This window comes from Natator depressus, chromosome 24 (genome assembly GCF_965152275.1).
Source record: "Natator depressus isolate rNatDep1 chromosome 24, rNatDep2.hap1, whole genome shotgun sequence".
Classification (NCBI taxonomy): domain Eukaryota; kingdom Metazoa; phylum Chordata; order Testudines; family Cheloniidae; genus Natator; species Natator depressus.
This window is the reverse complement of record NC_134257.1, coordinates 17,610,481-17,680,317: the sequence shown is the minus strand read 5'-3', so window position 1 is coordinate 17,680,317 and position 69,837 is coordinate 17,610,481. Positions and strand designations below refer to the sequence as shown.

Genomic DNA, 69,837 nt, shown 5'->3' with positions numbered 1-69,837 from the left:
GCCAGCCTGTGAAACGTACCACAGCTTCGGGTGCGACAAATTGGTCGCTTTGCTGTTGATTTAGCCGGTGACCTTAGCTGTGAGTTTGCCCAGTTGGCCTTTTGATTTCCTCTGTACACAGCGCTGACTTTCAGGCCTCGTCACTGAGCCGCTGCCGTGCCGGAGTGAATCCGGTCGTGTTCGCGTTCCCTCGACGCCGGCGTGTGTGGGAACCGTGGCTGGGGACTACGGCGCTGGCGCAGGACACTGGCCTTTGCTGAGCTGACGGACCCGTACAGCACCGGGCGCGGACTGGGCCGTGCATGGACTGGGCCGTGTACGCCGCAGATCTCCAGCAGGGAGCGGGGTGGGGTCGAGCACTTGCTGGGGTTGCTCTGCAGTTTAATTCGGGAGTAGCCGGGTAGTGAAGCCAGCCACAGGCTGGAGGCCAGGTGTGGGCGGGGAAGGGGGCCGGGGGCAGTTTGCCAGCAACGCAGCCTCTTGGGCTGGAAGGTGGAGGGGACACGGCCTCTCACCAGCCAAGCTCGCACCCCAGAAAACCTCACCCCAGTCAGCCGGGCACATTTCCAGCAGCGGGTGTGAAAACCAGGGCCGGGGTGTGGGAGAGGCCCAGGGGCTGAGCACACAGGCGGTGGGGGAGGGACGCAGGGAGAGGGCACTGCCCCCAGCTCTGTGCGCACATGGATGGGGGCAGGCGGGACGCTGGGCTACAGGGGCCCGTGGGTCAGTGCTGTGTGGGGCTGGGCGGTTTTGGCAGGAAGTGGTTTCCCTCTGGGAGGTGGGAGTTGCAGTGTCTGCGGTTCGGCACCCGCTGATTCTGGGCTGGGCGCAGAATCACCCGGGCCCTGGGTAAGTACAGACAGACCCTGTGTGTGAGTCCCAGCCCCGGTCCACTCTAACCACTCATCCCCAGTCCGCTCCCCGAGCCAGGGCTAGAACCCAGGAGTCCTGGCTCCCAGCCCCTTCAGCGCTAACCGCTAGACCCCACTCCCCTGCTCTGCAAAGTCATTTCCCCTCCCTCTTTCCCACCATGCAGCGATCTGGGACCCGCTGAGAGGAGCAAATCGCGGAGCCCATGAGTCCAGGCGCTGGCAGCCCCCCGGAGCTGCTGAGCGGGAGGGTGTGGGTGCAAGGAGCCAGCCAGATGCCCCCTTCCACCAAGCTCTGCATTGAAATCATCCTTGCACCGCTCTGCCAGGGGAAGAGAACAATAGCAGAGACAGCTGGGCTGGCAGGAATCCCCCAGAGCTGGGGATGGAACCCAGGAGTCCTGGCTCCCAGTCTCCCCCTCCCTACTAGACTCCAATCCCCTTCCATTCCCTCCCATAGCCAGGGATAGAACCCAGGAGTCCTGGTCCCAGCCCCCCCGCCCTCCCAGCCCACCGGACCCCACTCCGCTCTCCGCTTTTCCCCACTCTGTTAGTGAGACGCTTTCCTTCCGCGTAAGCTTTGCGGCAAGAGGTGTGCCAGGGGCTTCTTGTGTAAGGTCACTAAATGGGAAACGTTTGAGCCGCAAACATGGAGAACTGCCCTTAGGTTGCGGTTTCTTCAGTCGGTGGCTTGGTTTGTGCTTTGGGCCGTTCGGACGTCGCTGCCCCATTTGAACCTGCAGCTGGCGGGTTGGTGCCATCTTGGGTTCCTGGGATGTTCCTCCCCTTGTTTGGCTTCAACACTGTGGGGTGATGGGGGATTTCAGGGGGGGTGGCAGGGAAATCCCTGATACTGGACAAATAAATTATGGTTTGGGGAATTACAGGGGCTCTGGCAGTGCTGTGGGGTGGGGGGAACCCAGGGCTGGGCTAGCAGGGGGCTGCGGTTTGGGACTGAGGGGCACCAGCAGAGCTCTGTGTGGGGCAGGGGTGGATCGGGGGGCGCGGGTGGGGCCTGAGGGGCACCGGCAGAGCTCTGTGTGGGGCGGGGGTGGATCGGGGGGCGCGGGTGGGGCCTGAGGGGCACCGGCAGAGCTCTGTGTGGGGCGGGGGTGGATCGGGGGGCGCGGGTCGGGCCTGAGGGGCACTGGCTGAGCTCTGTGTGGGGCTGGGGTGGATCAGGGGGGTGCGGGTGGGGCCTGAGGGTCACCGGCAGAGCTCTGTGCGGGGCGGGGGTGGATCGGGGGGCGCGGGTGGGGCCTGAGGGGCACTGGCTGAGCTCTGTGTGGGGCGGGGTTGGATCGGGGGGCGCGGGTTGGGCCTGAGGGGCACTGGCTGAGCTCTGTGTGGGGCGGGGGTGGATCAGGGGGGCGCGGGTGGGGCCTGAGGGGCACCGGCAGAGCTCTGTGTCGGGCTGGGGTGGATCGGGGGGCGCGGGTTGGGCCTGAGGGGCACTGGCTGAGCTCTGTGTGGGGCGGGGGTGGATCGGGGGGCGCGGGTCGGGCCTGAGGGGCACTGGCAGAGCTCTGTGTCGGGCTGGGGTGGATCGGGGGGCGCGGGTTGGGCCTGAGGGGCACTGGCTGAGCTCTGTGTGGGGCGGGGGTGGATCAGGGGGGCGCGGGTGGGGCCTGAGGGTCACCGGCAGAGCTCTGTGTGGGGCGGGGGTGGATCGGGGGGCGCGGGTTGGGCCTGAGGGGCACTGGCTGAGCTCTGTGTGGGGCGGGGGTGGATCGGGGGGCGCGGGTCGGGCCAGAGGGGCACTGGCTGAGCTCTGTGTGGGGCGGGAGTGGATCGGGGGGCGCGGGTGGGGCCTGAGGGGCACCGGCAGAGCTCTGTGTCGGGCTGGGGTGGATCGGGGGGCGCGGGTCGGGCCTGAGGGGCACCGGCAGAGCTCTGTGTCGGGCTGGGGTGGATCGGGGGGCGCGGGTCGGGCCTGAGGGGCACCGGCAAAGCTGGTCTGTTTCCCCGGCAAGTCGGCTCTGCCAGGAGCCCGTCTATCGGATCCACGTCCCGTCCCGTGTCACGGCCCAGCAGGGTCTCTGCGTCCTGCTCCCCTGTAATTTCACAGCCAAGTTCGAATCCTCCGGGGTCGCCAACAAATACTGGTTCCTCAAGGACGACAACAGGGGCACCGGGCCGGCCGTGGCCACCACAGATCCTGGCAGGGCCCTTTGGGAGCCTGGGGGCCGGATCCACATGGTGGGGGCCACCCCGGACAACTGCTCCCTGAGCATCAGCAACATGAGGGCCCGAGACAGGGCCCACTACCACTTCCGCTTCATGAAGGGAGACTTTCAGTACAGCTACATGGAGGCCCAACCGCCGGTGGACGTGACAGGTGAGGCCGGCGGGTCCTGGAGAGCTCAGCAGTATTAACTCTTCTATAGGAGGGCAGTGGGGTTCCAGGAGACACGGCCCCCCACCCATCCCGTGTCCCGTTGCAGACCCGCCGAAGCTGCTGCCGTGGGGGAACTGCACGGTGCGGGGCAGCGGGCCCGGGGGGGCGGCCGGCCGGCCCGGGGGGGCGGCCACGTGTCACTGCGCAGCCGAGGGGAACCCCCCACCCCACCTCGAGTCCAACCGCACCCTCCCCGGGGACTTCGAGGGCCCAGAGCTGCAGGCGACTTCGTGGCTGCGGGGCCACGTCGTGAGCGGGGAGCTGTGGGGCCCGGCCGGGGGGCTGGGCATGGGATCCAGTTTTGCCATTAGCAGAAAGCAGTGGCCTGTTCGTCTTCAGCCAGAGATGTATATGTGAGGAAATACGGTGCTATGTGCCAGCCACTTAGACAGATGGCAGCCCAGATATAAGTCACACAGTTCCCACCTGCCCCCTTTCCCCCCATGCCTCCCTGGAGAGGTGGGCAAGGGGGCTCGGTCCCCATGGCTAGGCCAGCCCTCGGCGGCTCTCCCCGTCAGGGGACCCTGCCCTACGCCGTACCCACAAGTTCATTACAAGCCCTGAAGGGCCCATTGCTGCCCAGCCGATCCCACCGCTCACACCAGATGTTGGTTTGCAGCGGGCTTCTCCCTGACACACATGGTGGCCTTGACGGCTTGTGGAAGCCTTCTGCTGGTTGGTGCTGGGGCTGCAGTGGCCTGGAAAGTCGTGAAGAGAAGGTAAAACTCAGGCGGGACGGGAGAAGGATCTGGTGGGAACCGTAGCCTGGAATAGGGGAATAAATAGATCCCCCAAGATCAACTATCATTTCTTGGAAGTGTGAAATTCCACCTGCTGCCCTAAATCCCAACCCACAGCCCCCTGCTATGCCAGCCCTGAGCTTGCCCCCCCAGCTCTGCCAGGGGCCCTCACTCCTGACCCACATCCCCCTGCTAGCCCAGCCCTGGCCTCCCCCCAGCACTGCCAGTGCCCCTCACTCCTGACCCGCAGCTCCCTGCTGTCCCTGCCCTGGGCTCCCCCTATCTCTCCTTGTGCCCCTCGCTCCTGACCCGCACCCCCTGCTAGCCCAGGCCTGGGCGTCCCCTGACATGCAGCTCTGCTGCTCTGGGATGGCGGTGGGGGCAGGGAAGAGATATTGGGATAGATGGACCATGGGTCCCATTGGGGTAGGAGGGAGGAGGCGGGACACCAGGCTGGATGGGCCTAGAGGCGGGATATTGATGATGGTTTCACCCCAGGCAGCGGGGCAGGGGCCCCGCCATGGCCGGACGGTGCCAAGGGACCGGAGATGGGCAGGTCTGTCACTCCTGTGAGCATCCAGCTTCCACGGTGCCCTCCAGTGGGTTATCCCAGACCCTGTCCCCATCCCTGCCCCATCCCCCACCCTGCTGGGAGTCCTCCCCCCGCTCCACATGGGCTCTGGGACCCCCTCCCCCGCTCCCAGAATCCCCCTCTGCTGGGATTTCCCCACTCCAGCGCTCCCCACCGGCGTCCCCACCCATCCTTTCCCCTGGGCATGGCGCCCACTCTTCCCAGCTAACCCGGTCTCTCCCCGCACAGGACTTCACTGGGGAAAGGGGAGCCCCTGAGAAGAAAGGGAGGGGAGGAGGAGGAGCAGGAAGAGGCTACAGGGAGAAAGGCGACAGGGAACGATTCACACAGGAAACCACCTACGCCAACGTCTAAGCCCAGACGAGGGGACCGGGTCATTGCAGGCAGTGAGCTAAAGAGAGACTGGGGTCAGCGGTGGGATAGCCGGCCTGCCTTGTGGCTAGCCTGGGACGCCGGACACCTGGGACCTACTCCCAGCTCTGCTCCAGAATGCCTCTGTGACCCTGGGCAAGTCCGCACCCCCCTCTGTGCCTCAGTTTCCCAGCTGTAACATGAGGAGTATAACATTCCACTTGCCTACTTGCGCTGTGAGCTTGTTGGAGATGGTCTCTCGCTGTCTGTGGGCAGAACCGGGCCCTGATCTCAGCTGGGGCAGGGCCTGTCTCTGGCTGTGTCTGGGCTGTGGCCCCCCCCCGCCCCTCAGGTGGGGGCCACTCTGGGCTCTGCTAATACACCTGGGAGGCAGCTACTGCTCCAGACAGAGTTATGCCGACCCGGTCGGTCTGTGTTAACCCTTTCGCTGCTGCAGCTAAATAAAAGCCATTTCCAGCTTCTCCCCGGGCTGAAGAGTTTGAGGTTGCCTCGGTTTCCCTCAGGGGTTCCCCTCGCTCTTCGAGCCGCTCGGCTGTGGCTGGACACTCACCGCCCAGGCCCGAGGGGAACCAAAGCACTGGGAAGAGGGTGATGAGAGAGAACGGCCGGTGCCGCGATGCAGCCACCTCTGGGGTGGGACAGCTGGGGACCAGCCGCCCAGCCCTGGCACACGGCTCGCCCGGCTCTGAGCTGCGGCCACCTCTGTAGAGTCCTGGTTAGAATGAGGGGGGAAGGGAGGGAGCCAGGACTCCTGGGTCCAATTCAGCACCGAGGACGACACGCTCCCGACTTGAAAACCCACGTTTAATGGCCAATAACAAACAGAGACTGAAGCAAAGGAAGCAATAAATAAGGCGGGTCCGGGGCGGGGGGTCCGGGCGGAGACGCGGCGCGGCCGGGAGCCGGGGCCGGGAGCCGGACCGGGGGCGAGGGCGCCCCCTAGCGCTGCGCGGCGGGCTCAGGTGCGACAGCAGGGGCCGCAGCCCGGGTTCCCGCAGCAGTTGCAGCAGTAGGTGCAGATCGGGAAGTGGCTGTTGAAGCGCTTGGCGCGGCGGAGCGGGGCCTGCGGGGGAGAAGAAGGTCAGGACTCCTGGGTTCAATCTCCAGCGAGGGCGGGGGGAGTGAGGTCTAGTGGTTGGGGGGCTGGGAGCCAGGACTCCTGGGTTCTCTCTGCGGCTCTGGGAGGGGAGTGGGGTCTAGTGGTTGGGGGGCTGGGAGCCAGGACTCCTGGGTTCTCTCTGCGGATCTGGGCGGGGAGTGGGGTCTAGTGGTTGGGGGGCTGGGAGCCAGGACTCCTGGGTTCTCTCTGCGGCTCTGGGAGGGGAGTGGGGTCTAGTGGTTGGGGGGCTGGGAGCCAGGACTCCTGGGTTCTCTCTGCGGCTCTGGGCGGGGAGTGGGGTCTAGTGGTTGGGGAGTGGGGGGATGGGAGACAGGACTCCTGGGTTTCTAGCCCCAGGCCTGCCACAAGGGAAGTGCGATGGCTCGTTAATAGGCCTAGTGTCTGGCATTGAGTTAGCCCAGAACCGTCCCGGGGGGCTGTGGGCTCGGGGGCTGGGCTCCTGGTCGTGCAGCCTTCGGGGCCAGCCCTGCCTGCCAGGGGAGAGCCCCCGCCCCGCTCCCTGCAGCACAGCGCCCCCTAGCGCCGCGCTGGGACATGAGGGCCAGTCCTGCCTGCCAAGGGGGGGCCCCGAGTTCAGTTCTTACCTGCGGACCCTGAGTTTCTTGTATGGGCTCCATTTGTTGCCTTAACAAGCCAGCAGGATTTGCTGTCTGCAGAGACAGGGAGAAAACAGACCTGAGCATTATGTTGGGTGCAGTGGGTTAGAGCGGCGGGGCTGGGAGCCGGGACAGCTGGTTTTATCCCTGGCTCTAGGAGGGGAGTGGGGTCTAGTGGGTGAGAGGGCTGGGAATCAGGACTCCTGGGTTCTATCCCCAGTTCTTCCTCGAATTTGCCACACACATTTCTTCAACTCAGGACATTTACGTTGCATTTTGGTAGACACAATGTAATGCCACAGATTCAGAACATAAACCTATGGGAAAGGCTGGTGAAAAAGGAGCAAATAAGTTTTAGAAAAGAGTTTTCCTTCAAAAGGCAGTGGGAGAAATATTCCTCGTCACATTTCGTGCCCCTTGTGTAGCCCACCAGTCTTTGCCCCAATAGGAACATAGAGTTTGTTCCAGAATAAACTCATTCATATTGTGAAGACAGGAGATACTGGTTAAAAACCAATCTGGACAATTTGTGATGCAAGAGAAATAGCCGTTTCCCCCTTCTACAAATCTGTCTGAGATTCCAGACAGACCCTGCAGCTTTCCCAGAGCTTTTCATGGGCGCAGGTCCAGGGACTGGTATAAAGTTCAGGGGGTGGAGGGGATGTGTGTGCAAAGACGATATGTCATGTCAGATGAATCCTAAAGAAATCCAGTGCTGGGCAAGTTCACGAGCTCAGAGTCAAGACACCTGGGTTCCGTTCCCGGCTCTGTAGCAGCGAGCCTATGTGATCTTGAGCCAGTTACTTGGTGGCTCTGTGCCTCAGTTTCCCCATGCCTGGAAAAAGGGGCTGATAATCCTGCCTGCAACTAGGGGGCACTGATCTCAGCTGGGAGAGGGATGGTCTCTCACTGTGTCTGGGCAACAGCTGGCACAACAGGGCCCTGATCCCAGCTGGGGCAGGGACGGTCTCTCTCTGTGTATCCGGGCAGCGCCCGGCACAAAGGGTCCCTGATCTCAGCTGGGGCGTCTTGGTACAACCATCGTACAAAGGAAAGAAAGAGCCTGGGAAGCGTTTACCTGGCCTGGGAAGCAGCAGGAGTTTTTGGCGGAGGTGATGACGAGGATGAGAATCACGCAGGTGACTTGAAGCTTCATCGTGATGTTTTTCTGCCTTGTATTTTTCTGTCTCCTCTTCCCCGCTCCTCTGTCGTGTCTCCAAAGGGCAGAGCTGGTGGCTGCATTGGGTCCCCGACCCAGGGCTGCGTTTATAGCCCAGCCATCCCCACCCCGGTCCCGGAGCAGCCAATCCCCCGCGTGCCAAGAAAGGACAGGTGAGGAGAGGGAAACCGTAAACAGCCCGTCAATACGGTTATCGCAGCTGGGCTCAAAGTTCCAGCATACCATTGGCCGGCTCCCCAGCCGGTGTCAATGGGGCCAGATCCCAGCAGGTGTCAGTCAGCACTGCTCTTTCAAAGTGGAGCGACATTAATTGTCCCAGGCCTTTGACTTTAATCCCTCCTGGCGTTTGTCCCAATGAGATTTCAAAACACTTACAGTAAGTTTCACGGTCAGGGTGTCTGTCCCCGCAACACCGCAGCTGAGATCGGAGAGGGGCTGGGATGGGAATGACCTCAGGTTTTCTTGTAAATCTCCCAAGTTTTGCAACTTTTCTCCCAGCCCAGGATGATCCTGGCATCAAATGGGGGATTGATCCGGCCAGCTAATTAGGCCGCAGCATTTTGAAGGGGAAAAATTAACTCTTTATTCTGTTTTCCATCACAGCACTTGTTACGAATGAGCCCTAAATGGGCAATGATCGATTGATCCTAATCACCCATCATCCCAGAATTTGAACATAATCGTGATGAGCTAGGCACAGCCACCCAGGGCCCATCTAACCTAGTTTATCTCAATTCCCAAACTCACCTTGATCGAGTTCACCCTGGTAATTCTAAATGGGGATTCATATTATCTAGGTAAGGAGCCAAGCCTTATGGTTTTCAGTGCTGCTAAGACGTGGGCCTAAGTGGCTATCATGTGGCAAGGAGTTCCGCAGGTTAATGGCACGTTGGATGGAAAAAGCATTGGGTTAGATCTCTTTTAAACAGGCAAGTCTGGGGCTACATTTCTTCAAGGTGGGTATTTTGATTCTGGTCAAGCACTAAATGGGGAATCTTCACTCAGTCTCAATTATCAAGCTAGTGATTTCCACAGGAGAGTTTCTCTGACATGCTGCCACTTCCCACTGACATTCAGAGCACCCCACCCCCCGCACAAAACCTGCCCTAAAAAAGGATCAGACTGTTTATAGCAGGGCTAAAGGATTTCATTGTTGGGGGGGGGGGGGTCATGCTGTACGTAACCTGAGTCACTCTGCTGTGTCTTACATTCCAACTTTGGAAACACTTATGGGTTACTAGATCCACTGGGCCAGATCCCAGCTGGTGTCAATCGTCCGTAGCCCGACTGGAATTAACGGGGCCCGGCCCAATTCCCAGCTGGTGTGAATCAGCCATAGCTCTGCGGAGCTGCACAGAATCGCTCAGCCTTTCCAGACGACCGATTCCCTTTCAGGAGTCGGCTTTGTCTTGTGCACCCCCAAGCTTCCCCTCATTTAAAAACAACCTGCTTACAAAATCAGATATCAGAACACAAAAGTGTCACAGCACATTCCTACTGAGAAGTTGCTGCCTTTCTCATTTTTACCATAGACTTTATCAAATAAATCGTTTGAAATATAAAAATTGTACTTGCATTTCAGAGGACAGTATATAGAGCAGTTTAAACAAGGCAGTGTCTGTATGAAATTGTAGTTTGTACTGACTTCACGAGTGCTTTTATGAAGCCTGGTGTGAAACCAGGCAAATACCTGGAAGAGCTGATGTACCCCCTGGAAGATCTCTGCGTACCCGCAGGGGTACACGTACCTCAGGTTCAGATGATTGTTGTGGACATGTTTGCAGGATCGGGGCCGAAGTGCAAAGCAAGTGTGTTGCTTGTTCTTTGGTAAACGCGTGTGTCACCCCGCGACTGCTAAGAGCAACTCTTGCCTTTCTCTCCGGTTACTGTCAACAAACAATTTCCAGCGAGGGAAATTTCCTTTCGATGGCCTCAGTTCCGCAAAGCCTGAAGATTTATTGATTAAACAAGACATTTCTGCAAACGCCCAATATAAAGAAAGGGAGAAAGGAAGAAAGGAAGAAAAAGAGAAAGAAAGGAAGAAAAAGAGAGAAAGAAAGAAATGCTGTCCTCTAAACTCGGAGGATTTGAATGGTATTTTTAATAATCATGTTTAAAAAGAAAATTCACTGACTTCACAAAGTTACAGCGACAGCTTCGTTAAACAAAAGGCAGAGAGGACATTAGCAATATCCGACACAACAGCCAAACGTCGATTTATTCCCTTATTTCAATCATTCGCTTCTAGTAATCTCCAAAACTATGAATGGATCAATCAAATGAGAGAGAAATTTTGCTACCTGTATAAAATGACTTCTTGTTTCAAAAAATAATAAAATTTAGTTTATTTAAATTTCAATGGGTTAAATTAGTTTGTTTGTTTCTTGTATTTGCCAAAAGCAAATGAACTAATTCAGTTAATAGGCACGCTGTACCTTTTGCCTGTGACTTTTTAAAAGGCAAATGTAGCAAAGGGTTTTCAGTTATTTGATTCTAGGCTTCTTATGCCTAAAGTATTCACATTCGATGAAGAGGTTTATTAATTTTTTTGTCTTTTAAGAAATTAAATAAAAACTTCCATTCCCAAAGTCTTTCAGTTGTTTGTTTCATTAATTAATTAAACATGATTATTTTTATTGGCCTGAGAAAAGGAAAAGCTTTAAATATTTTGGAAAAAAATGATGGGAAATGGAATGTATTCCACGATTCCCATAGTTTAATCGCTAACTAATTAGCGCACGTACATTGATTATACCCAGGGGATCATTTGAATCAATAGGCAGTGGAAATTGACATGATTTCAATTGCATTTTTCTAGTATTTTCAAAAATAATCAGTGTTACATAATAGAAACAATAAATACAAATTTCTAGAATGTTCAATATTAATTATTAAAGTAGTTAATGAACAGAACTGACAAGCATTTGAATTTTCTTTAGGAAGCAGTTTCATTTTGCAACTTTTATGGCTAAGTTGGGATTTTTCAAATTGAATTAATTAAAATACTTACATAGATTTTTTTCTACATAAGAACAGGAGGACTTGTGGGACCTTAGAGACTAACAAATTTATGTGAGCATAAACGTTTGTGAGCTACAGCTCACTTCAGCTCACGAAAGCTTCTGCTCAAATAAATGTGTTAGTCTCTACGGTCCCACAAGTCCTGCTGTTCTTTTGCGGATCCAGACTAACACGGCTGCTACTCTGAGGTCAGATTTTTTCTAGTGAGTTTCATAACAAATAAACATTCGTTTTTAAAAAGTGAGAATTTTTACTGAGCCAGAAAGTGTCTTTTTAAATTTCAATGGTTTTTAAATTTCAGTGATTTCAAGAATTTGTTTCTAGTACTCTCAAAAGAAATCATTCAACTAACAAAGAAATAATAATTGGTGAATATGGTAATCAGTTGCCTAGTGTATTAATTAACTTATGCTAATTAACTTGCTACTATAGTAACTTCCATTCTAATAAACTCACAAGTGTATTCTATATTATATGAATTAATCACATACTATTTTGATTAAGTTAATCGATTGATTGATAATACATATAGGCTAGTGCATTAACTAGCTAACATATTAAACAAGACTGGCTAACTTCTGCCATTAATTGGCTAGTGTATTTATTAAACTAAACACTATATTAAGTAATCTATTAATCACCTACTGGACTATTTAATTTTATTTTAAAATTATTTTATTTAATTAAATTATTTGGCACATTAAATACAATACATAATAAAATAAACATATTAAAATATAACTACTCTATTAATTGCTGATATGTTGATCACCTCGATAGCAGGGAAACAAATACAGTCACTAGGTTAGCTAATAAATCGATTGCTAACATATCGATTAAGATAGTAATACATTATTAACCTCTCCACTAATTGACTAGTATATAACACAGTTAACGTTAATTCAAAGAGTAATTACTAACTGATCTATTCATTAACTAGACTAGTAATTAACCTGCAGCTGAGTTAACATATTCATAGAACTAAATGCCAGTTTTTCTGGCTTTCAGTAGCGATGGTTCCCCTGGGATTGCTTAGCTCAGTTCACCAGAGGTTTGCTGGGGCTCTCCCAGGGAATCAGGCTGTGACATGGGTAGAAAAACCCCAATGCGGCTTTACAGCGGTGCCAGTGAGGTGGGACAGTCCCGTGGGCTGTTTGCCGTTGCATTGCTTCGGATTTATTGCCACCAGGGGCACTTTTTGGTGGGATTTCAGCGGTGCCCTCGCTGGGCGGGAGAGACGGAGTAACTTGTACTCTAGCCTTCGCCTCGTGCCGCTTTTCCATAACTGCGACCACCCACAACAGACAAACAGTTTGGAGGGTCCCAGGCCTGCCCCCCCCCACACCCCATAGCATCTGGGCACCTCCCAATATTTAATCTCCCAATACCCCAGGAGGGGCTTTTAGCACCTAACTCCCACTGAGTTCGATCTACACAGCATGGAGGAGCCAGGCCGGAGGGACCTGAACTGGGGTGTTTCAGACACTAGATTACCCCTGAGCCTCTGTGCCACCCTCTAGGTGCCACCATAAAATCAGAGGATCATGGCCCAATTGTGCCGGGCGCTGCCCAGACGCAGCCAGAGACAGACCCTGCCCTGGCTGAGATCAGGGTCCCGGCGTGCCAGGTGCTGCCCAGACACATAGCAAGAGACAGGCCCACCCCGGCTGAGATCAGGGCCCCATTGTGCCAGGTGCTGCCCGGACCCAGTGAGAGACAGACCCTGCCCTGGCTGAGATCAGGGCCCCGTTGTGCCAGGCGCTGCCCAGACCCAGCGAGAGACAGGCCCTACCCCGGCTGAGATCAGGGCCCTGATGTGCCAGGTGCTGCCCAGACCCAGCGAGAGACAGGCCCTACCCCGGCTGAGATCAGGGCCCCATTGTGCCAGGTGCTGCCCAGACCCTGCCCCAGCTGTGATCAGGGCCCTGATGTGCCAGGTGCTGCCCAGACCCAGCGAGAGACAGGCCCTGCCCCGGCTCAGATCAGGGCCCCGTGGTGCCAGGTGCTGCCCAGACCCGGCGAAGGCACCATTACGATGCTCTGGCATCACGGGGCAGTGCCTGGCTCCAGGGGGCTGTTTGCTCAGAGCCCTATCGCACACTTTGTTTGCTGTCCCTCCACGAGGTCAGCTCATCGCCTGCTGGCTGCCCGGACACGGCCGAGCCCTCGCCAAGCCCGGCTCCGCTCCGGCGCCCCACGGCAGACCCGAAGGCGCCAGCCGACACATCTTCCCGTCTACGCGCCCCGCCCAGGGCCAGCGGCCTTGGCAGCCCCACTGCATGAGGAAGGGGGGAGAGACAACAGCACAATGCACAACAGACGGGTGCAGGAAATGGGACATGGGGCCTGTCCCCTTTGGGAGGCCTCAGATCCAGCCCCAGGGCAGGGGACAGGCTGGATCAGGGGGGCGGGAGAGGGACACGGGGCCTCTCCCCTCTGGTGGCCGGGGGGGGGGGGGCTCAGATCCGGCCCCAGGGCAGGGGATGGGCTGGCTCAGGGGGGCAGAGGGGACATGGGGCCTGTCCTCTCTGGGGGGGCTCAGATCCGGCCTCAGGGCAGGGCACAGCCCGGCTCAGGGGGTCAGAGGGGACATGGGGCCTGGCCTCTCTGGGGGGCTCAGATCTGGCCCCATGGCAGGGGACAGGCTGGATCAGGGGGGGCAGAGGGGACACGGGGCCTGTCCCCTTTGGGGGGCCTCAGATCCGGCCCCAGGGCAGGGGACAGACCGGCTCGGGGGGGACATGGGGCCTGTCCTCTCTGGGAGGGCTCTGATCCGGGGGGACAGGCCGGCTCAGGGGGGCTCTGATCTGGCCCCAGGGCAGGGGACAGGCCCGCTGCCCCTCTGCACCCGTGAGCCGGCCTGTCCCCTCTGGGGGGCTCTGATCCGGCCCCAGGGCAGGGGACAGGCCGGCTCAGGGGGGTGGGAGAGGGACACGGGGCCTCTCCCATCTGGTGGCCAGGGAGGGGCTCAGATCCGGCCCCAGGGCAGGGGATGGGCTGGCTCAGGGGGGCAGGATACGGGGCCTGTCCCCTTTGGGGGGGCTCAGATCCGGCCCCAGGGCAGGGGACAGGCCGGCTCACGGGGGCAGAGGGGACATGGGGCGTGTCCTCTCTTGGGGGGCTCAGATCTGGCCCTAGGGCAGGGCACAGGCTGGATTGGGGGGGGAGAGGGGACACGGGGCCTGTCCCCTTTGGGGGACTCTGATTCGGACCCAGGGCAGGGGATGGGCTGGCTCAGGGGGGACAGGATAAGGGGCCTGTCCCCTCTGGGGGGGCTCAGATCCAGACCCAGAGCAGGGGACAGGCTGGATCAGGGGGGCTCTGATCTGGCCCCTGGGCAAGGGACAGGCTGAATCACGGGGGGACACGGGGCCTGTCCTCTCTGGGGGGGCTCTGATCCGGCCGAGGGCAAGGGACAGGCCAGCTCAGGGGGGCGGGAGAGGGACATGGGGCCTCGCCCCTCTGGAGTGGGGGAGGTGCTCAGATCTGCCACCAGGGCAGGGGACGGGCTGGCTCAGGGGGGCAGAGGGGACATGGGGCCTGTCTTCTCTGGGGGGCTCTGATCCAGCCCCAGGGCAGGGGATGGGCTGGTTCAGGGGGGCGGATGGGGACATAGGGCCTGTCCTCTCTGGGGGGCTCAGATCCAGGGCCAGGTTGGCTCAGGGGGGCAGACGGGGACATGGGGCCTGTCCTCTCTGGGGGGCTCAGATCCAGGGCCAGGTTGGCTCAGGGGGGCAGACGGGGACATGGGGCCTGTCCCCTCTGGGGGCTCTGATCTGGCCCCAGGGCAGGGGACAGGCTGGCTCAGGGGGGGTCATGGGGCCTGTCCCCTCTGGGGGGCTCTGATCCAGCCTCAGGGCAGGGGACAGGCTGGCTCAGGGGGCACATGGGGCCTGTCCTCTCTGGGGGGCTCTGATCCGGCCCCAGGGCAGGGGCCGGGCTGGCTCAGGGGGGTGGGTGGACTCAGGTCGTGCGGGGTTTTGCTGTCTCCGAAGGCCAGGCGCAAACTCCGCAAACAGCGGTTGGGGCTTGCAACACCAGCTCCGGGGACAGACAGCGCCGGGGCCAGTCATGAGTGGCGCCGGCTCCGGGCGACAGCCAGGCTGGCCAAGCCGCCTGCCAGAGCTGCTGCCCTGCCCCGCTTCCCTCCCCCAGGGGGTCTGTGCTCCAGTGCTGTCAAAACACCTCAAGGACACTTCACTACCCACTATGGGGGGGAGCTTGTGTGTCCAAGTGGAGATGGGGGGGGAAATGGAGCCATGATGCACCCAAATCCAGCTGGGACTCCTGGGTTCTCTCCCCGGCTCTGGGAGGGAGTGGGGTCTAGTGGTTAGAGCGGGGGGGGGGCAGTGGGAGCCAGGACTCCTGAGCGCTCTCCCTGGCTCTGGGAGGGGAGTGGGGTCCAGTGGTTAGAGCAGCGCATGGGGCTTCCTGGGTGATGGGTGTGGCTCTGTCCCTAACTCTACGGCTGGCTCTTTACCTCTGGGCCGTTATTGACAGAATCTGTGACCATACCGCTCACTAGTGTATTTGAGGGGCGATGGGAAGGTTAGGGTTTGCTGGTTAGGATGGTGCTACCTGGAAGTGTGAACCATTTTTGTAGTTGAAGTTACGAATATGGGCTCTATACTGTCTGTATTTCAAATGTGTGCTCTGCTTCTGGGGGACAGCCCAGCCCACTTGGTGTCAGCTCTGCCGTGCCTGCTTGGCGGCCCCTTAAGGACCATCAGCTACACAACTGTCCCCTTGAGAGATGGCAGACACGCCTTGGGACTCAGCAAGGCATGCGGGGACCGGCCTATGGCCTGAACTCCGAGGGGTTTCCAGGCCGTGTGATGGGCAGCTTGTCCTTGGGACAAAGAAAGAAAGACCACATGGCAAGAGATTGTAAAACACGGCTGCAGCTCCTCCAGCTGGTCTTCAATCCTGCTTCTTGCCTCTGGAGGGACCTTGCTACAAACTGAAGCTTTGAACCAAGGACTGAACGGCCCATCCCAGCTGGGGATGTTCTCCAGAGACTTGATTTGAACCTGCAGGTTATTCCATCACGGCTACAAGCCTGAACCACGAACGTTGCCATGACTGTGTGCATTTGATTCCGTTGAACCAATTCTACCTCTCACCTGTATCTTTTTCCTTTTATGAATAAACCTTTCGATTCTAAAGGATTGGCACGAGTGTGATTTGTGGTTAAGATCTAATCTGTATATTGACCTGGGACTGTTGGGAGAGGTAGGGGAACAATTTGGCTTAGACTCAATTGAGCCTAGAAATGAGACCGGAGGCAGTTTGTGGACTAATCTGCCCTGACCAGGCGTGGGGCAAACAACCTGACTAGCTTGCAGAGGGAGCTTGGAATAGGCAACAGGGATGGATCACTTGATGATTACCTATTCGGTTCATTCCCTCAGGGATCCGGAACCAGCATGGCAGCGGTGACTCTTGAGGAGATATTCCAGAGAATCGCATTGCACCACCTCCGCTTCCAGTGGGAAAAAAAATAATCAAGATGCTTGGCCGCGTGGTGGGAAAGACAACTTCAGAGAGTGTCAGGGGGTAGCCCTGTTAGTCTGTATCCACAAAAACAACGAGGAGTCCGGCGGCACCTTAAAGACCAACAGATTTATTTGAGCATAAGCTTTCTTTGAGTAAAAACCCCACTTCTTCAGCTGCAACTTCATAAAAGGTGAGCCAAGAGTAACTGATACCATGACTGAGTTTGCAGAGAGCCTGAAACAGCACCTCGGAGAGGTGTGAACTAGGAGTCCCAAGGGGGCGTGTATTTGGAAGCGTGAGGGAGGGAAACAAAGGCTACTTCCTGGAGATGCAGCACCTTAGCACGGGTGCAGGATTTGGTGCCATGTTGCTGCAGAATACGGGGGCTCTGCCGATAAAGGAGGAGCTGTTGGATGGATGGAGGAGCATGAATCTGGAGAGCTGGATGAGTGACGACTGACTGCTTGGGACAGACAGACAGCGACTGGATAGATACAAAGGAAGAATCTTTCAGACGTTTCCATTTTTGTTTTATTGCCATTTTAAATGCTCCCCACTCTGCCCTCGCCTATTAGAAAAAAGGCAAACAAACAAAAACATTAAATAAATAACCCCATTGACAGAAATCACCAAAAGTGGGAAAAACAAAAATGTTTTTAAAACCAAAAAAAGTCATTTTTAAAACCCAAAGGCATCATTATCAAGAGAAATCAGCTTCATTTCCTCTCCCTTGTCAAAACCGATGCGAAGTGCATTATTTCAGTGAACGACTCCTGATTTACACCCGGGTTAGCAAAAGGGGACTCGGTCCCATCGGCTCCCCCGCATTACTCCTGATCACCCCGATCAGCAACAATGGGTGCACCCACCTAACTCGGGGGAGTTGCCACACGCTGGATTTTATTTACTTCTTTACATTGTACACACAAAACGTGTTTCCAAACCATTCTTCACCTTCTAGTCATTCTCTTAAGAGAAAGAAATTCACTCCAGTGGAGCTATGGCCACTTGACAGCAGCCGGGGACTGGGCCCTTCAATGCCGACTCGTCGGAACGGAAAAGGGCCGCGGGACTGTGTCGATTTTGCTGAAATTTCATTTGGGGGGAAAAAAGATAGAAAGCAACCAGCCCTCGTGCAAGAGGAACACTTTGCCTCCTCGTTAGTTTCTAACAGTCATTTCATTTTATGCTGCATTGTAAGATTTAGAAAGTCAGTGAGTCAATTTCAGGGGAAATTGTGAAATCCGACGTGTCGTTCCTACTTGGGATACAAACAAATGTACAAGTCAGGGAATTCCCAGGGAAACAGAACTCCGGCCCCGGCCCAGCTCCAGGCTCTGTAGTGGGACGTTGGAAGCAAAGCAAAGTTGATCGGCTGCTGGCCTAGCTCTGCTGATTGAGTTAATGCAGCGGCTAATCCACGGAGGCACACATTACTAGACGCCTGGAGGGGCTGCCACACTGTGAAACCAGAGTAACTGCCCCACCGCAATCAAGGGAGTCACTCAGGTCAGTTTAAACCTAGACCGACTGCTCATGTTAGTGGGCTATCATCTGGATTTACACAGCAGTTAGCCCTTAGACCCCAATGTAAACTCAGGAATTCCCTCTGCACACCCACCGTAATGCCAGCTGAGTTCCACCCTTGAGTAAATCCAGAGTCACCCTCCTTCTAGGTCAACAGTGTTACTCCAGTCACCCTGCTGTAAATCCAGAGTAACCCCCACCTCAGTCGCCCCGGGCGGAAAGGCGGAGTAACCCCACCAACGCCACTGAGTTACTCTGCAGTCACCCCCACGGCATAAATCCAAAGTTGTCTCCCCACCCCTCACCTACGCCGCTGTGTAAATCCAGAGTAACTGCACTGAGCTTACTCTGACTTCACAGCCAACCAGCGGGATCCGGGGCTCGTTCCCAGGCCTCCGAGCCAAGAGGGCAGCCCAGCTTGCGTTGTGGAACAGAGGCAGCCTTGAAATCGCTCCCAGTTCCGCAAACAACCCCATCGCCTTAGAGACCCCACATGCCCCCCAATGCAAACCAACACCCCAGGCAGGACACCCCCTCCAGGATTCCTGGGGCAAGCCGGGGGGAGAGAGATCCCTGAACGGGATGGAGGAGGCAGGAGTGGAAGGGGCAGCTAAGTGACTTAATGGCCCCTCCAATCTTTGGCATTCCACCTTCTGGATCAGGTGTAGTCAATTGTTGTGTGTCAAGGCCCAGACTCCAGAAAAAAATAAATAAAAAATTCACCACAATAAGTAAATAAAAAGATTTCCAGGTCTGTTCAAAAGCACCTGGCAGTCCAGGTTTGGCCCGCAATCTGCCGATTGACTCCCCTGACACTAGGTGGATGTAACCCGCAGTAGATCCGGGGATTTTTTATTTAATGAAATGGTTTCTTGGATCAGAAAATGCAAGTTAGTTGAAACCAAGAGTGTTTGCAGGAAAGAATCTGTTTCGATCAATTTCTTGGTTAAAAAAAGAGAAGTTGCAGAGTTGTCCACGTTTTCTAAAACCAAAGAAGTTCCTTTTCTCGGGTCAAAATGACCCTTGGTTTCACAATTTTGAGGTAACAGACAGTAAAAATTATGTTTAGGTCCAACTAGAAACAAAATGCGTCCAAACAGCCGAAGCGAGACGTCCCCATTGACCCGCTCGGAAGCATCTTTCCATTTCCGCTTGGTGAAAATTTCAGATTTTGACTTTTTTGGTCCCAATTCCAGATGGGAAATAAATGTTCAAAATCTAAACCCTGGTCTTGGGATGGAAAGCGCATTTCCAGGTGGGCTCGCGGAGCTCTCTCTGCCTCACCCTTGTGACGGGACCTGGTGCCCTGCTCCGAGCGAAGGGAGCCGGGCCCAGAAGCTGCAGCTCTGAAAGGGAACCCGTGAATCCTGCCATCTCTGCCGACAGCTGGTCAGCCCCCTTGCAAACAGTCCTGAGCAAGCTCACTGGGGAGGGAGAAAAATCTTAGCAAGGGAGAAGTGGGTGATGATCAGGCGCCTCCCAGTGTGTGTTGGGCGAATTCTCCACAGCTCCAGATCAGAAGGGGACGGGGTTGAGATCTGGGGGACCCCCCCTTGCTCAGGCAGCACAGAGGGGGGGGGATGCACCAGGGAGTTCCTAGAGGTTGTCTCTGCTCCTCTACTCTTCCCAGCATGTCTCCTAGGGAGAACTAGACAAGGCAGGGGAGGCGGGGGCCGCGCAGCAGGGCAGGGACAATCCAGCAGGGGTCCCGCATGCACCCAAGACACCACATCCGGCGCGGGGGGCGGTGGCAGTGGGACAGACCCAGTGCAAGTCTCACACCCACCAGCAGGGGGCGGCAGTCTGTCCCCCTACACACACCCCCCACATTCACGTCCTGAGCCTTTCCATGCCTCATAGCCAGCGGCAACACACAAACCCCGACAACCCTCAACAGAGACAGGTCCGAGTCCTCCCAGGAGGGGACACTGGTGCGCACCCAGATCCGAGAGCCATTTTCTCCAGCCGGGGGCACGCACCCCAACCCCTCCATCCTTCCGCCTGCCCGTGCACTGTCCCCCCTCCATACAACTCCACCCCTCCAGCGATACCCCATCGCTTTGCAGACCCGCCCCCCTCCCCCCCAGCCAGACACCGCCATCCTTCTGCGCATCTGCCCCCCACCCCGCTCAGATCTGGGGTCACCCCACTCAACCCCCATCCCTTCCCCTCCCCACACCGTAAAACCACAAGGAAATGACCTGATACAATATTATGTCTGTGCAGTTTTTTCCTCTTTTATATATAAACAGAATTAATTTCCTACTTTCCAACATTCAAACGCTGCAATTCAACTCAATCCACTTTTTTTTCCCCTTCCTTTTCTTTTCCTTAAATCTGATTTGCCTTTTTTTCTTTCCTTGATTCATTCATTCTTACGTTCCGCGGGGACCAGGACAAAAAGGATACACAATATTTCCAACTCCATCAGAAAGCCTTGCTTCTCTCTCTTTTTTTTTTTTTGTTTTTTTTTGTTTTGCCGGTATATAAAAAAAACCCCAAAGCTAAAAGCTCGCTATTATAAATTTTTTTTTGGTTGGGTTTTGCGAGTTTTCGGATTTTTTAGAGCCATGCTTATTTAAAAACAATCAACCAACCCAAAAAGCCAAAAAAAAAAAAAAAATAAAAAAAAAAAATAAATAAAAAAAAATCTCGTGCTTCGAGAAGAGAAATAAAGCCAAATTGAAGATCGCGAGAAAAGGGGATTGAAGAGATCTCCTGATTCCGAGCCAAAGGTTGTACGATCGACCGCTGAATTTATAATTTTTTTTTAAAAAATTATGTATCGGTATATATCTGCCAAAACCCCTCCACAGAAAACAAGCATTTAGTCGACCGTGGTAAATATTAAACTTTCTGGGTTCAAGTTATGATACAGGCGACGTACCTCTATACAAACGCATTTGGAACTAAAAAATAAAATACAGATTAATTACAAAAAAAAAAAAAATAAAAGAGGGACGCTGTTAGCGTTTTCACTCCGACTTCCCTCTGTTCAAAACATAATTACAAGAGAAAGAGGGATGAGGAACAGATCAGACGAGTGGACACACGGGACAGCCACAGGTTTAGGAAGAGAACGGGCTAGCAATGCTGCGTGGTCTCTACTTTTTCCCGGCTGCCCGACATGAGATGCCGTGAGGGGGTTTTCGGAAAGCCCCCCCGCCCCCGCGGAAGTCAGACCTCTTAGAAACGGTAGCTGCGATTTGACAGGCAGGGGGAAAAATAAAATAAAATAAGAGCTACAAACTCGCTAGCCACCTTTGGAAGGTCTGGTGGCCGCAAGGGTTTTAACTGAATTGCTCAGCTGGAGAGACACGAGTGGATTCGAGCCAACCGGAGCCATGCCAGCTGGCTAGAACTCGCTGAACTGGGCTAGTGATTTGGGATGGCCCCATTCCTGCCCCCCTGAGTTGCTACATTTTCAAAGGGGTGTGATTTTTCAGAGGTTCGCTGCCTGCAGAAGAAAAATAACCCCCCCGGGTGTCCAAAACGGGAGGCGGAAGGGGGGGGGGGGGAGGCAGCCACAGAACCCCACCCCCAGTGCTGACTTTGGCCATGTAGCTACCTGCCTCGAGAGAGACACGGGCAGCTGGAGCCACATGGCGGCAGCCTCCTCGCCGAGTGAGACACACCGCGGCTTGAACGGAAAGATCAGATGGGGAAGGGCCACTGTGATGGGACAACTTTAAGCCGGAGGGGGGAGGATTTGAACCCATGGCTGGGCTGGGGGAGGGAAATGGACGTCCCAGGGCTGCTATCCTGTGTTAAAAACCTACTATAAAAAACGCAGTTTGTTTGCTTTAATCTTAATATTTCCTACGTGGGGGAGAGGGGGCCGGTGGGGCTCAGAAGAGGGGGGCACGGCAAAGCGGGGGCCGGCCGTGCGTCTGCCACCTCAGCGCCCCCCCCCCCCCAAGCTCGAGTTTGGCCGCGCGAGTGAACACGGGGAGCTCTCTTTGCACCAGACAGAGGGCAGAAGGGAGGGAAGGAGGCGGGGGAAGGGGGCAGATCCGGTGCCAAGGAGGAGGAGGGCGACGTGGTGGTGGGGAAGAAGCGGTTACTGCCCCGGGGTGTCGCCCACGGTTTCGATGCCGTGCTGCTGAAGCTGCGCTCGGAGGAGGGCGTTCTCGTTCTTCAGCTCCTCGATCTGGGCAGGAGAGAGAGAGGGAAACTGTGACGAAGCGGGACTGTTCTTAATGTTTCCTCTGAATATTGTGGGGGTGCCTCAGTTTTCCCTAGGCAGTTCTTAACTATCTAGGGGGTGGGATAAGGGTGTATGATCATTGCAGAGCCCTAGAGGGCAGGTGTGTGCAGGGGTCTGGACACAGAGAATGGCTGACACCCTGTTTCCTGGCAACTGATGGCCTGGGCCCTTCCCCCCTGCAAGGTGAGAGCTAAAGGGCTGGAGAACAAAGGAATCAGGTGACCTCCTGGCCTGGGAAAGGGACAAAGCCCAGAGGAGGAGGGGCTGGAGGGAGTTTCAGTTTGAGGCTGGCTAGGACATGGAGTGAAGGGCAGATGTGGTTGTCTGTCTCCCTGCCCCCCAAAATGGACTCAGCTGAGGGGTCCTGTTCTCTGTACCTACAAGCTCTGTGTTAGACCATGTCCCTGTCGTTTAATAAACCTCTGTTTTACTGGCTGGCTGAGAGTCACGTCTGACTGCGGAGTTGGGGGCAGGACCCTCTGGCTTCCCCAGGACCCCGCCTGAGCGGACTCGCTGTGGGAAGTGCACAGAGGGGCAGAGGATGCTGAATGCTCCGAGGTCAGACCCAGGAAGGTGGAGCCGGGGGAGCTGTGTGTCCTGCAGACAGGCTGCTCCCAGAGAGGAGACTTCCCCAGAGTCCTGCCTGGCTTCGTATGGAGCAGTTCCAAAGCATCGCCCAGGGATGCCGTGACAGAAATGAACGAGTGAGACCTTGGAGCTGGGCAGGGCTCAGCAGGGGGCGCTCTTCCCTGGCAGGCCAGGCTGCCCCAATGCGGTGCTAGGGGGCGCTGTGCTGCAGGACGCTCTCCCCTGGCGGTCAGGGCCGGCCTCAATGCATTAAACATCCTGGGACTTCTCCTCGGCATCAGAGATGTGAATACTGGTTTCCTGGTCAAACTCCCATCACGCCGACTCGAAAACTTTCTGCTCCAGCTTCAACTGGGTTCGACATTCTCCCTGACCGTGGCCCAAACTGCTGCGTGGCACGATGTGCGGCTGTTCCCCAGCTGCCTCGCCCCAGAGGTGGCTGCATCTCGGCGCCAGGTGATCCAGCCTGTGCGGTGTTACGTGCGGCTGTTCCCCACTCCAGAAGCAGCCGCACAATCGCTGTGTTAACAGCACGTCGGGATGCTTTGGCATGGAAAGGTACATGGGGGGGGGGAATATAAGGGGATGGACAGACAGACGGGGGAGGGAGGGAGGGGGCATCGCCCCGGCTACCTGTTGCCGTAGCAGCTCGTTGTCCATCTGCAGCCGCTCGGCCTCCTTGAAGGTCTCCTGCATGCGCTGATTGGTCTGGCGCAGCTCCCGGATGTAGTCGCAGGCCTTGGACAGGATGCCCCCTTTGCTCTGCACGGACGGACAGGGGAAGCCTTCAGCACAAAATGCACTGGAACCCCCCGCCCCGGTCAACGAACCCCCAACCCACCACCCCAGTTGGGCCCCCCGCCCAATCCCTCAGCTCACCCCCAAAACTCACCCCCTGCCCCAGGGCCCCTGGAAATCCCACCAGGACCCCGGAGCACCCTCCAACAACACCCCCCCATACACGCCCAATCGCCCCCATAATCCCCCCAGTCCTGGCCCCCGAATTCCCCCCCACAACCTCAGAACACTTCCCCACTGAATTCCCCCCTCCCACTCGCCCCCCAGGACCCCTTCCACCAAATCCCCCTCCACCAAACCCACCTCCCTGGAACCCCCCCAGTTGTGCCCCCCCTGGAACTTCCCCCTCACCTTCAAATCTTTGGAACACCTCCCCACTGCGCCCCCTGCCCCCCTCCCCCCACGCAAGATCCCCAGGACCTCACCACCACCATGAACTCCCTCCCACCAAATGTCCCTCCCCACTCAACAGCCTCCTCACTGATCTCCCCCCAATACACATCAGCCTCCCTGCCAAAGGGGACCCGCCATCCCCTGGCCAAGAGGAGCAACAAAGCCAGAGAGCTCTGGGGGTCTCCAGAAACGACCCACACGGGGGTTTTTATCTGCTTTCTCCCCCCTCCACTCCCTCCCGCCTTCAAAACACATCAGCAGGGTCTGGCCAGGGGACTCGGGGCTCTGCGAACCCTGGGTTTGTTATTGTAGGGTCCTGTCAGGCCCCAATGTCTCACTATAAGGTCTTGTGGGAGCGCTGGGCAAGTATGTTATTGAAGGGTCTCCTGGTGATCACTCCGTTTCCACTTGTTATTGTAGGGCCTCTTGGAAGCAGTGGGGCGCCAAATGCACCGGTTTGTTATTGTTGGGTCTCTCACATGCCCCAGGACCCCTTGGCAGGGAGATGGATTTGCTGAGCGGATTGCTGATACTGTCCGCAGTGAGTTTTCCCAGGATCTCCACCTGGGCACCAGTACAGCTGGGAAGGGGCAGGCTGCAATCCTTCATCCCGCCCTCTGCACTCCTGGGAGACCCTACAAAAACAAAATCAGTGCACAGCCTTGGCCCCGCGCCACCACAGCGAGTGTGGCATCCTCCAAGAGACACAGAATCATAGAACCACAGGGTTGGAAGGGACCTCAGGCGGTATCTAGTCCAACCCTCTGCTCAAAGCAGGACCAATCCCCAATTAATCATCCCAGCCAGGGCTTTGTCAAGCCGGGCCTTAAAAACCTCTAAGGAAGGAGATTCCACCGCCTCCCCAGGGAACCCATTCCAGTGCTTCACCACCCTCCTCGTGAAACAGTGTTTCCTAATATCCAACCTAGACCCCCCCCCCACCCCAACTGCAACTTGAGACCATTGCTCCTCGTTCTGTCATCTGCCACCACTGAGAACAGCTGAGCTCCATCCTCTGTGGAACCCCCCCCTTCAGGTGGTTGAAGGCTGCTATCAAATCTCCCCTCACTCTTCTCTTCTGCAGACCAAACAAGCCCAGTTCCCTCAGCCTCTCCTCGGAAGTCATGTGCTCCAGCTCCCTAATAATTTTTGTTGCCCTCCACTGGACCCTTTCCAATTTTTCCACATCCTTCTTGTAGTGTGGGGCCCAAATCTGGACACAGTACTCCAGATGGGGCCTCATCAGTGCCCAGTAGAGGGGAATGATCACGTCCCTCGATCTGCTGGCAATGCCCCTACTGCCCAAAATGCTGTTAGCCTTCTTGGCAACAAGGGCACACTGCTGACTCATATCCAGCTTCTTGTCCACTGTAACCCCTAGGTCCTTTTCTGCAGAACTGCTGCCGAGCCATTCGGTCCCTAGTCTGTAGCGGTGCATGGGATTCTTCCGTCCTAAGGCAGGACTCTGCACTTGTCCTTATTGAACCTCATCAGATTTCTTTTGGCCCAATTCTCCTATTTGTCTAGGGCCCTCTGTATCCTATCCCTACCCTCCAGCGTATCTAACTCTCCTCCCAGTTTAGTGTCATCTGCAAATTTGCTGAGAGCGCAATCCACACCATCCTCCAGATCATCAATGAAGATATTGAACAAACCCGGCCCCAGGACCGACCCTTGGGGCACTCCGCTTGATCCCGGCTGCCAACTAGACATGGAGCCATTGATCACTACCCGTTGAGCCCCACAATCTAGCCAGTTTTCTATCCACCTTGTAGTCCATTCATCCAGCCCATACTTCTTTAACTTGCTGACAAGAATACTGTGGGAGACCGTATCAAAAGCTTTGCTAAACTCAAGGAACAACACCTCCGCTGCTTTCCCCGCATCCACAGAGCCAGTTATCTCGTCATAGAAGGCAATTAGATTAGTTGGGCATGACATGCCCTTGGTGAATCCATGCTGACTGTTCCTGATCACTTTCCTCTCCTCTAAGTGCTTCAAAATGGATTCCTTGAGCACCTGCTCCATGATTTTTCCAGGGACTGAGGTGAGGCTGACTGGCCTGTAGTTCCCAGGATCCTCCTCCTTCCCTTTTTTAAAGATGGGAACTACATTAGCCTTTTGCCAGTCATCCTACACAACAACAAACCCAGTGTTTTTGGAGACCCAGCGCCTTTAGGAGACCCTACAATAACAAACCATGCACAGAGCCCTGACCCCGAGACCCTACAATAACCCGAGCACCCACCAAGCCACCCCACACCACCACCAAGCCAGGGCGTGGAAACCCTCAAGGGTTCCGAGTCCCCCCTACAATAAACAAACCGGTAAGCAGACTCAAAATATCACCTCCTCGCTTCCTCATGGCCTGGTGGGAGCTGCCCCATGAAGTCTGTTCCTGGTGGGTGTGTGTCAGTATATGCCCCTCCCCCAATGCAGGGAGCTCCCTGCTCCAGTCTCAGCTGCCCCCTCCCTCAAATATCATCCCCCCCATGCTCCCCTCCCGGCTCAGCCCAGCCCCTGCCCCTCACCGCGCCCGTCTTGCTGTTGTCAGTGTTGCAGTCTGGAATGATTTTCGACAGCTGGACAATCCAGTTGTTAATTTTGTCCCGCCTCCTCCTCTCCACTACGGGGGGTGAAGAGAAACACACACGGTTAACGCACAGCGCCCCCACCTGGTGCCTCGGCCCAGCCACAGGGCAGGTTGCAGCAGGACTGGAGCTGATCGGAAAATGGGAGGGGGGGGCCCAGAAAATGTTGATGAAAATGAAAAAATAAAAATTGAGTTTTTGGCCAAAATTCTGAAAAGCTGCTTAGGGCCTTCTGGGAGTTGTAGTCCGGGTGCATCCTGCTCCAAACCACCCCACAGACCCATCTCCCATGATGCACCACCGTCTGCCCTCTTGGTCAGAAGATGCATCATGGCAGTTGCGTGGCCGCGGTGCATCCTGGGAGATGTAGTATTACCAGAGGGATCAACTCTGTGAGAAAAATGCATGAGGCACCACAGTGCATCATGGGAGATGTAGTTTGACCAAAGAGCTCAATTTAGAGGCCAGCAGGCATGAGGCCATGTGATGGAATTTTAGTACAACTGGTAGATAAAAAGACAACCGGATACTTCCTTTCTGAACAAACCCAAAACGTTTTGTGAAATCGTACTGATTTGGACAAAATTTTGTTTAAAAAATTTTAGAAAACAAAAATCTTTCCAATGGAAGAGTTTAAATGGTTCCTTTTGAATTTTTTTATATTAAAAAATGTTTAAAACAGAAAACGGTCCATACTGACCCCCAAATGGCAGTTTAAAAATTTGTATGGCAAAAACCATGAATGGTTTGGCTTTCTGGCCAGACTGGGGATGAATATGTTAACGTCTCAACACATTTTTCTGGATGGAAAGTCGGTTTTCAGACCAGCTCTACATTTCAGAATCTAGACATTCAATATTTCAGCCAAACCATGGCAATTTTCAGACTCTCAGCAATTTGTGGGGGGAAAAAAAAATCAAAATTTTCCACAGGAAGAAAATTTTCGCTGTAAGTTCTGTTGTGCTGAAAACCCAATTTTCCATCAAAATCCCATTCCAATAGAAAACATTCTGCCGGCCCCAGTCGTGACTGTTCAGACTTGGATCCCCCTGTTAGATACAGGTTGAGCGCACCCCTCTAACAGCCTTTCAGAACCCCGATATCCCAGCCCGGAGATGATCTGCGCAAAGAGAATTTTCCCCTTGTTTTCTTCTCCATCCGCACACACGTTCCCCCTCATCATTTGCACTTCCAGGATGGATGGAGATTCCCAAACCCAGGTGTGCTGCCCAGGACAGGCTGCACTGGGGTATTAAAAGCAGTTGGCCAGAGATCTCAGGTCCCTGTGGAGGGCCAGGAGATTATACTAAAAAAAGAAGAGACATTTCTCACACTTGGCTGAGGGGGTGGGTAGCTTCGGGGGGGGGCCCAGCCAGATACAATCTGCCTATCAAGGATCTCAAGGGCACACAGGGCCATGTTTGGGATGGGGAAGCCCCAGGATCAGTGGGGTGAAACAGGGCCACGGGACATGAGACCAGCGGGATCTCAGCCCGCCACCCACCTTCATTGTGCTGGGCTCGCCGCCTCTCATCACGGGGCGTCCGCGTCCCATCCATCTTCCTAGGGTGGCACAGAGAGAGAGGAGGGAGTTACAAGAGGGGCAAAAAAAATATCTGAACTGACACCGAACCCCCATGCGGAGTCCAGGCCATCCTGAGCTACTGACCTTTCGCTCTCCCTCCTCTCACTCACTCAGGGCATGCAGATCCAGATCCAGCAGGGGGCAGGAGGCACACACACACAGTCCAGTTCCATCCAGCAGGGGGCAGCGGTCTCTCTCTCAGTGTCTAAACTCCTTTCCAAGCCCCCCTTCCTGAGAGCCCGCCCCCAGTCGCACACTCTGTCCTGGGACCTAACCCCCCATGTCACAGGCTGGCTCCTCTGCAGGGGTTTCTAATCCCCTGCGAGGCAGACGCCCTGTATGGGTGATGCCAGGCCCAGGTGGGTTTGCCTGTGGCTGGCTGGCTCCTGGCGAGGTGCTGCTCGGCGTAGCTGGTGGAGAGGGGAAGGATCTGCTGGGCACACCTAAGCAGTGGGTGCTGGTACAGGGCTGCACCCAGTGAGGAGCCAGGAAACCCCGGAGGCTGGGGGGAGGTGGTTAGAACAGGAGCTGGGGGAGGGGGGAAGCTGGGCAGGATCCCAAGGGCCGAGAGAGGTGGACAGGACAGGGAGGGGAGCTGGGCGATCTCGCAGAGATCCACTACCCCTCCCCCAGCAAGCAGATCCCAGCCCCATGGGGGACCCCCTCCCCACATAGCTGAAGCTGGGCAAGTTGCAGGCAGATGGGAGATTTTTGGGGCCACCCCGCACTCCAACTTCACGGGCTACATACGGGGAGTACGGGTGGGTGCGAGGAGCGATGGTGCGTTGCGTCCCTGTCTGCAACACGTCTTGGGGGGTCATCATCACGTAGAACTGGCCTGTTGGGGGAGACAGAGGGAGAGGTGAGACAGACTCAGAACTGGACTCCTGGAAATGAGGACCCCTGGGTTCTATCCGCAGCGCTGGGAGGGGAGTGGGGTCTAGTGGGTTAGAGCAGGGAGCTGGGAGTCAGGACTCCTGGGTCCTATCCGCAGCACTGGGAGGCGAGTGGGGTCTAGTGGGTTAGAGCAGGGAGTCAGGACTCCTGGGTTCTATCCCCAGCACTGGGAGGGAAGTGGGGTCTGGTGGGTTAGACTCGGGGGGGTCTGGGAGCCAGGACTCCTGGGTTCCATTCTGAACGACTCCGCCTACGTTCGATCTGAACAGCTCAGCTTGAGCTGCCCTCCAGGTTACAGAAGGGAAGGTTGGCGCCGCAGACAGATTAGATGCCTTGGGGTCTCGTTCTCAGACCCCAGAAACGGCCGTAATGAGGGGGCAATTAACAGCCTGATGATGACGCAATTCTGCTGGGATGCTGGTCATTTAATCAGGAACAGCCACTCGTGCCCAAATTTCAATCCCGGAGATTCACTAGATCTGGGTCAGGCTGAGGAGGATTTAAAGGGGAAGAGGAAGCCATTGGGGCATGAGCCTGTTTCGGGGTGGTTCTTTGCGGACCTGGGAATACAGCCTGGAAGTGGTTCTGTCCCATCCCCCACTACAAATACCTGGCGCAATTCATATTAAGGATTTAGGGTGAGACGCTCTAGCCACGTGCTCAGGATTGGGCTCCTGGACTCATGTGACTTTGCAGAACCTCAGTGTTCAGTAAAAGGGGTTTCTGTTCCTCGGGGGCCGGGGGAAAGCTCCAAAGCATGAGTGAGCGAAACTGACACCTGCCTGAGTCTGCCGAGAGCCTGAGCCCGTCGCTGGGAGGGGGGGAGCTGCTTTGAGTGTGACCGACGCCGCAACGCTGCCTGAGTCTGCCGAGAGCCTGAGCCCGCCAAGAGCCTGAGCCCGCCGCTGGGAGGGGGGGAGCTGCTCTGAGTGTGACCGACGCTGCAACGCTGCCTGAGTCTGCCGAGAGCCTGAGCCTGCCGAGAGCCTGAGCCCATCGCTGGGGGAGGAGGGAGCTGCCTCGGGTGCGACTGACGCACCGACACTGCCTGGGTCTCCAGAGAGCCCCCCTCCGTCTCCCAAAACGCTTCCCCACTTCTGCTAATCCTTTCTAGACCTTCCCTTTAAATAAAGCAGGGCTGAGATATTCCAGGTCAGCCAAGCCATCCTCCCAGCATGCTTTGCGGATGATGCCGCGCCAGCTATGATCCAGAGTGGCCAAACCTTCGCCAGTGAGGCATCTTTACCCCCCCGAAAATAGAAACTACCCCGCCGTGCGCCCAGCTGCAGAGTAGAGAAGTCCTGAGTTGTAGGAGCAAACAGACCCAGCCACCCTTCCTTCCTCCCCCCCCCCCAAAGTCTTTCCAGCCCCAGTGAAACTGGTGGGGTCCTCTCACCTCCAGCCTGTGCCAGCGACTGATCTGTGGTCTGAACTGACACGGCCGTGGCATCCCCCACTGTGGAGGCAGGGAAATACGCGAAGCGGGCCTCCCCGCTGACTGCGTCTGCGGCCGGGCTTCCGCCATTGCTGAACGGGTTCTGGATCACAGCCTGAGGAGGAGGAGAAGAGGGCACCTGTTAGAGCGGGTGAGGGGAGTGAGTCAGGACTCCTGGGTTCTATCCCCGGCTCTCGGAGGGGAGTGGGGCCTAGCCTGATATTCTTCCCCATCCTCTGATCAGACCAACGAGCCTATCTAGCCTGGTGTCCTGTCTCCAGCACTGGCCAGAACCAGCTGCTTCAGACAAAGGCACCTCCTAGTGGTCAATGATGGAATGACCTGCCCCTGAGAGATTTCCTCCTGACCCCACCACCAGCTAGAGATCGCTGCCCTGAAGCCCGGATCTACAGTTCAGTCACCCTCTTCTGCCTCAGTGTGGTCAGTAAGAGGACGGGGAAGATCCAGCTGGCGAGACGTGGGGAAGCCAGGAGGGGCGCTATGCTGCAGGGGGCAGGCTCTCCCCGGCAGCCAGGGCTGGCCCCAATGCCCCAGCACGGCGCTAGGGGGCGCTGCCCTGCAGGGTGCAAGCTCTCCACAGGCTGTCAGGGCTGGCCCAAAGAACTGAAGCAAAGGGTCTTGTAGAAAGAGATCTAGATTTCAGGACATCCAGGTGATAAAGATTCCACAGGTCCCTTGGAACAGTCAAAGGGTTAATTCTCTCCCGGTTAAAAATCTACCCCTTATTTCCAGCCTAAATTAATCCGCCAGCTCCCGCTTTGCCTGTCCCGGCTGAGCTAACCAGCCCTCTGTTCCCCGAAATCTCCTCCCCAGGGAGACTCTGATAGACCGGGATCTAGTCCCCTCTGAGCCGTCTCTGGAGAAACTCCACAGATCGAGCTCCTTCAGCAGGTTTTCCAGCCCTCAGATCGTCCCCGTCGCTCTTCCCTGAGCCCTCCCCGATTTCCTGATGTCCTGTTTGACGTGCATCCCCCCAGAGCTGGCACAGTCTCCAGTCATGGCATCCCCCATGCTGTGTCCAGAGGGGACCCCACTTCCCAGCTCCCACTCGCTCTTCTCCAGCCCAGCGGGGTGCTCGCCCTCTTAGCCACAGAAACGCCGGGGAGCTCATGGGCTGTTGGTGCCCCAGGACTCCTGGGTCCTTCCCAGAGCAGCTGCTCTGCAGGGCACAGCCCTGCAGCCTGTGAGTGTGACCCCCACACGACATTGCTTACATAGGCCAAGACCCAACTTTTTAAGGCTTTTCAGAAAAGAAAAAGAAAAAGAAAAAGAGAAAAAGAGAAAGTCCTGGGGCCATTTTATGGTTAGAGAACGAATAACCAGCATCATCGGACCCCCGAGCTCTTCTCTAGCGCTTGAGCTCTTCGGGTGGAAACGATTCCTACATGCGGCCAGCACCATTATCGTCATGGCTCAGATAGGGAAACTGAGGCACGGAGCCACACGATTTGGCCACCGTTACCCAGCAAACCAAGCCGGGAACGAACTAGCGCTCTACCCAGCAGGCCAGACTGCCTTTTACAACCTTGTGAAGGGATGCGCCCCATCCCACCCACGCCAATTAGGTGTGGCGGCAGAGCCTGGGCTCCCCAGCGAAGGACAGATTAAAAAGGAGAAGCTGGCCACAGAGCCAGGGGGCGTTTGCCCAAGAGGAGAGGCTGCTGGAGACACTATGGAGCGAGGCAGTGACTAGCCCTCCCTTCCCACCCACAGCGGAGGGGCTCCGGCCGGCTGCCCTCTGGCCATCTGCACAGCTGGACCTGAGAAGCAGGGATTAGACCCCGAAAGCTAGTCCAGAAGAGGGTCCCGTGTAAACACTGTTCTGGACTCAAACCGCTTTCACTCCACAACCTCCCGGGGAACTACTCTGCCATTGCCCTATGCAGACAAGTCAGGGGCGAAGGGCAGGATTATCATCAGCCCCAGTGCTGGCCCAGAACCCCCCCGGTGCCAGGCGCTGGCCCCTGTCCCAAGTGGCCGACAATCCAGACGGCGGAGCCCGCATTCGGCTGCATGAGAAAGGCACGTGCTTCGCTCCTTGGGGCTTGTGCCCCGAGCTGCCAGGTGCAGCCAACAGCCACAGCTGCATGAGACGGCCTGGCCCTGACCACATCACTTCACCGTTCCGTGCCTCAGTTTCCCCAATCTCTCCAACACGGCCAGTGATACTGGGCTCCTTTTCAAAGCGCTTGGAGACCTATGGAGGAAGAATGCACTAGAGGGGCCAGCTATTGCTCATTCCCCAGTCCCTTTTACTAAACCCTGGTTAGAAACCAGGCACAGCCCGCCCCTCACCTGAGCGACAGCCTGCTGGCCCCCGGCGAAGGCGGCTGTCGAGACCACGCTGACGGCTCCCGTTGCGTCCGTCTGTCCATCCAGCTGACTGTCTGTCACCTGGACCACTCTGTATGTCACCTGGGAGGAGAGGGAGACAGGAAAGATCATTTGGGATAGAGAAATGTGAACAGAACCCACAGACGGCACAGGGCCCCTTAGTGCCGTGCTGGGGCATCGGGGCCAGCCCTGACCACCAGAGGAGAGCCCCCGCCCCACTCCCTGCAGCACAGCGCCCCCTAGTGCCATGCTGGGGCATCGGGGCCAGCCCTGCCTGCCAGGGGAAAGCCTCACCCTGCCCCCTGTAGCGCAGTGCCCCCTAGCGTCTCTCACCTGTCCTCCATTGTTCTCTGTGCGGAACTGGTACTGGATATTGTGGTCTGTGAAGGCTGCTTGCTGGACACTAGCAATGGCCACTGCTGTCTGCTCCTCGGCGTTCGTGACGTCCCCTGGGAGCCAGGAGAGACCAGTCACTCACACAGGACCCCACCGAGGGAGGGGGAAGGGTTCACACCCCGGCTCTGGGGAGGCAGCATGACCTATGGAGTCAAAGTGGGGCGGGGGAGGCTGGGAGTCAGGACTCCTGGGTTCTATCCCCAGCTCTGGGAGGGGAGTGGGGTCTAATGGCTAGAGCAGGGGGAGGCTGTCAGGGTTACATGAGTCCCACCCCGCTGGTTTAACTGGCCCAAGCAGGAGCTCCAAGCTCCCAGCGACGCAGCACCTGGACGGCGACAGGGCTCCCTGGCCTCGCCTCACCTTCCTGCAGCTCGACTCCTTCTTCAACTTCTTGTCCTTTCTCGTGGCTGGAAGACAGAAGGAGACAACACCAGCGTGAGCTGCTTCAGCCGGTGCTTTACTCCCAAAGCTGGGGATAGAACCCAGGCATCCTGGCTCCCAGCTCCCCCTGTTCTAACCACTAGACCTCACTCCCCTCCCAGAGCTGAGGAGAGAACCCAGGAGTCCTGGCTCCTAGCCCCCCAGCTCTAACCCACCAGACCCCATTCCCCTCCCAGAGCTGAGGAGAGAACTCAGGCGTCCTGGCTCCCAGCCCCCCAGCTCTAACCCACCAGACCCCACTCCCCTTTCCCTGCTCTCCAAGAAGACACCAGATGGAGGAGAACCCCCACGTAGCCACTCTTGCTAGAAGAGGCTGTAATTCGCTTTGTGACCGTTTGCCATGCAACATGGATCTCAGCCCCTCAGCCAGCGAAGACCAGGCAGAACTCTGCCATGGGGGTAACACACACCCAACAACCAATGCCACCAAGCTACCGGATTTCATAGAAACCAAACACCGCCCAGGACCCAGCTGACAATATTTTAACCTCTTTCCCTGCACCCAGTTCACTGCTGGAGAAGACCCTCATTCTCCAAGGACACAAGGACTACTGGAAAGAGCTATTAATTCCCCCCACATCCTCATTCTTAAATTTTAATCTGCTACAGGATTCCCCTGGTCTCCTGTCCTACACTCTGCAGCGTTGCTGTGTGCTGTTGAAGCACCTCACCCCAGAAGCAGCTGCATTTCTGGCCGGATCAGTTTCGCCTGATCTCTTTTGCCAGCACTTGCTACCATCTCAAGAGCGATAGAGAGCAGGAAGATGATCTAGTGTTTGAGGAACTAGAGTGGGAGCTGGGTTTGAATCCTGGCTCTACCAGACTTCCTGTCCCAGCTGAGACTGGGGAAAACGAGGGAGAGATGAGACGGACCCAGAACTGGACTCCTGGAAACCAGGACACCTGGATTCTATCCCCAGCGCTGGGAGGCAAGTGGGGTCTAATGAGTTAGAGCAGGGCAGGGCTGGGAGCCAGGACTCCTGGGTTCTATCCCCAGCGCTGGGAAGGGAGTGGGGTCTAGTGGGTTAGAGGAGGGCGGGGCTGGGAGCCAGGACTCCTGGGTTCTATCCCCAGCGCTGGGAGGTGAGTGGGGTCTAGTGGGTTAGAGCAGGGCAGGGCTGGGAGCCAGGACTCCTGGGTTCTACCCCCAGCACTGGGAGAGGAGTGGGGTCTAGTGGTTAGCTGGGGCAGGGATGGTCTCTCACGGTGGGTCTGTGCAGTGATTGACAACAGTGCCTGTCGGTCCTACCATAAACGCAAACAAAGGATCCTGAAATCCAACCCAGATATTTCTCAGAAGCTTCTAGCTACAATGCATGCAGCGACTTACTCTCCTTTCCCGCAGATGAAGGCTCAGACAGCTGCTTTCCGAAACAGGGTTTCATGCCGGGAGGTATTAGAACGGGTTGAAATCTAATCCTTCCCGCTGGCAGGGAGAGATAATGCCCAAGCCCTATCTGGATGCCAGCATGGTATGCAACTGCCCAGAGACGCTCCCGCCTGGAGGAGCAGGGCACAGGCTGCAGGGAGACTCACACAGCCGCTTACACCATCGGTCAATTTCCTTTCCACCCGGTCAGTTTCGTGTGTGCCTGCTAGCCACCTGCACTGACCATTCCCCTTCCAACACAGGGCCAGGATGATCAGATGAAGGCAACGGGTGGGCGGGCGCTCGGTGACGTGGCTGCCTGGTGCTAGTGTGGGCCCACAATTTGTGCACCCTGCACTTAAAGCTTTGTTTTCGTAGGGTCTGTCCTGACTCCGTGACCCTGGGTTCCCCCCCCGGTAAGTAACAACCACATTTCTTGCCCTGGTAAGCCTGGCAAAGGAGGAGCGACTGTCACTCCCTAGTGGCTAGATCAGGCACAGCAGTTTGAGTCAGTTAATTCCTCTGCACCACTGGATCTGGTTGTTCCGGTCACTCGGAAGGCGTTTACGCTTTTAGATCCCCCGGTTGTATCCCTGCAGAGGATCAAAGTGGAGGATGGGTGGTGGTGGACGTTACACACCGATTAACGCCCTTGTGAAACGTATCCCGTTATGAAATGCATGCAAAAGGGCCCCGAACGGGATGTGCCTGCCACCGGCTCCGATCCAGGAACAGACTGGCTCAGCGTATGGCCTCTTGGGTGCCTTAGCTCCCCATCTGGCCCCAGAGCTGGGGGGGGGGGGGGGGCCCTGGCTGACTCAGTGGGGCAGGGAATGGGACATGGGGCCTTCCCCTCTAGAGGGCGCTGACGCCAATCCACTTGCAGCTGGTACGGACTGGTTATGGGGGGAGAGGGGATAGAAACCGGGGAATGGGATACATACAGAACGGATTTTAAGTAATACTACTAATAAATGGGTCAGATTCTGATCTTATGCAGTTCAGGGGGAAGTTGGGCGAGTATGAGGCTCAGTGCAGGGGGACCTGGGCAATATTCCCTGGCCTGGGCTACCCAGGAGCTCAGACCAGATGATCAGATGGCCCTGCCCAGCCTTGAAACTGGCAAAAAGCCATGGTGAAATCAGAGGAGTTATTCTGGAATATACGCCCAATGGGAGCTATTTCACAGACACACAGGACTAGGGGACACTACAACCCCCCCTCTAATGCCCTCCCGCCAACAGATCCCTTCCCTCAGGGAGTAATGATCACTCACACAGGCCTCTCCGAGCAGCCTGGACATCCCAGGAACTGCTAAGAAGCGCGGCTACGGCTGCCCCTGGAGACTTTTTCCCTTAGGAGAGTCCACGGGGCAGACAGGCCTGCTCCTCCGGCCCAGCTGTCCTGGCAGGTCCAGTGAGACACGCCCACCTCTCTCATCCAGCGGTGACTTAGTGCAGACCCCCTGGGTGGTCTTTCAGGGTGACTTCGGGGCGAAGGTGCTGGGCTAAGACCCCACGTGCTTGGGTTCTATTCCCAGGCCTCCCACCTGTTCCCTTGGACCTCTGTGCCTCAGTTTCCCCCATCGGCAGAATGGGGAACCCACCTTCCAGGCTTGGAAGGATAAATTTGGGAGTGGCTCAAATACTAGGGACTAAAGGAGGATCAAGTCCCAGAGAGGGGGCTGCCCCCCACCCCCAAAAGTCCCTGTGTTGGGGACCCTGAAACAGGCTTATTTGAAAATGCTACTGCAGTGCCTCCCAGGAGTTGTAGTTCAGGAACCACATTCTCCAGGATAGACTGGACTACATCTCCCATCATGCACCAGGCTTCCCTCCTTAGATTAGAGGCTCTCTGGGCAGGGCCTGTCTCTTGCTGCATGTCGAGGCAATGCCTAGCACCACAGAACCGATCTCAGCCGGGGCAGGGCCTGTCTCTCGCCGGGTCTGGGCAGCGCCTGGCACGACGGGGCCCTGATCTCAGCCGGGGCAGGGTCTGTCTCTCGCCGGGTCTGGGCAGCGCCTGGCACGACGGGGCCCTGATCTCAGCCGGGGCAGGGTCTGTCTCTCGCTGTGTGTCTGGGCAGCACCTGGCACGACGGGGCCCTGATCTCAGCCGGGGCAGGGCCCTGTCTCTCACCAAGTCTGAGCAGCGCCTGGCACGACGGGGCCCTGATCTCAGCTGGGGCAGGGCCTGTCTCTCGCTGTGTGTCTGGGCAGCGCCCGGCACGACGGGGCCCTGATCTCAGCTGGGGCAGGGCCCTGTCTCTCACCAAGTCTGAGCAGCGCCTGGCACGACGGGGCCCTGATCTCAGCTGGGGCAGGGCCTGTCTCTCGCTGTGTGTCTGGGCAGTGCCTGGCACGACAGGGCCCGGATCTCAGCTGGGGCAGGGACTGGCTGCTTCAGTAACCATGGAACTTGACCACTAGCAGGGTTAATTAAAGCTGCCATGGCAGGGAGAGCCCCCCAGATCTCCACAGCATCCAGTGTTGCCAGCTGTAGCTGGGAGCGGCTCTGGGACCTATTCACTTCAGTCCCCGTGGGCGCATTAGTTCCAGCCGCAGCGACCCATCTACTCTGACAATAGCCAGATGTGTCAGCATCTCGACCCTGCAGCACAGCGCCCCCTAGTGCCACCCTAGGGCATTGGGGCCAGTCCTGACTGTCCATGGGACGAGTACCCATCCCACCCCCCGCAGCACAGCGCCCCCTAGCGCCACCCTGGGGCATTGGGGCCAGTCCTGACTGTCATGGGACGAGTACCCATCCCACCCCCTGCAGCACAGCGCCCCCTAGCGCCACCCTGGGGCATTGGGGCCAGTCCTGACTGTCTGTGGGGAGCGCCCCCCACAGTGCCCCCTGGTGCCGCACCAGCACATGGGGTGTCAGCACCATTCAACTCTACGTCATTTCGCTTCCCAACGTGAAATCTTTTCCCCTAAGTTCTCCAAGACGACCAGAATCTGCAGCACCAAAACCTTTGCGAGACACTCAACGGCTTTAACAGCGCCCAGGCCCCTGGCCGGAGTTCTCGCCTTGCCAGCGATCACAAGGGCAGAGTCGCCCGCTGGGGCAACGCAATGGACGCACCGCAGCCTCGCCTTTCCACCAAAGGACGATCCAGCCCCAGGGCGTCTCCATTCACCTCCCTGGGCCTTGGTTTTTCCATCTGTGAAATGGGGAGGACACTGACCTCCTTTGCAAAGTGCTTTGAGATCACAGCTGGGAAGCACTAGACGAGAGGCAGGGATTATTACAAGGGCCACGCTTTGAACTACAGCCCAGCTCCCTTCACAGGCGCTGACTCCTTGAGCGCTTAGGGGCTCCAGCACCCCTGGAGAAAAAACAGGGGGTCTCAGCACCCACAGGGCTGCTGCTCTGGGGGCCCTGGGGCTGGCCACCAATCAGCTGTTCAGCTCTGGCCCTGCCCCCCTTCCAGCTGTTGAGTGGGGCTGCCCCCGCCACTGGCTCCTCGCTGCCCCCTCATGGCCCCCAAGGCAGGAGGGGGCAGAAAAGAGCGAGGGTGGGAGGCTCTCAGGGGAGCAGTGGGGGTGGGAAGAGGTGGAGTGGGGGTGGAGCCTCAGGCAAGGGAGCTGAGCCAATGTGGGGCACCCACTCCCACAGGACCAATAATGTTTCTGGCTCTGGAGAATATTAACCCAAGTTTCCTTCCAGATGCCCGTCAATTCCTGGCTCGTCCTAAGCCTTGCTAAGCCTATGGAGGAGGGTAAGGGCTGGAGAATTTTGTCAGCTGCCTTATACCGCCAGGAAGGAGGGGAAAGCAGCTGGGGGGGGGCAAGGGGGGGAGCCGCTCTGCCCTTCATCCCCAGAGGGGGTCTCAGACGTGGACACAGATCACAGGCAACGCAGTCCCTGTCTCATCCCCCACAGACCCCTAAAAGTGTGAATGACCTCTTCACAGTCTGCATATACAGGGCCAGACCCCTAGCTGGTCAGTCACAGCTCCCCCGGAGTCACCGGGGCCCGATCCCAGCTGGGGTCAAGGGGCCGCAGCTCCCCCGGAGTCCACTGAGCTGGTCCAGAGTGTGCACCCCGCCCCCCGCACACTTACAGCGACACCCTACCGTCCCTGGGCTGCCCCCAAATGCAGGACACGGATCGAGCCTCCCAACTCCCTCCCCCCCCATGGCGACCTCCGTCTGGCCCCCCCCGACCTCCCACATCCCCCAACTCAGGCGGATCCTAGAATCCTTCCCGCACCCCTCAGCCCACCCCCTTCTCCTCCCCCCTCTATCTCTGCTCCCCCCCCCCCGCAACAGCTCCCACCTCACTCCCCTTGACACAGAGGATCACCAGAAGATGCTCCCTAACCGCACCCTCTCCCACTTCCAGCACAGCGGCCTCCTCCCCCCTCACCACCCCCCACCTCTGTCTCCTGAGCATCAAGTACCCATAGGCTTCTGCAGTCTCTTTCAGCCACTCCACTGTCTATGGACCCATCTCATCTACATTCGTGCCCCACTCCCCGCCACAGTGCTGATCCCACCCCAAGTCACCTAGAGCGTGGGGGGTGGAGGGGGATCCTGGGAACTAATTACTTGGTGGGGTGAACTCCCCCTGCTCAGCTCCCCTGCCATCCCATCCCCACCGCGCACAGGTCACAGGACCCTTCTACCTGCTCTGGCCCCCAACGCTAACAAGAGCCCTCCCTGTCCCTGACCCACTTCCCCAGTCCTCTCCTCTGCCCCCTCCCACCACATTTCTTCATTCCTCCCACTCCCAGCCCCCGACACTGAGCCACTAAGACCCCAGCTGCCACTTCTGTCTCCCCCCCCCCACCCACGACACCAATTCGCTTAGCTCACAGACCCCCTGAGCTCCCTCCTCCCCCACCAGCTCACTCAGGCCCCAGGTGCTCCCCTCTTCCTGTCTCACCCCGGCGCCCCAGATCCCAGGCTCTGTCTCCACCCCTTTCAGTCCTGTCACCAGCTCACCCCAGCCCAGCCCTCACTCCTGTGTCTGCCCCCCCAACAGAAATCCACTCAGATCACAGCCCTCCCTATCTCCCTCCCATACGGCCCCCCACTCCTGACACCAGCTCACTCTGACCCGTGGCCCCCTTTGTCTGTCTCCCCCACCCCCCAACTCCAGGCACAAGCCACATAGATCACCGGACCCCTTCCTCGCCTCCCGCCCCTCGGCACACACTCCCTGCCCCCCCCATGTCACAGCCCCTTCACCTATTTGCTTCCCAAACACTCCCTGCCCCCCAGATCACAGCCCCACCCCCCAACTCCCTGCCCCAACCCTTCCCCTCCCCCCAGGTCACAGCCCCCTCCAACTCTGCCCCCATCCCTCCCCAACAGACACTCAAGGCCCCTCCTCCTCCCCCCCCACCCGACTGGGCTCCCAGCCCCCCACCCCCTTTCCCCTCCTTCCCCCCTTTCTCTCTCTCTCTCTCTGCCTCGTCCTCCATTTTGTTCTCCCCCTCTCCGCGCCGCTGCAGGAGGATCATGGCTGGCTCCCTCCCCTCCCCCACCCTGCCCCTCCGCAGGCCCAGCGAGGGGGTGGGAAGCAATCGGGCCCCCCAGAAGAGGGGTGGGGAATTTCCTCCCTTCGTCCCCTTACCTGGGAGCAGCGGAGGCGGTGGCTGTGTCCAGGCCGGGATCCAGCATGTCCATGGGGGGAGAGGGGGAAGGGGGGAGGGGAAGGGGGGAAGGAGAGGGGTGGGGAGGCCCCTCAGCACCAGGCCGGGGCGGGGGGGGGAGGGAAGGAGAAGAGGGAGAGGAAGGGGGGCGGGTGAGTTTAAATCTCACGCCGGATGGAGGCAGAGGGGACGCGGAGGAGACACGGGAGCCGAGGCGCTGATCACGGGGACAAACACTCGGGTCATGTGAGGAGGAGAGCGAGAGCGATCCTCTCCCCCCCGCCCCTTCCCCCTCTTCCCCTCCCTTCTTCCCCAGCTGGGAGCCCGGGACACGTGAGGGGGGAGCCGGCGGAGCCGCCGATCGAGCGCGGCCTGGGCCCCGGGGAAGCGTCGCGGGCGGCGGCGGCAGCAGCGGATGGAACGTTGCAACAATCCGGGGAGGAGGGTGGGGGAGGGGATAGAACGTTGCGACGATCGCGGGGGGAGGGAAGGAGAGCGAGGGGGGAGGGGTGGAACGTTGCGAGCGGTTGGAAACTTGGGGAGCTCCCGGGCCGAGCGCTGCGAGCGGCCGCCGGGGAGGAGGAGGAGGAGGAGGGGGGCGGAAGGAAGTTTGGGGACCCCCCCCCGCTCTCCCCACCAGATGGAACGTTGCCACTGTCTCGAGGGAGGGGACAGAACGTTGCGGCGGGCGGGATGGAACGTGGCCGGGGAGCGCCGGATCGAACGCTGCCGCCGGCCGGGGTGGATGGGGGGGGCGGGGGGTGAACGGTTGGGAACCCCCTGCTGGAACGTGGCGGCAGTGTACGCTGTGGCGGGAGGGGGGCTGGGGTCGTTGGGAAGTCGCCGGAGGTGGGGGTGGGGTGGGGGGCGCGCAACGTCGGGAACCCCGATGGAACGTTGAGACAATCTAGGCGGTGGCGGGAATAGAACATTGCGACGGGGGGGGGCGGAAGGAACGTGGGGGGTGGAATATTGCCCCCATCGAACGTGACAACCAGCTAGGGAGGAAGGAGGAGACAGACGGTTGCGACGATCCGTGGCAGAAGCGGGGCGGGGGGCGACGTTGGGAGCCCCCCCAATGCAACGCTGTGACGGCCTGGTGGTGTCGGGACGGGGCGGGGGTGGAATCTTGCAACATGGTGGCGGCGGGACAGACCCACGCGTGATCTGGGGCTCAGAACTCCCCCCCCCCGCACCCCCACCTGCGCGATCTCTCAAGCGGGCGGCGGCAGCTGCTGCTGGGAGAGTGCCCCGCCCGCGAAACAGGATGGGGAAGGGATCGGTGCGTCTTTCACCGGGCTTTGCCCCCACTGCTGCAGGCAGCACCCAGGCCCTGGGCCTGTCCCGATGCACTTGGCAGAGCGGCTGTCCCCTGGTTGTCAGATCTGAGCCCAATGTCCCAGCGCGGCGCTAGGGGGCGCTGTGCTGCAGACAGCGACACGGGGGTGCCCAGGACTGGCCCCAATGCCCCAGGGCAGTGATAGGGGGTACTGTGCTGCAGGTGGAGTGGGGGTGCTCTCCCAGGGCAGTCAGTGGCCCCAATGCATCAGCGCTAGGGAGCGCTGTGCTGCAGGGGGGGAAGCAATCCCCTGGCAGTCAGGGCTGGACCCAGTGCTCCAGCGGGGCACTAGGGGGTGCTGTGCTGCAAGGGGTGGGAGCTCCCCGGGCAGTCAGGGCTGGACCCAGCGCTCCAGCAGGGCACTAGGGGGTGCTGTGCTGCAAGGGGTGGGAGCTCCCCGGGCAGTCAGGGCTGGACCCAGCGCTCCAGCGGGGCACTAGGGGGTGCTGTGCTGCAAGGGGTGGGAGCTCCCCTAGCAGTCAGGGCTGGCCCCGATGCCCCAGTGTGCTGTGGCAGTGTTGTGAATCCACGCTTTGGGATACCTTTTTCTCTTAGCTCTACTTCTCCAGCTAAACTTCAGCATGAATTACTCCATCCGACTTCTCCAAAGCCTCCTAGATCAAGCTGTCTTCACTTCCTGTCCTAAACGGCCGTGTCTCTTTCACTTGGCTGTGCAAGCACCCTATCACAGATTTACCCATGGGAGCTCCCAGCCCTTGCTACATTTCCAAGCAAACCACCCAGCTCAAGTGGTTTGATTCTTCCAGGACATCTCTCCAAACCCACTCCCAACTGATTCTCGTTCCCGTCCTGCCTTTCAAATCCCTTTGGAAACAAAGAAGATGATCTAACAACTTACGTGGCTGCAAGCCACGGCATAACAAGAACCAGTGGCTGGACATTAGAGACAGACAAATTCCAGCTGGAAATAAGGCACTGGTTTTTCTCCCTGAGAGGGATTAACCATTGAAACAAACTGCCTGGGGAAGTGTTGGTTACTCCTCTCCATGGCTTCCAGTCAAGGCTGGATGCCTTTTGAGATGTTACTGGACTCGGGGCACGGGGACCAGGGTGAACTCATTGCTCTGGGTTACAAAGGAGGTCAGACTAAATGATGTAATGGTCCCTTCTGCCGTTGGACTGGCTGAAGTTGAATTTTGAAAATGCAGGTGATTCACAATTTTCATGGCTGCATCATCGAAACATTTCTTGAATTTATCCTGCCTCCTCTGAGGTGGGGAAATACTAGCCCACTTTTATAGGTGGGGAAACGGAGGCAAAAAGAGAGGCTCATCCAGGGAGTCGTAGAGCCAGGAATTGAACCCACAGCTCCTGAGCCCCACTTCTGCCACCAGGCCAGCTTTCCCCAGTGACCCCTTGTGATCGCGCTCAGCAGAGAGGCCAATGATTGAAGAGGCAGAGACTGATGACATGTCTCATCCCAGGTCAGGCATGAGGCAATTACAGGGGAAGATGGCCATGTGACTGGGACTTAGGCGTTCTGGGTTTGATTCCCAGCTCTGCTAGAAACATTGGCAAGTCACCTCATTTGTGCCTTAGTTTCCCCTTCTCTAAAATGAGAATAATTTTGCCTTTGTTTAGACAGATTGTAAGTTCTTTGGAGATGGTCTCTCACTGTGTGTCTGGGCAGCACCTGGAACAACAGGGCCCTGATCTCTGCTCGGGCAGGGACTGTCTCTCCCTGTGAGCATCGCCTGGAACAACAAGGCCCCGATCCCAGCTGGGGCAGGGCCAGTCTCTGTCTCTGTCTGTCTGGGCAGCGCCTGGTACAACAGAATCCTGACTTGGGGTTTCCAGCAATATATAAACAGTAATAGTTTTGTCCTGTGCTGGTCCTGTGTTAAAGATGCTGTCCTGGGCTCTTAACCCCAGTACTTCTGATCACCTAGTATATTTCCCTGTTTGCAATATGTCATATTGATACTTTCCAACAGCCGCTACATTTGCTCATTTAAAAGGAAACAGAAGAAATAAAATATCTCTGTGGAGCAATTGTTTCCTGTTCGCCCAGGGTGATAAACGTGGCTATTTATACTTGATGTGTTGCAGTGCGGTGATCACTGTTCTCAATGTGCTTTTCAACAACTCTGCCAGGTCCGGGGCTGAGGGCAGGGGGCTAAGGCACTGGGGATCTGGGTCTCAGCCCTTCAGGAGGTCAGACTATCATGGCCCTTTGAACTGAGAGATCAGTGGCACAGTCCCCCCTGCAGAGGGCGCTCTGGGGATCAGCATGGAGAGGGGTGTTTCCCCACCTGCCTACCCAGGAGTTAGCTGCAGAACAGTGGGCCAGTCTAGCGCCATGCCCTGCTTTCCCATACATCAGATCAGAGCCATGGGCCCATCGAGCCCAGTTCCTGCCTGCCTGGATCAGAACAATGAGCCCCTCGAGCCTGTGTCCCAGCTCCCTGCTGCATCAGATCAGACCAATGGGCCCATCTGCCCTGGTATCCTCCCTGCCAACCTGGATCGGACCAACAGCTCAGCTTATACACCATGCTTCTGTGCCAGGGATCCATTTTTAAGGGGAGCTCTGGGGGCACCCACCGACTCAAAAAGCCCAAACAGTGCCACTCTGTCACAGCCTTGCCATTGTAACCACTGGAGCGCCCTCTGCTGCCAAGAGAACCCAGGAGTCCTGATTCCCAGCAGCCCCCAATGTTGTCCACTAGATACTTGGAATGCTGACTCCAAGCCCCGCTGCTCAAACCACGAGACCCTCATACCCACACAAGTCCTGGTCACAGGCTCGAGCCCCATTGCACAGTGCTGCATAACCACCCAAAAGGCGGTCCCTGCCACAAAAGCTTCCAACCCAGGACAAGCGCTGGGGACGGATGGGAGCAATGGGCATGATGAGCAGTGGTCTCAGCTGCCCACGCATGGCAAGGTTTTTGAAGGTATCCTGGCAAAGGAGGACAGTGGGGGTGGTTGCCGGTGTGGATCCTCCCCTCCTCACGGAGCTGTCAAGCCATCTGCTCTCCTCCAGCCCTGGCATTAAAGGTTTTTCGTTAAGCTGTCTAAATCCCTCTGTATTTGCTGGTTTGTGCTGGGTTTGTGGCATTAGCTGGGGGTGGAATTGCCTCCTGCCTGGGCTTGTGTGGTTGGCCCCTGAGCATCAGTGACCCAACCAGCCTCGGAGGGAAGGCAAAAGCTAAAGTACACGCTGAGGCGGCGAGAACCCAGGAATCTTGGGTCTCAGTAACATCGTCTTGCTGCACTAACCCCCTACACTCTGCTCCCTTCCCACAGCTGGGAAGAGAACCCAGGAGTCCTGACTCCCAACCCTCAGCCAGATCCTACTCCCCTCCCAGAGCTGGAATTGAACCCAGGCGTCCTGACCTGCAGCCTCCCGTGCTCTAGTCACTAGGCCCCAGTCTCCTCCCATTGTGGGGCCTGGCTTCCAAGGCTGGTCTTGCTATTGCAGTTGAAAGAAAAAATAGATTTGTTTTGAAAAAAAATTCTCGCTTTTCCTACATTTTGCCACTAGGTGGCGAGACAGCTGAGTGTAAAAAACAAAAGCAGCCCAGTGTGTTGGCCTGGGGCCAGGACAGAGCGGGGTGCTTCTAGAGAGAGCTGTTTTGGGGAGACTAGGGCAGGGCCAGGAGGAGATCGATGTTCCATTCAGTCACCTGGAGAGCAAGGCTGGCCTGTGCCTAAATGAGGACTCAGAAGAGCTGAGTTCAAGGCATGCCTGTGCCACAGAATCCCTGTGTTGCCCTCAGCAAGCCACTGCATCACTCGGTGCCTCAGTTTCCCATCTTTAACATGGGACGCAGACTGACACTGGTTGTGCAGCACCCAGCACAATGGGGCCCTGATCCCCGCTGGCGCAGGGACTGTCTCTTGCTGTGTCGGGGCAGCACCCGGCACAAAGGGGTCTCAGATTCTGTTGCTACTTTAATACAAAAATATTCCTTGGAATTATTTTCTTTGCTTAAATAGAAGGAACAAAATGATTCAATGTAGGAAAAATGCAACAGAAATTGCAGAAGTGAGAATAAAAAATCACAATGGATCGAAAGGTTTAATGGGGACTTACTTGACTGAGTACCATGTGGGGCCTTAAAAAGCCACCCAGTTCTCTGTTCTGTGTTCACACTGAAAAGCTCACAGCGTTTTTGTAAGCACTGGGGTAAGCTTTGCTCTGCAGCTGTGACATAGCAGCCATGTCGCACCCCAGAGGCAGCTGCATTCTTACACTGGACTGGGTTACTGAGCCCTGCGTGCCAGCGATGTACAGCTGGTAAACACCAGTTGGGCCCCACCTGAGCAGTGGTGGCATTTCTGCATCGGCTGAATCAGCCCTGTGCAGCGGCTAAACGGCTGTTCCTGACCAGAGACCGTTGCATGTGTCCGGTGCAAGGCAATAACTATGAAGAAACCAAACTGTCAGCTCAGCTTTCTGTCTGTGTGCTCAGATCACTGGACTCTGACTGCTAAGCGTGCGAGTAAACGCAAGCTTGCACACAAAGCCGATCTGACGTGTTCCACCCAGCAGAGGGCATTCTCACACACACACAGACACACACAGAGCTGGTGAGACGTTTTATACACACAGCGGTTTGGAGAGATGCTGCTGATAAATGCATCCAAGGATCCAGTGTGTAGCCCCACCTGGGCTCACACCTGTCTCTCACAGAGACCCGAGGATCTGTGTATCTGTTACCCTGTGGCACCACTCGCAGAACTTGTCGCGCCAATGAAGTCTGATTCGGTGAACTGACATGGATATATTTCATGCAGCAGAGGGCAGTGCCTCTCCGACAGAGCAGGCCTCATCCCCTCCAGCAGGGACCCGCATGCAGGGGGACACAGAGCAGGGCTCCAGCCGGGACGGGGACACACGCGTGTTCCACCCTGCTCGAATGCAAAGCCCTGGAGAGGGACAGGAGCACTTTTCTCTTTGAGAAGTGTGGTCGCCACTTTTCACCTGGGGAAAATTCTGAGCAGCAGGCAGTTCTCCCAGCAATCACAGCCCTACTAAAACAAAAGCTCCTTCCCCTTGAACTGAATCCATCCAGCTCTGACAAGGCGGGTGAGGTAGTATCTGTCACGGAGTGTGGGGGAGTCCGGGCCCTGCACCCCTCTTCCTGGGATTCACTGAGACTCTCAGCCAGCCAGTAAAACAGAAGGTTTATTGGACAACAGGAACACAGTCCAAAACAGAGCTTGTGGGTACACCCAGGACCCCTCAGTCAAGTCCTTCTGGGGGAGCAGGGAGCTTAGACCCCAGCCCTGGGGTTCCCTGCGTTCCTCCACCCAGCCCCAAACTGAAACTAAACCCACCCAGCAGGCTCCCTCCTGCAGCCTCTGTCCACATTCCTGGGCAGACGTGTTACCTCCCCCTCCCCCTCCTGGCTCAGGTGACAGGCTCTCAGGTCTCCCATCCCCAGGGCACATTCCCAGGTCAACACTCCCCCCTCCCTGCTGTGTCACATCGTCACAGTATCTTTTACTGGACTAACTTCTGCTGGGGAGAGAGGCAAGCTTTCAAGCTTACACAGAGCTCTTCGGGTTATTTTACCTCTTTATTTGCCGCTGGTGCGACCGGTGCTGAAATCCTGTGTCCAGTTCTGGTGTCCACAGTTCAAGAAGGATGCTGGTAAATTGCAGAGGGGACAGAGAAGAGCCACAAGAATGATTAAAGAGTTAGAAAACCTGCCTTATAGTGAGACACTCCAGGAGCTCGAGCTTGGTTGTTTAGCTTAACTAAGAGAAGGTTAAGGGGTGACTTAATCCTAGTCTATAAGTACCTTTATGGCAGACAAAATATTTAATCGTGGGCTCTTTGATCTACCACAGGAAGGCCTAACAAGCTCCAGTGGCTGGAAGTTGAAGTTAAACAAACTCAGACTGGAAATGGAGTGTAATTTTGAATCATGAGAGTAATCGGGACAGTTTACCCACACTGGCAATATTTAAATCCAGATTGGTTGGTTTTCCAACAGCTCTCCTCTAGGGGCAGTTTTGGGGCAGTTCTCCGGCCTGTGCGATCCAGGAGGTCAGATGAGATGATCACAGTGGTCCCTTCTGGCCTTAAGAGTCTATGAATTGATCTAAACTGAGCTGTAGGAAACAGACTCTCCGTGCCACGTTTATGTTGCCTCTAAAGGGCTGGTGGAGTTGGTGGCTGTGACTGAATGAGCTTTGGCCCAGGACTTCCCAAAGTCTTGTGTGACATTCCCATCCTACATTAGCGATCAGCCAATTGTCACTGTCAGCTCTCCCATGGCTACAAAAAGCTAAACCTACTTGACCTTGTACTCCGAGAGTTTCTAAGGGCACGTCTACACTGGCAAAGTTACAGCGTCGGCCGTTCCAGTGCCGCTCAGAGCGTGCCGAAAGAAAGCCGCTGTTGTGTGTTCACACTGACAGCTGCCTGCACAATAGCGTGTTCACGCTTGCGGCGCTATTCGGAGCGGTGCACTCTGGGCAGCTATCCCACAGAGCACCTCTTTCTCTTCTGCCGCTAAGACTTGTGGGAAGGCGGAAGGGGTCCCGGCGCGTCCTGGGTCCTGTCCCAATGCCCCATGATGCATTGCTTTGCATCCCAGCAATCCCTGTGCTTCCATCCGCATTTGGCGCCAATTTTCACCAGTTTGTGTACTGCACGCCCTGCCTCTTCGGGCTGCAGACATGGATCCCGAGCTGCTGACAAGAATGCTGTTCACACTGACCAACGCGTCACGAGAGGCAGTGGCCTGATTCCTGAAACTACCAAGGCAAGAGGAGTGCGACACGGATCTCGCCACGCGTAGGAGCTACGACAGGAGATTGCTTGCGGCATTCACGGAGGAGCTGACCACAGTGGAACGCCGCTGTGGGGCTCGGGAAACTAGCACTGGGTGGTGGGATCACATCGTGGTGCACGTCTGCAATGGGAGACAAGCCTGCGTTCTGCAACCCTCCTGCCCCTAGCAACTCGCTTCAGCAATTCCCCAAATCAGGTCCACTTACCAGAGAACTCCTCTCCTGTTTGCGCTTTGCCAAGCTCCAACTGCTGTGACCGGCTAGGCTGCTCCGGGGTAGAAAAGAGCTCCTGACTGCCTGCTTCTCTGGCCTCCAAGTCATCCTCTGCCTCTGGGTCCCCCTCCCTGTCTTCATCCAAGATTTCCTCCTCCTGGCTCAGTCCACTCTCGACTGGCACGTGAGCCAACGAAGTATCCACAGGGGCCTTCGCAGCGGAGGTGGGGTCGCCGCCGAGCATCGCGTCCAGCTCTTTGTAGAACCGGCAGCTGGTGGGCGCAGCACCGGACTGGTGGTTTGCCTCCCGCGCCCTGTGGTGGGCGTTCCGCAGCTCCTTCACTGTGACCCTGCACTGCAGTGTGTCCCGGCCATGGCCCCTTTCTCTCATGCAGCGTGAAATCTGTCCCTGGGTATCATAACTCCTATGGCTGGAGCGCAGCTGGGACTGCACAGCCTCCTCTCCCCAAATGCCGACGAGGTCCAGCAGCTCCGCATTGCTGCAAGCGGGGGATAGCCTGGTGCCTGGAGCAGGCAGGGCCACCTGGACAGATGCACTGAGACCAGTGCACGCGTCACCGAGCAATAGGAAGGGGACTTTCGAATTTGCAAAGGAACGTACGGGCTGGGGCTGACGGTTGGTCACCTGAGGGCAGGGCAGTAGATTTCAAACCGCTGACCCCAGAGAGGTGAGAACAGGCATCGTGGGACACCTCCTGGAAGCCGGTCGCAGCGCTGTCATCGACCAGGGTGTCTACGCCGGCACTGTGGCGCTGTAGCCCCGGCGCAGGAAGCTCGACGCCTCTCGTCAGGGTGGCTTTTTTAAAGCGCTACAATGGTGCAGGTTCTGCGCACGAAGTGGCTTGGCCGTGTGTGCACCTCGGGAGCGACGGCGCAGAACGCTGCCTTACTGCGCAGACATTGCCAGTGAGAACGGGGTGTCACGGGGTCCCCGGGCGATGCTCTGGAACGGCTCCCCATGAAGCCAGGCAGGACTCTGGGGCAGTCTCCTCTCCGGGAGCAGCCTGTCTGCAGGACACACAGCTCACCCAGCTTCCACCTTCCTGGGTCTGACCTCGGAGCATTCAGCCTCCTCTGCCCCTCCGGGCGCTTCCCACAGCGAGTCCGCCCAGGCGGGATCCTGGGGAAGCCAGAGGGTCCTGCCCCCCAACTCCGCAGTCAGACGTGACTCTCAGCCAGCCAGTAAAACAGAGGTTTATTAGACGACAGGAACATGGTCTAACACAGAGCTTGTAGGTGCAGAGAACAGGACCCCTCAGCTGGGTCCATTTTGGGGGGCAGTGCGCCAGACAACCCCGTCTGCACTTCACTCCATGTCCCAGCCAGCTCCAAACTGAAACTCCCTCCAGCCCCTCCTCCTCTGGGCTTTGTCCCTTTCCCAGGCCAGGAGCTCACCGGATTCCTTTGCTCTCCAACCTTTTAGCTCTCACCTTGCGGGGGGAAGGGCCCAGGCCATCAGTTGCCAGGAAACAGGGTGTCAGCCATTCTCTGTGTCCAGACCCCTGCACACACCTGCTCTCTAGGGCTCTGCAATGATCATACACCCTTACCCCACCCCCTAGATACTTAAGAACTGCACAGGGGAAACTGAGGCACCCCCACACTATTCAGAGGAAACATTAAGAACAGTCCCACTTCGTCACATCTCTCCCCCCTTCAAGATTGAACTGAGCAGGGTCACTTTAGCTGGTGACCTGGGGAAGTTCGAAGCCATCAACATTCCCATGGATGCCCCAGCATCTCTCCCATTCCTTGGTAGGAGTTACACCAGGCCCTTCCAGTTTGACGCTCTCCCTTAGGTCGGGGGTGGTTGATAGCACTCGCAGGCCACGTGTGGGAAGGTTTATGCGGCCTGTGCCCTTTGGCCACCCCCAAAACCCCAGGGGGTCAAACTGGGATTGGGTCTTCTCCCCAGTAAGCTGGCCAAACACAGCCACTTGGTTATAGGACTGTTTAACTTTCTTAACAGCTTTCGCTTTATCTGAGACCTTCTCAAAGCTCTCCACACTGGATCTTTCAACAGGAAAGTCAGTGGATCCATTCACAACCGAAAATTTCTGGCTGTTAGGAACTGAAACTTTCTTGATTAAATCACTTTCACACCCTTCAGCTGCAGTAAACTGCTTGCAAAGACTCCATGAGGATTCCTTTCCCTAGGGCTTTTCTAGGCAACAATTCACCCCTCACAGAAATTTTGCCCTTACCCTCTTCACCGAGGGCTCGCTCTAGAGGAACACTTTCCTGAGCAACAACAGACTCTTTCTTGGTCTCCCTTACATCCAGAATTACCTCTGGCCCATCCGGTGGATTCCTACACAATCCCCTTTCAGGCAAACTTACAGACTTCCTAGAGAAAAGGTCAGACGCATTCTCCTTCCCTTTGCCACCCACAAGTTCAGGAATTTTTTGCTTCTTGCTACAGGTTTCCACACCCTCAGTAGGTAACATAATCAAATCACCTTCATGCTCTCCTTGTGCCCTGGCTAGGATCTCACCCTGATTAGACAGAGTTGCTCCACCCTTTCCAACAACACCCTAGCAACAGGCAAAATACATGCACCAGAATTGTCTGGTCTCTGGGATTTTACATAGACACTAACTGGATGCGACCTAGTTACAGGGCCATTCTCCCGAGCAGACACAAACTTAGGACCCTTCCCTTCCTGGGCTTTAGCTGAATCCAGAACGAACTCTGAGACAACTGCACGACCCTCAACCATCACAGGCTGAAAGGCCCCTTCTGTCTGCTCCACAGGCAAAGAAGAGCCGGACACACTTTCTCCTTTCCCAGACACCCAGCTTGGGATCTCATTCCCCTTGTCCCAGCACACAAGGCTGGTCACAGACAACTGCTTGGAGATCAGGGTAGCTCCCTCCACAGGCAAGTCAACACCCCTGACAGACACAGGCACGTTTCCTTCACTGTCACAATTCTCTACCCAGGTAACAGGTAAGGTCCAGGGACACTCATCTTCCAGTCTCCTCGCCTTCCCACCCTGCTGACTAGACTGTGATTTGGTGAACTTTCTAATGCTCAACCCTCTCTTTCTGCACAGGGTTACAATGTCCTTCTCAAGGAGACGGTGACAGGCCATCACTCCGCTCTTCCCAAGTTGTTGTGGACTCTCACAGGCCTGTGTGCTCTCAGCTCCCCACAGTTTCCAGGGAGAACCCCTAGTGTGCCAGCCCTTCTCGAGGTCACCGCCTCTTTGCCAGGGTCGAGCTGCAGACTCCTCCCCCCTGAGACTGCTCGCGGCAATCCCCCGGGGGACCCTGTTACTGCAAAAGTCCATCTCTCTCCCAGGGCCAAGCCACAGGCTCCTCCGCCCCTGAGACTGTTCACCGCAGTCCGCAGGGGGACCCCACTACTGCACAGTCCTTCGTGCTGGTCACACACTCCCAGGGGTTAACCGCCCCCCAAAATCGCTCCTCTCTGAGCCTTCAGCACGCCTGGTCCTTGTCAGTCCCCCTTCGTTTTACTGCTCCCCCGTCACTTACTGCAGGAAGTGCCATCCACTGGGTGCAGTACATCCCACCGCTCCCACCAGTTGCCACGGAGTCCCTGGGCGATGCTCTGGAACTGCTCCCCATGCCCACACCTGCCCTCTAGGGCTCTGCAATGATCATACACCCTTATCCCACCACCTAGATACTTAAGAACTGCATAGGGGAAACTGAGGCACCCCTACACTATTCAGAGGAAACATTAAGAACAGTCCCACTTTGTCACATGGGGCCATAGTGAGGGGAATGCAGATACTGCTAATACAAAAATGCAAGCTGCAGAATTGTGCTTCTCTTGTGCGCTGCTTGGGGGAAGCACTCCCCCAAACAATCCAGCACAAGGCTTCGGAACAGGATCTAGAGACAGAGCAAAAATATCTGTCATCGGATATCAGATCTGTCTATCCATCTACGATCATGTGTCCATAAAAACTGGGGAGTCTTGAATATTCACATATTTGAATGTGGAACCTATCTGTCAGTAGAGTAAAAATGCACACTGCAGAAGAGGAATATTTGGGGAATCGATTGTTCAAGGTGTCATAACTAGGACTTGGATTTCAAAGGTGCCTAAAATCCTATCGCAGTTTGTTGGGAAATAGGTACAAAGGCTCTCAGCTTCCTTTGAAAAATAACAAAACGCAACAATAGTTCTAACGTTCTCTTGAAAGGAGACACCAGGTCCCAGACACCTCTGACATCCATACAAACACAGATTTTCCCATGATGGTGCCCTGGTCACTAGCCGGCTACTCTTCTGTCTAACGGCCTGACCCACAGTCCGCTAAAGCCAACAGTGGGTCTTTACATTCCCTTCCACAGACAGTAGTTCAGCCCTTACATCTGGAGGGATGTGACTCCAGTCCCTTCCCGGGATCCTGTGGGACCCAGTTCATATCATAGCAGCACCTGCATGGGCTGGATCAGACAGGAGCCGGGAAAGGGGCTGGAGTGGCTGGCGCTGTATCACCACGAGGGGAACAGCAAGTACTAGGCCTCCTCCGTCCAGGGCCGATTCACAGCCCCCAAGGACAGCACCAACTTCTGCCTGCACATGCAGAAACTGAGAGCGGAGGACACCGCCGCGTATTACTGCGCCAGAGACACAGTGCGGGGAAGTGAGTCTGAGCTCAGACAGAAACCTTCCCCTGCAGTAACAGCAGCCACCGACTGCAAGGGACAGGCGATGAGAGCAGCCCAGAGAAAGTCTCCCGGGCTATTAATAGTTGCAGACTGGTATAGTTTCATAATCGGTTTAATTCACTCCCCCTGGAATTCCTCTTGTTTGTATTAACTCAGCTGGCTATTAATTTCATCGGATGACCCCTGGTTTGTGTATTTGGGGAAAGGGTAAAGAACTGCTTCACTGCTTGAACCCACCAGGCCGCGGCTTCACAGTGCCAGAGCTTCAGGGGCTGGGGAATGAGGGGTTTGAAGCAGGGGAGGTGAGTAGCCGCATTCGCATCTCCTCCTTTTCCTAAGGGACTGATCAATTCAACTTCAGATGGACTCCAGTTCCCAGCATGGAGCTCATGGAGGAGAGTGACGTACTAGCGCGTCTGGAAAGGATTGAGTGACTGTACCTTTAACACATGACACTGCCTGCCACTTGATCAAAGCCTTGGGAAATTCAGATATCTTCCTTAGCATACAATACTGGGGCCTCTGTCATTGCAACACCAAGTTTCCTACTGTGCACGTAGGATGAGCTTTTTAAAGGGGACTAGTTATTTAATATCCCTGGGTTTTCCTTTGCCCCTTTTGAGGCAACTTAGAAGAGACTCGATTTTGAGAAGTTGGGCGGTCAGCACCTTCTGGTTATAAATCCCGGTAGAGGTGCAGCAATATGGCTATCCAGGCATGGGGCACTCTGGCCATTTACGTTACATATTGAAGGGGAGAGAACAATGAGAAATGTATTTACTTTTATAATAGAGAAAGAAAAGGGGCGTTAATAGGAGCAACACTAAATACTTTTTTCCCCACAAAATAAACAATTAACCAGGGACACTCATCGCCATAAGATGTTGGTTTGTTTGTGGTGGCCAGAAGTACAACTGGGTTCAAAAAAGAACTGGAAACATTCATGGAGGATCAATGGCTAATAGCCAATAGGGCCAGGGACACAACCCAATGCTCGAGGGACCCTAAATCTTTGATGCCAGAAGCGGGGAGCGGAAGGTGGGGGTGGATCGCTCGAAATGTCCCTGTTCTGTTCACTCTGCCTGAAGATCTGATCCCGGCCACTGACAGAGACAGGATCCTGGGCAAGAGAGACCATTGGTCTGAACCAGTACAGCAGCTCCGATCTAGCTAATGTATCTAATCTATCCTTATTTCTCTAGATACGGGTCTTCCTCTTTGTCTTGTCTCCCCAGCCCTAGACAGTGTGACCGCTCGGGGAAGGAACTGCTGTTTCTTATAATGAAGGGGATATGCAAATATAGGTGTCAGTTTCCAGTTTACATCTGTCCCTCTGTCTGCCCATGCTGCACCCGGAGACACAATCCGCAGCCCCCTGGGTCTGTGCAGTTACCAGCCAGTCCCCTGAGAACTTTCCCCTCCAGCACCCGGGGAAATGAGGCTTTAGTTCTGCATAGTTTTCATTATAGCGGCTTTGGAAGGTAATTTCTCCCCCTAAATGCATTGCAGCGGCAAAGGAAGAGTCTATCATTGCTGTGGGTACTCAGATGATTTATGACCAGGTGTCTGGTCCCACGTCTAGTTGGTGGAGTCCGGAAGGGATGTGAAAAAGCCCGGAGACTCCCTCTGCCTCTCCTGCAAAGCCTCCGGGTTCACCTTCAGCAGCCATCTCATGGATTGTACCCGTCTGCCCCTGGGAAGGGACTGGAGTGGGTCTCTGAAATTCAAGTCACCCCTATGATTCTGTCAAAGGGCGATTCACCATCTCCAGGGACAATCCCAACAACATGGTTTATTTGCAAATGAGCAGCCTGAAGCCCGAGGACACTGCCCGGTATTACTGTGCAAGGCGCACAGTGAACCGAAACCTATAAATGATCATACAGAATCACCAGCTGCGGATTCCCCCTTATCCCATGGGCCGCATCGGGGCTGCAGATCTATAAACAAGACCCCACTGGGCGCAGGAATGGGAAGGGTCACCAGGCCAGGAATAAAGTCTGGTTTTAGGTCTCTAATTCCCAGACAATATTCCCTCTTGTTGCCCATCGCTCCATAGTGTCCGTGCCGGGATTTTGAAAGGAAACTAATGGATTAAGGCAGCTCTTTCTGATTCAAAAAATAACCCAGCGGAGACTGTCAGTTGGCCCCAGGGTCACTTATTAAGGACGTGTGGGAATATTAATGGTAACAGGAGTGACTCTAAATTGTGATGGGAATGACAATTTGAGTGTCAGTGTGAAAGGTAATAGATACAGGAACATAGGTGGGAAAGGAAATATTTATTATTGTTGTCCCTCGGTATTCCATCGGGAGGATGGGATTTTGAAAGCCTTCATGACACAGTAGAACTTTCAGCATAAAAAGGAGAAAGTTACTGTCTACAATTTATTACTTTTCCTTCTTCTTCTTCTCCTTACTTATTAGTGGCAGTGGAATAGTTGGTGGTTGTGGTCCTAGCACTTACGGTCTCCAGTCATGGTCTAGGATCCCATTGTCCAAGGTACGGTACAAACACAGACCATAAGACCACTCTCTATCCCACTTAGTCGACAATTCTAGCATAAATGGGAAGTGGAGCGTGACTGGGTATAGGAGTGTGAATATCAATCGTGATTAATACATCTCCCTTCAGTGCTCCCTGAACCCTCCCTCGACTCTCCCCTAAAGAAAGAGTCCCAGGCACGCCGCTCTCGGCAGACTAATCTCAGGGAGGCTCAACTGGAAAACCTTAACTCTGTCCTCAGACTTCCCACAGCTTCTCCCACTTGCACCCACAGGCGGACCCCCAGACCTGTTAAAAAGCATGAGCCAGGCTTGCTCAGATCACGTTCCTAGTGTCATGGATCATTTCAATGTAGCCGGTCACTGCTGGGAAGGGAAAGGGCCTTCCGTCCCAAATCCCTCCCAGCGTGATGGGAAATCTTCCCTCTCCAGTGGCTGTCCTAGCCCAAAGGATCCCTGGGACACGACCCCTCCCCAAACACCGACCCCACTGACAGTATGTTGCATGGCCCCTTTGCGCATGGGACGGGGCTCCAAATATGAGTTCTCCCCCCACCCCGCATATCACCTGATAATAACCGGGCCCTCAGTTCTTGTGTGAGAAAATACAGTCACTGCAGGGAGCTGTTCATTCCTCCCAGGGGTCCAAAAGTGTAAGAAGGACCCCAGCGCCCTGTGCCCAGCGCTGCACAGACAGACAGGATGGGACAGTCTGACTCCTGCATCCGGAGCCCTAGTGTAAGCAGGGGAATGGTCCCGCTATTGTGGGGAACTTTCCTGGCTTCTGCACTACCCCTGAGAATTGGGCTAGCGAAAGGATCCGAGTCCTCGCTCCCACTTCCTTTACCCAGAGGCCTCCCTGCCCTTGAGGACTCCCCTTCCACTCTCCTGTCTGGCAGAGTCCTCGTAACCCCAACGAGGCTGGGCCCAGGATTCCTGGGGGGCTCGACCCTCAACCCTGCTGTGGTCACTTAGGACAGGGGCTAGAGTGTCCCCACTCCGGGATGCTCTCTCTGCACTGGACGCTACCCTGACCCACTGACCATTACATACCATTTAAAGCAAATACAAGTTATTTAATCAACAATTAATTTAAAAAAGAATAAGGAAAAATGGGAAAGGTTAAAGGAAAACCCGTCACGCCGCTCTGTGGCAGGGAACATCACAAACAGTGTCTCTGGACGTCAGGGCAGTTCACACTCGGTTCCTTGTAGGTCCCAGGCCTCCTTCTCAGGCCCTGGCTGTTCTGTGGGTCGGACACTTGCTCTGGCGGTGGCCACACACCTCCGGGCTTTGGGTGGTGGGACCCTTCTTCCCAGCGTCAGCCCCCCACCGGGTTCAAATCCCCTTCCCAGTCTGGCCTGCCAGGACCCTTGGCTGGGGGTGTCTTTCTGCGCTGGGCCCTTTGCCCAGGGTCCCCCCTTGGCTGGCCCCAGTTGCTCACCACACCCGGCTCCAGACTGCTCCAGCTCCAGCTCCCCTGTTCTAGCTCCGGCTCCACTCGGCCTCAGCACTGCTGCTCCTGCTGCCTCCAGCCCCCTGGGCTGCTTCTCCGGCCCCACTGGCTCTGTGGCTGCAGGCCGGCTCCCAGCACAGGGTCTGCTCTCCCTGGGCTGCGTCTCTGTGACTCTGCTCCCAGCTCTGACCTGCTTCCTGGGCTGCTTTTCGGCCCCTCTGGATCTGGCCCAGCTCAGCTCGGGTCCCTGCTCTCTCCTTAGCTCGGCCCCACTCTGTCTGACCCAGGCAATTCCAGCTCAAACCGAGGGTGGGTGTGGGACCCACCCCACGCCACCCTCCTGACTCCCTGTCAATCAGGCTCAGAGGCTGAGGCTGACCTGGCGCATTGGCCTCTCCCCATTCTTTTGGTGCTGGGAGCTACCCAACCAAAACACCCGCACTGAAGGGTAGTAAGGGGACAACAGGCCCCTTACGCTAGGGCGAGTCAATCAGATCACTGGCAGGAGGAGTGTGTGTCTCTTATAAGGTGGGGGCATGCAAATGAGAGAGACAAGTTTCCTGTTTAAATCTGTGCCTCTCTGTGCCCAGGCTGCACCCGGAGACGCAGTCCACAGCCCCCACTTCCAGTGCAGTTACCAGCCAGTCCCCTGAGAACTTTCCCCTCCAGCACCAGGGAAAATGAGATTTTTGGTCCTTTTAATTTTCGCTGTAGCAGCTTTAGAAGGTGCGTTCCTTGCTCCAAATAACTGGCAGAGTTAGAAGAATATTGTGTTATCGCTATTTCTCTACTGATATTAATGGGCTGTCTTTGTTCTCAGGTGTCCGGTCCCAGGTCCAGCTGGTGGAGTCCGGAGGGGTGTGTGAAAAAGCCCAGAGACTCTCTCCACCTCTCCTGCAAAGCCTCCGGGTTCACCTTCAGCAGCTCCTGGATGGGCTGGGTCCGACAGGCTCCTGGCAAGGGACTAGAATGGGTCGCTCAGATAAACCCCGGTGGGAGTGATAGACGCTACCTTGATTCAGTGAAAGGCCGATTCACCATCTCCAGGGACGATTCCCAGAGTGAGCTGTATCTGTCCGACCGGAAAGCCGAGGACACTGCCCACGATCACTGTGCGATAGTGAAACCCCCTTCTCCTGGCAGCCGCGCGGGGCGGCAGTGACACACACCCTGCTTCGGGCTTAGGCAGGAGACCCGGCAACTGGGTGAATGCAACACAAACCTACCGTTTGTTTAACACTCTTCTCTTACTCACACCTTTTCCTCAACGGTTTGAAATGGGCCATCCTGAGGATCACTACAAAAGTCTTTTTTCTCCTGCTGATAATAGCCAACCTTCATTGATTTGTCTCCTTAGAGTTGGTATGGCAGCCCCCATCTTTTCATGTTCTCTGCATATATATATCTCCCTACTGCATTTTCCACTCCACGCATCCGATGAAGTGAGTTTTAGCCCACGAAAGCTTATGGGGAAACAAATGTGTTAGTCTCTAAGGTGTCACAAGGACTCCTCGTTCTTTCTACCGTCAGTGTCTCCCTTTCCTTCCCAGAGCCCCGCTGAGCCTGCGGGGCACAGTTCCCTTGCTTCATCGGCAAACCCTAATCCAGAGTGAGTCTGGTTTTGAGTCACTCTCTCCTCGGAGACCTGGCACGTTGGCTCTCCTGGGGCCCGTCTCAGTGTCCAACTCACAGGACAACCTCTGCCAGTGTACAGGAGACAAGCACATTGCGGGACTGATCCAGTGCCTGCCAGAGCCAATGGGATTTATCCCCCTGCCCTCATTGGGCTTTGCCTCACACCCAAGGGATGGAGCAAATTCCTCATGGGGCCAAATCCTCCGCTCATGTAAAGTCACTGCAACCGCTTTCGGTATACTCCAGTTACTCCTGATCGACACCAGGGAGGCTCTGGCCCTTTCAGCAAACTGGGACGTTTATTGCATTAAGGCAGCAGAAGGTGATTAGTTCATTATAACCGATGTGGGGCCCCTCACCATGGTGTCTCCGCCCTTCACACGCGGTTATTGCCTTTATCCCCACAACGCCGCTGGGAGGCCGGGGAACTATCACAGCCCCTGGTTCAAAGAGGGGGGACTGAGGCAGAGAAATGGAGGCTGAGGTATGGAAATGGGGCCATTCAGAGTCCGGGCGGGGCTGTGGGGCAGGGATCACCCAGAGCCGGAATAAACCCCACTCCGCTGAGCCTGGGGATGGGGCACCGCCGGGACTTTCCAAAGCGGCTCCTTTGGATTGTTTTCACCCAACTGAGCTGTGGAAATCACAGCCCGGACTCTCCCCGGCGTCAGGGGGTGGGGCTGAGACGTCCCGACCCACACTCAAGTTCCACGATTTCATAGCATCGCCATGGAGATGAAAGACCCCGCCCCTCAGCCCTAGATGACATCACTGCGCCCGGGGCTGGCACGCAGGGCATTGGGGACAGTCACGTGACGCGCAGGGCTGGATTCGCGTTTGGGGGCCCCTGGAGGCAGTGGAGCATGGTGGGGGACGTCAGTCCCCGGAGCGAGGGGCCGGCCAGAGGCCACGGGGCACGGCCTGGCAGGGGCACTATTTACAGACCGGCAGATGCCAGATGCACAGTGGCCCGCCTGGCCCTGTGCTGCCAGCCTGCCCCTTCCCCTTGGGGGGGCCCATGCCGTCGCACTCAGCACCCCCGGCCAACACCAGAACACGCCCCCTCCCCCGATTCACTATGGCCAGAGCCCCCCCGGACTTGCTATGCCCAGCACCTCCCCTCCCCACCCCCCACAAATGCACAGCCCCCTGCACAACACCACCCTGGCCCAGCGCCCCCCTGCCCACAGCCCCACCACCAGGGTTGTCCTTAGGATTTATGGAGTCCTACACAACATTATTAAACTGGTGCCCCCGTGCCCGAATTGGGGCACAGCCACCACCCCCGCCCACGGACCCCCCAGAAGAACCCCCCACCCATTGCTGACACACACTGAGCTTCATATGCAGCCCGGGCTCACAGCCTGGGCGGGAGGGACGAGGCACCAAAGGATACCGAGCCGCCCGCCCCGCCTCACAGTGGTGGAGAGTCACAGTTCCCCACAGAGACCCGCGTACCCCCCCGGTGCATTCGGCTCTGTGAATACGGGCCCTGCCTAAGGAGACTGCAGCGCGTGCTGGGTATGCGGGAGCCGACCCGCTCTTACCGGCTGTCCCGGTGGTCGCCCAAATTTCCGGGTGCCCTACGCAGCTGCGTATGCCTAAGGACAGCCCTGCCCACCGCAGCTGCCCAGTACCCCCCACCGTACCTCCATTCCCTAGTGCCCCAACACACACAGATCTTCCCCGTCCCCTCACAGCCCAGCACCCCCCAGAGACCCACTCCCCACCCCTGCCTCCCGGCCGCACTCACTGGCCCTGCTGGGAGGCGACTGTGTCTGCCGGGGTGAGCCGGCAGCGCAGCCAGGGCTGGTCACGGGACGGGGAATCGCTCCAGCCCCTCGGGAGTGCCGCGATCAGCCAGGCCAGGGCCTGCTCCGCCTGGGCTCCCTCACGACCCATGTGCCTGCAGGGGCCCTGGCAAGCCCCCCACACTGTCACTCCCCCCCCCACACACCTGGCTGAGACTGGCCAGGCTTCTGCACCAGTCCCAGGCAGCTCATCTCTGGGGAGACAGGCCATACCTGGAGCCGGAGGTGCTCAGGGGTCCAGCCAGAGGCAGAGAGGAGCAGGAGGGTGGGGCCAGGGAGCGGAGAGGAGCCCTTGGCTGGGCAGGGGGGAGCCAGCGGGCTGGCAGGGTCTTGGGGCGCAGTGCAAGCAGAGCAGGCCGGGGCCCCTTCTGAGCATGGGCCTGGCTCCATGGAGCCACTGGAGCCATTGTAATCCCGACACTGGTGACTAAGGGTTGTAGAAAGGAACGTGAAGGGATTCAATGGGATAGCACAGGGAGAGGCGGCTGCTGAGGGAGAAGCAGAGGCATGTTGGTGGGGGGTCACGGGGGCACTAGGGTCACAGAACGCATGTCCCACTGAATGAGATTTGGCCCAGGACTTCCCAAAGTCTTGTGTGACATGTGACACAGAAACCTCCTTGTGCCAACAGGCAGAAGGCACGGGGGTGATGGGGGAGACTTTTACACGAATCCCCTGGGTCAAGTATATGCAGAAGAATTCACTGAAGGATGTCATAAGGTGTCTGCTGAGAGCCAGTAGTGATCATCATCTTTGTGAAATGTATGTAGGATCATATTTAAGGAGTGATGTATTTATACTGGAAATTATGTCTTCAAGCTTTTGAAGTCAAAGGCAGGTCACCAGGTGGTGACATGCCTCAGACAGGCTTTGTTCAGGCATGGGGCAGCAGGTGCTTATTTCTCTGTCTGATCATTGTGCACTGTGCATCTCAGAATGTAAGTTTGTTTTCATATACAGCCACCAGCTAATCAAGATTGTGACATCAACAAGAGACCGTGAAATCTACAAGAAGGAGCTCACAGTTTATGAACAAAGATCAAAGGACTGTTTTGAGATATCTGGGGTTGCAAAGAGACAGGCTGGATCCTTCTCCTAGGAAGCAAGCTGTGTGTTTGCCTGTGAACAGAAGGTCACAGCCAAGCAGGCCGTAAATCGCTGTGAGGATCTTTGGGGGAGCAACCCTTAGTATTTGGTTAATTGCCTAGGCCCTAGGATATGTGCTGTGATTTTATTTTACATGTAACTTTTTGTTTCCAGTTACTCCTACTTGCTATTATTTGAAATCTACTCTTTGTTAAATAAATGTTTGCTTGTTTTCTCCCTAAGCAGCTCTAAGGGCTGTGTTTAAGGAGAGCGGTGATCTGAGGTATAACTGGCAAGCTGTGGGGTGCTGTTCCTTGGCAGAAAAGACAGTGAGGGTCCAGTGCACCAGGGGGTCCACGCTGAAGATGCTTGGCAGGCTTGGGAGCTGGAGTGCACCTCTCGCTAACCTGCAGAGGGACAGTGGGGTCTGCACAGACTGAGGATTGACAGCTTGTTTCACCTGTGGCTGGTGGAGGTGGGGAGCTGACCCATGGCTAGCACAGGTGGCTCCCGCATGGGAAAAGCAGAGGATAGCAGGAAGTCTCCCAGCCCTGGGTATCCCCGGGAAGTGTCACAGTGGGGTTCGCCAGTGCTGGGGGGGCAGAATTTAGGAATTGTTTGGTGCATTCATCCTCACCCACCCTATGACTGAGAGCTCAGCTCCCCATACACACACCCATGATATGGATTTGCAGGGGACAGAGAGGGGCTGGACCTGCCAGTTGGAGAGTAGGAAGAGGTCTGGATTAGAGCTGGAAAATGGGATTAAATTTGGAGTTTTTGGGGAAAAAAATTGCAGGATTTCCATTCTGAAATGGTGCCTCATACTCTGCTGTGGGGACAAGGATCCCCATCTGGACATCGCCCACGAGGGACTGCCAGCTCCTCGCTTAGCAAGGGGAGGCCATGCATCATGGCAGTTGTATGACCATGGTGTATCATGGGAGCCTGACCAGGGCCTAGCCCAAAAGCACGAGTCACCCAAACTACAGCTCCCATGAGACACCCTGGTGGCATTTGAGAATGGAAATATTTTGGTTTTGGGACATACCGTTTTTGATGGCAAATTTTTGACCAGCCTTCATCTGGATGCTGCAGCTTCAGTGTCCTGGGCCTATTTTAATCCCTGACCATGGTGCTGAAGGTGATAGTGAACAGGACAGCTGAGTTGTGTTGACACCTGTCCTGCTGGTAACGGGACTGAGCCTCCCACAACTCGTCTCTGACTTCCCAGGGCGAGAGACCTGGCTGTGGTGTGGAAGAGGATCTATGTTTCTGTCCGCTGAGCCCATTCTAAGATCAAAGATGAGTCCAAGTTGATTCGATTTTACTAATCTTAGCCCCGGGATGCTCTCTCCATAGACAGGGTAGGCTGGTAGGGTCCCTATTCAGCAGATAGGCCGATTTTTATTAAACTTTCAACCCAGGCTGTAACATACAGATCCTAGCTAGACAACAAACATCCGGATCATCACTGAGGATATGCCTACGTTGCAGCAGCGACTCTTGGAGCTTGTGTCAACTGACTCGGGCTTGCGGAGCTCACACTACAAGGCTAAAAATAGCAGTGTAGACGTTCCATGCCAGGCTGGAAACCCAGCAAGGGGAGAGGGTCTCAGAGCCTGGGCTCCATCCTGGGTGCGAACGTCTACACTGCTATTTTTAGCCCAGCAGCATGAGCCCCATGAGCCCAAACCAGTTGACCTTGGCTCTGTGATTCGCTGCCATGGGGTTGTTTTTTTGCAATGTAGATTTACCCGAGTGGTCAGGTGAGCAGCACTGGGCTTCAAAAACATCTGGAACATCAGTGTGTGTTATGGTCAGTGCTGGAGTTCATAAACATCTGGAACATTAAGACGGGCAGCGCTGGAGTTCATAAAAATCTGGAGCATTACTGAGTGTTCACATGGGGTGTGTCGAGGTTTCATAAACATCTGGAGTATTCAGATGGGCCGCGTTTGGGTTCATACACATCTGGAGCATTACTGAAGGTTTAAATGGGAAATGGTTGGGGTAAGGAACCCAGGATTTCCTAGCTGTGGTGGGGCAGGATTGGAGACTGCCACAGGGGCAGGCTGGATGTTCCTCAGGCCTTTGACATCCTTTAGGAGGAAGGTGGGTTCTCCAGGAATGGTGGAGGTGCTCACATGCGGCAGGCTGGTGATCATCACAACGTCTGTCCGCATCGGGGGAGTGGCTCCTTGTGCCGGTGGCCCCTGGGAAGCCTGGCTGGCATAGCTGAGGGCCAGCTGCTCCAGGCGTCTCTTGTTGAAGAAGGCCTGGGTGGTGGCATGCAGCGGCTGCAGGATCCGAGGCACGGGTTTGCCTGGGTGCAGGAAGAAGTCGAAGCTGGAGCAGTCGGTGGGGTCATAGGATGGCTGCAGGGATGCCTCACCTTCAGCCGGCCAGATAAATGGGAATGGCAGGGTGAAGTCCTCGGTCAGCACCCGGATGGCCAAGTCATCATCCTTGCCAAATTCCTTGTAGGCCCTCTGGATGCTGTGGAAATGCTCCTCCCACTTCTTGGTGTCTCCATCATAGATGTCTGGGAAGGACCCCGGCAGGGTCTGGACCAGCACTGAGGGCGATGACACAGTGGCATCCGTCAGGCAGTAGATGAGCCCTGGGTTGTTGCTTGGCAGAGCTGTCTGGTTGAAGTTGGGTGGTGGGGGGAGCAGGAATTCTTGCTGGCCGCTCCCTACTCTTCCTCCTTTGGGCTTGGAGGTGATGGCTGAGGCCATCCTCTGGCCTGCATGTTATTCTACCATGCCCTCTTCTTAGTCAGCTCCAGAAACAAATGGGTCCCTCCCACCATCCCCTGTATTTTCCATTCAGTACCTTGGCTCTGAGGTGAGTAACTGAATTGGCCTGGGGCCGAGGAAGCCATTACTCACATGGCATAGCAGAACCTCCAGGGACTTGTTTACTACAATCGCCTGGGAAACAACAGGGGCTCTGGGGTGACATCACACAGGAGGAAGGAGAGGGGAGGTGGTATCTGAAGACAACACATAACAGGATAAGGGTTGCTGCGCCACTAGGATGTGTAACTTGGTTACACACCCCTCGTTCTTGCACTTCCTCAGCTGAGTCCTTTGTTGAAGCACAAGCTTCTGCACAGAGTTAAACCTCAGGGCTGTTGTATGTAAAACCCTGAACATAGGTGTTAACAGTTCCCAGGCAGCTAGAGAGAGAGAGAGAGAGAGAGAGAGAGTGAGTCCAGTGCAATGTCTTATAAACTAACACTGAACACATGCAAACACCCTGCAAATAGTATCTGGAATTCTTCTGAATAATTTTTAAACACAAGCTATTTGGTATTAAATCTAGCCCTTATACAGCCTTCCCACTTTGGTGCTGTTGCATATATTTAAATACAATCTTTCAACATAGCCTTTACACGTTAGCACACACATAGCAAACACAGTGTTCTCTGATCTTCTTTCTGAGATGAGGTCTCAGTCTTCATAACATGTAGCATGTGTCACCTTCACCACTTGAAAAGAACAGCAGCAACTTGATTCTTTCCCAAACACTTGCCTTGTCAGCAAACCAAAGTCTAGGGCTCCTTATATTCCAGCCCTTGGATTAATAACAGAGTGCGGGAGATGGTCGCCAAATTGGACTAATTGGCTTCTAACTTGCCATGTTCTGTGAGATCCAATAGATACCTCTGCAGTACTCTCTACAGATGTTGTGGTGGGAAATTTCCCCGGTTTGTGTCCCTTCCAGTTGATCTTCATGAAGTTGACTCCTCTTGTTTGGGTCAAATTCCGCTGACTGAGGATTGAGTTCTGATTGCAGACATTTCCTTTCTACGGCTCGGGTCATTTAAGGCAAATAAAACTGACCTCTAGCAACTCTAGTGTTCTTTCTATTCCCATGTGGTGCATATCTTCCCAGGGATTCCTTCTAATGCTGTCTCAATGAGCGTAGGGAATCACTAGCTATCCCAAATCTACTCTTTCCTGAATCTTTCTGTACAAAACCCCATTGGACACAAAAAGCTTTGGCCAGTCTCGTAAGTATAGACAGATCTTATATGTCTCCTTCTCCTCCTCACCCTGACTGGGCCTAGGGCCAGACTCCAGAAAGCGAATCAAGTGTCCTATATGCCTATCTTGTCACTGCAAAACTTTCCAACCAACAGGAACAGAGTCTTGCACATTTGTCCTTCCAGGCTATGGTCTTGCTGTCTGAAACTCTTTTAGTATGCTGAGTCTTCTCCAGGATTGTCCTCATGAGATCCAGATTGTACTCTGTGCATCTACATGACTGCTTTGCTGGCTGTCCCCGTCACGCAAATCCTCCAGCAGGCAGCTTTGCCGTTGTTGCGCTAAATTGGGGTGAGGTGAGTTCTCACAGTCTTGTACTAAATGGTCTTGCTGTCCACAGTTGACACACATCCATCCTTTTGTCTACCTTCATACTACTGGCTTACCAGTTCCCTTAGGCTTCTCAGGGGTTAAAATGTCCTGAATTGGGTGGAACAGGCCTTGGCCTATATACCTGCTACTGAGCCAGCTGCTGCTGCAGAGGTTTCCCTTTCCAGTCTATCTCAGAATTCCTCTCACTGGTGCAGGATGTTCTTTCCCGTTCCTTCACCCACTGAAGGCCAGCTTTACCCAGCAGTGGCCCCTTTTCATCACAGCACTCTTTCTCAATAGATCTCCCTTTAAGCAAGAGATCTTCATAGGGAATGTTTCTCTGCTGACCTATGGATCCTGTGTATGATTTGTAATGATTTGTGCAACAGTCTAATTAGGGTTCAAATCAGCAGCACTGCTATGGGTACCCGCATGGCCCCACAGGACGCCAACATTTTTATGGCTGACTTAGAACAACGCTGCCTCAGCTCTCGTCCCCTAATGCCCCTACTCTACTTGTGCTACATTGATGACATCTTCATCATCTGGACCCATGGAAAAGAAGCCCTTGAGGAATTCTACCATGACTTCAACAATTTCCATCCCACCATCAACCTCAGCCTGGACCAGTCCACACGAGAGATCCACTTCCTGGACACTATGGTGCTAATAAGTGACGGTCACATAAACACCACCCTATACCGGAAACCTACTGACCACTATACTTACCTACATGCCTCCAACTTTCATCCAGACCACACCACACGATCCATTGTCTACAGCCAAGCTCTGCGATACAACCGCATTTGCTCCAACCCCTCAGACAGAGACAAACACCTACAAGATCTCTATCAAGCGTTCTTACAACTACAATACCCACCTGCTGAAGTGAAGAAACAGATTGACAGAGCCAGAAGAGTACCCAGAAGTCACCTACTACAGGACAGGCCCAACAAAGAAAATAACAGAACGCCACTAGCCGTCACCTTCAGCCCCCAACTAAAACCTCTCCAACGCATCATCAAGGATCTACAACCTATCCTGAAGGACGACCCATCACTCTCACAGACCTTGGGAGGCAGGCCAGTCCTCGCTTACAGACAGCCCCCCAAAGCACATACTCACCAGCAACCACACACCACACAACAGAACCACTAACCCAGGAACCTACCCTTGCAACAAAGCCCGTTGCCAGCTGTGTCCACATATCTATTCAGGGGACACCATCATAGGGCCTAATCACATCAGCCACACTATCAGAGGCTCGTTCACCTGCACATCTACCAATGTGATATATGCCTTCATGTGCCAGCAATGCCCCTCTGCCATGTACATTGGCCAAACTGGACAGTCTCTACGTAAAAGAATAAATGGACACAAATCAGACATCAAGAATTATAACATTCAAAAACCAGTTGGAGAACACTTCAATCTCTTTGGTCACTCGATTACAGAGCTAAAAGAGGCAATTCTTCAACAAAAAAACTTCAAAAACAGACTCCAACGAGAGACTGCTGAATTGGAATTAATTTGCAAACTGGATACAATTAACTTAGGCTTGAATAAAGACTGGGAGTGGATAGGTCATTACACAAAGTAAAACTATTTCCCCATGTTTATTCCCCCCCCACATCTCCCCCCACTGTTCCTCAGATGTTCTTGTCAACTGCTGGAAATGGCCCACCTTGATTATCACTACAAAAAGTCCCCTCCCCCCGCTCTCCTGCTCATAGTAGCTCATAATAGCTCAGCTTACCTGATCACTCTCGTTACAGTGTGTATGGTAACACCCATTGTTTCATGTTCTCTGTGCATATAAATCTCCCCACTGTATTTTCCACTGAATACATCCGATGAAGTGAGCTATAGCTCATGAAAGCTTATGCTCATATAAATTTGTTAGTCTTTTTGGGAACATTGGGCATGGCCACTAGGTAACTCGAGGGGATGGAAGACCACGAGTGTCGATGAAGCCCTCTCGCACTAGGCCCAAGTGTCCTTGGCCCCCCCGCCTGGAGGCACTCACAGCAGTTATGCTGAGGATCTGCAACAATATGTTGCAGAATCAGACTGCCTGAAACTAAACAAGGCCAAACAGGGCAGATATGGAAGAACAATGGTGAATAAAGCAGCTTTATGTATGGTTTAACAGATGGTACAGAGAACAAGGGAACTAGCTGGTAACTGGATTGGCTGGCTATATTGACACTTAGGGCAGCTTGCTATTGGATAAGTATGCTGAAGAAAGGATGTATAAAAGCCTGTGTAACTTCCTGCTCTGTGTGCAGGATTTGAGCTTCTATTCTCCATGTACCTTCTTTGCAGCTGCAAATAAACTTTTCTTTTTCTCCACCCCGTTGTGATTCTTGGGTGATGCATACCGGGCAGCGAACCCCTGCTGTTGCTCGCCTCTGGCACTGGGTGGCGGCAACAGCTTTTGGCCAGGCGACGAGGCTGCTATTTAGCCTTGCCCGGACCCCTCGTGGAGGTTGAGGATTGCGGCGAGAACCGACGCCCAGCACGCACCGGAGAGTTCATCGCGGGCCTCGGAGGAGATGCAATTTGATCGACCCCGGAGGGCACAACGGTGCAACGCACTCATGTAGTGGAGAAGCAGCTGTGGGCGATGGTGAGGAACCGGTCCCTTGGACATAGGGGAGGAGGAGCTGCGGGTGACAGTGAGGAACCGTTCCTTTGGATAAGGTAGGAACCTTTTGAAATCCGGATTGTATGCTCTGTTGGAACCTGGGGACGCCCAGAGTTACCCTGTAGGTATGGGACAGGGACAGAGCTCGGGGGTTAGGGCACAGTGTACGCCCCTAGAATGCATTCTAGCAAACTGGAAAGTGTTTGGATCAGATCCAATGACAAAAAGCAAATTGAAAAGGTTTTATACAATAGACTGGCCTCAATATCAACTAGAGGACCAGGAGTGGTGGCCACCAGGAGGGTCAATTAATTACAACACGATCCTCCAATTAGTTTTGTCTTGTCAGTGAATGGGTAAATGGAATGAACATCTGTATGCACAAGCGTTTATGGCTTTAAGAGATAGAACAGAGCTGTAATTCTGCAGAGCTGTAATTTGACTCCGATTGGTTCGGTAGCAGCTAATGTTAGTCCCCAGACCCCCACCTCCACTGTAATGGCAGAGCCGGTGTCCCCTTCGGCCCCCACACCCCCACCTTATAAGGGTAGAATGCCTCAGGTTACAGAGATTGCCCCCTCGGTGGGACTCTATCCTTTGATTACTGAGACTGTTGTGGCTTGCCCAGGGGCAGACGGACGTCAGGCTACCACTATGCAAGTTTACACCCATGTGCCATTCAATCCCATAGACCTAGCAGCTTGTAAAACACAGGCTGGGGAATTCTCCATGAACCCAAGCTGGTTTATTTGAGGGGTGCCTCAG

General features: G+C 55.7%; 2 protein-coding genes across 2 annotated transcripts; both read right to left on the bottom strand.

The window, feature by feature from the left end:
• Positions 1-5,929: 5,929 nt before the first annotated feature.
• HAMP (hepcidin antimicrobial peptide) lies at positions 5,930-7,843 on the bottom strand. Its single transcript, XM_074939119.1, has 3 exons — positions 7,766-7,843; positions 6,676-6,741; positions 5,930-6,034 (listed from the first exon to the last, which is right to left on the bottom strand). The coding sequence occupies exons 1-3, from the start codon at positions 7,841-7,843 to the stop codon at positions 5,930-5,932; spliced, it is 249 nt and encodes an 82-aa protein (XP_074795220.1).
• Positions 7,844-20,191: 12,348 nt separating this feature from the next.
• Positions 20,192-40,626, bottom strand: USF2 (upstream transcription factor 2, c-fos interacting). Its single transcript, XM_074938418.1, has 10 exons — positions 40,556-40,626; positions 33,517-33,563; positions 33,094-33,209; positions 32,722-32,841; positions 30,367-30,520; positions 28,824-28,911; positions 27,993-28,051; positions 26,429-26,523; positions 23,340-23,468; positions 20,192-22,061 (listed from the first exon to the last, which is right to left on the bottom strand). The coding sequence occupies exons 1-10, from the start codon at positions 40,606-40,608 to the stop codon at positions 21,972-21,974; spliced, it is 951 nt and encodes a 316-aa protein (XP_074794519.1). The 5' UTR covers positions 40,609-40,626; the 3' UTR covers positions 20,192-21,971.
• Between the last annotated feature and the right edge of the window lie 29,211 nt (positions 40,627-69,837).

What these genes read in the sequence shown, in the direction of transcription:
- USF2 (XM_074938418.1), bottom strand. Translation starts at nt 40,608, where the DNA reads ATGGACATGCTGGATCCCGGCCTGGACACAGCCACCGCCTCCGCTGCT. An exon ending in GTCGCTGGCACAGGCTGGAG is followed by an intron (nt 28,912 to 30,366) that starts GTGAGAGGACCC and finishes CTCCCCCAACAG; the next exon opens with GCCAGTTCTACGTGATGATG. An exon ending in CGCACCCACCCGTACTCCCC is followed by an intron (nt 28,052 to 28,823) that starts GTATGTAGCCCG and finishes GTGCCACCCTAG; the next exon opens with GAAGATGGATGGGACGCGGA.
- HAMP (XM_074939119.1), bottom strand. Translation starts at nt 7,843, where the DNA reads ATGAAGCTTCAAGTCACCTGCGTGATTCTCATCCTCGTCATCACCTCC. An exon ending in CCTGCTGCTTCCCAGGCCAG is followed by an intron (nt 6,742 to 7,765) that starts GTAAACGCTTCC and finishes CTGTCTCTGCAG; the next exon opens with ACAGCAAATCCTGCTGGCTT. An exon ending in AAGAAACTCAGGGTCCGCAG is followed by an intron (nt 6,035 to 6,675) that starts GTAAGAACTGAA and finishes TCTCCCCCGCAG; the next exon opens with GCCCCGCTCCGCCGCGCCAA.